This window comes from Zingiber officinale, chromosome 8B (genome assembly GCF_018446385.1).
Source record: "Zingiber officinale cultivar Zhangliang chromosome 8B, Zo_v1.1, whole genome shotgun sequence".
Classification (NCBI taxonomy): domain Eukaryota; kingdom Viridiplantae; phylum Streptophyta; class Magnoliopsida; order Zingiberales; family Zingiberaceae; genus Zingiber; species Zingiber officinale.
The window spans coordinates 80,831,912-80,904,000 of NC_056001.1; the positions used below are offsets into that span (position 1 = coordinate 80,831,912).

At 39.9% G+C, this 72,089-nt stretch overlaps 2 long non-coding RNA genes across 3 annotated transcripts; both read right to left on the minus strand.

The window, feature by feature from the left end:
• Positions 1–24,361: 24,361 nt before the first annotated feature.
• Positions 24,362–25,560, minus strand: LOC122016313. Its single transcript, XR_006121104.1, has 4 exons — positions 25,037–25,560; positions 24,847–24,946; positions 24,636–24,714; positions 24,362–24,428 (listed from the first exon to the last, which is right to left on the minus strand). It is a non-coding gene; the product is annotated as an uncharacterized LOC122016313 (long non-coding RNA).
• Positions 25,561–54,987: 29,427 nt separating this feature from the next.
• On the minus strand, positions 54,988–57,975 carry LOC122017747. 2 transcript variants are annotated; one of them, XR_006121442.1, is made up of 6 exons: positions 57,522–57,975; positions 57,239–57,420; positions 57,001–57,102; positions 55,374–55,987; positions 55,223–55,254; positions 54,988–55,047 (listed from the first exon to the last, which is right to left on the minus strand). It is a non-coding gene; the product is annotated as an uncharacterized LOC122017747 (long non-coding RNA). The 2 variants fall into 2 exon arrangements; XR_006121443.1 differs by lacking the exon at positions 55,223–55,254 and having other exon boundaries at positions 55,014–55,047.
• Between the last annotated feature and the right edge of the window lie 14,114 nt (positions 57,976–72,089).

Sequence of the window (72,089 nt, forward strand, 5' to 3'; positions counted from 1 at the left end):
GGAAAGGCAGGAAGTGTGTGTGGAAGTGGCATGGTGGATAGATCTAATTTAGTTTAAAACTTTATTTGGTTGAATTGTGCATGTGAACTAAGTCTGGACCTTATGTTTATGCTGATAACTTGAACTAGTATGTTATGCATTTATGATGTTTTATTTCATGTCAGTAGATTTATAAGATCATGATTCATGTTCAAGTAGTAGATACAGATTAAGATATGCATGAGTATTAGTATGATTTACGGTTCACATGCCATGTTTAAAAAAAAAAAACAAATGCATATGATAAATATCTTCCGCTGCCATGAGATCATATGCACATGTATGTTAGGTAGTTGTAAGTAACCCCGTCCCTTAGGGTAGCCTTAGCGCCCCCGGAAGGGGCGGGCGTTACACAAAGTGCCTTAGCACCTGGTGCTCGAGGCGCCTTCGCCTGGTCCTAAGGTGCCTTCGGGCTTTTTCTTAGCTTCTTCAATAGTGGGCATCCGAGGTGCCTCTAAACAGCTGAGGTACCACAAGTCTTCAAGCTAACCTTTGAGTCGACCTCTTTCACACTCACTCGCTTGGGTGATGTTCCAGTCGATCAGAGTTTAGCTCACCTAAACCCATCTTTGTCCTTCTCCTCGAGTAGGCTTTCTCCCATTTTCTCGTACCTCCAACGCTCCATGTGCGTTCTTCTCATCCACCTATGTACTCTTCCGTAACTTTTCGCCCCTCGGATGCACTGAGTCCATGACTCATTTCTTGTGCCACCCTTCTCACTCGCAGTATCTTTCGCTTGACTTCTTATATTCCTAAGTCCTGCACACTTAGACACAATGTATAAAAATGACATAGTACCTAACTTAACTCAGTTAATCACATCAAACCTAGTCTAGGGTACTTACACCACTCACTGTAGTTAGGATATATGTGATGTTAACCATATACAATTATCAATCTCATACAATTTCACTAGTATTTATTTAAATTGTATAATCTAAATTTAAAATTTAGACATCATCATAATTCATTTATCACTTAAAATATAAATAAAATTTTTTAAAATACAATCAAAATAAGAATACATAATTTTTATTCATCTAATAAATATTTGAGTCAATTTTACAAATAAAACACTATTGATAAGTCTTTTACATCCAAAGTTAATACAACATTAGAAATTTGATCCATTAAGAATTTAAACATTTCCTAATGCAAATTAAGCCTTTGTCAGAATATCTAATACCATTCATAGTTTCGTTGAAAGCCTTCCAAGCATCTTTTATTGTAAACAACATTATCAATCCATCTAGTAACATCATCTTCATTAACAGTTGCAAAAATCTCTATGCTTACTTCCAGGATAGCTTGTACATAATGAAATAAACAAAATATCATCAAAATCTAGTAGAAAGAAACATAATTTAAGCTAGTGGGTACAAATTGAAGATGACCACAAAGAATGCACAAATACAGAATTATGATTATATAAAGCATCAACATTTTGCAAATACAAACTCCATTCTCCTATTGATCCAGTACCATGAAAAACATGAAGAAGTTATATGGAAGTTGTGAATTTGTAGCCAAAGCAAACACTCGTTAGCGTTGAATCAATTGAAAGCTTGCAGACATTAAATGCAATTCCTAACCTATTAGAGTTTTCCACTAGAAGACAAAAATGACAACCCAGTTATGCCCTGGAGATGGTAAGTGCTAATAAGATAGATGAAGTGACATTTCTTTCAACAACAATAAAAACTATTTTGTATATAAATACCTTCCTTCTATATAAAATAAGGAATTATATAGCAGGATCCCTCTTTGATATGCTTGGCATTGTATCATGGAACCAACCAGCTCCTGAATTCTGCATCAACTTCAATTATCTTGAGCATTGTTTTCACTCTACCATCCATTTTTGTAAGACAATAAATGCCAGACTAAGATTGCATTTGGAGATTATACTATCACAAGAATCAATGTTTCAGAAGAGAGTGCACTCTACAAGTTAGATGTGTCTCAATTGTATATGCTTCTACCAATGATTCAAAAATTAAACTAAAACAGACAATCCAATACATGAAGCAGAGAAAAATTCAAAAGTAAATACTATGAGATGGAAATTCTTTAGTGTGTTTTTATTGCAATATTTCTGCACTCTTAAGTGCCCTAGTTTTTATATACAGAACGTAAATAACTACTAATGATTCTTGAATTGTACTAAAACTATCATAACTAGAATAAGTAGTAAGAATATGCCACCAAATTGAAGCATTGACATATCTAAGCTTTCATTGTGGGTGAAGCAGATAATACAAAAGACACACTGTTTTAAATTCATATATTTAATGAGTAATCTAATTTCTCTTTTGAAGATTAAGGTTATTCAGTTTTCTTAGGAAAAAGAATAACAAGTCATCAAATAACAAGAAAAGTGTATCGAGGGATAGGATTATCCTATAGAGCATGAGAAATGGTACTTACTGTTTGAAGCAATGAGAAAACCACATCAACACAAATCTATATACCAATCTAGATTAGTACAGAACAGATTATCTTGAGAAAAAAAAGAAGTAAAAGGTTCAAGACAACGTGCAATTGAGGTTGAAGATGTACTACAACAAAAAATCTAAAAGACAATGAATTTTATCTGTTGTCTTTGTCCTTCGAAAATCATTGTAATTGATGGTGTTGTTAAAACTCCCCTCAACGAAAATAATTTTAAACTATTATCTTTTAATTCTAACAATAATAGTTTTGCAACGTTTAAAAATCATGATCCTTTATCATGACAGACATCACGATAGACAATGGTTCTGCAATGATTTTAAACTATTGCTGCTTTATACCTAAGACAACAGTTTCGTAACATTTAAAAACCGTTGTCCTTTAACAAAGACAACAGTTTTGTAAGAGTTTTAACCCATTATATTTTTATACCAAAGATGACAGTTTGATAACGCTTAAAACCAGTTGTCTTTCTTGAGGACCCAATGGTTCAACAACAGTTTTGAACCATTGTATTTAATTAATATTCATAATAGTTTAATAACTCTGTATTGATTAGAAAAAACATTGATAACATTTAAATACCACCAATACATAATTAGACACTAATAATTTCACAAACACACAAATGTACACTAATAATTTCTCAAAACATAAAGTGTCAAACTCTAGATAAAGTACAATAGAGAAACTCCAGATAAAATACAATTCAGAAAATCTATTTTATAACAAAGTTTAAAGTTCAACTCCAATCTACAAACTCTAGTCTACAAAGTTATAGAATAGAAGGCTATGATTGTAATCCAACTCCAGTAATATAACAACATTTGTGAGTCCAACTCAAGAGTACAAACTCCAGTGAACTCCAGCTACAACTCCAGTCTTGTGTAAGAGTGTACTTTGCTAACTCCAGACCATCTCTAGTTGCTGTAGAAAACCACACATTAGATGTATAAAACTTGATAGGATAGGAATGTAAAAAAGGGAAATTTATAAGCAAACAACCATACATGATCAGATGTATAGAGAGAAAACAAAAAAATAGCTTAGTAAATAAATCTTATCCTGCTTACAGAAATTTGGAGTTGTGATATTATTTGAGAACTATCATCTATAACCCATAGGATATTATTTGAGAACTATCTATTGGTACAAGGTGTACCAGAAGTTTTGATGTTATCAAAGGTTTAAGTTAAGTCTTGTTTTGATCTAACAAGTTGACTAAGTGTGTAGACTGTTTACTCAATCGGGAAAGTCCTAGTCATAACTAGGCAGGAAAGACTTAGCAGATCGTGGAAGCCAGGTGGAAAGACCATGTGGATCGAGAGGACCTGATACTTGGCAAGGAAGCTCGATAGGTCTGGAGGACCAAGGTTTTGTAGGTAGGTTGAGGTAAGCAACTGGAGGAGCGACAGTGAAGTCATGTTCTAGGAAGGAACAAACCCTAGGTCACTAATCCAACTGAAGAAACTGGGAAAATTTTCAAGTTGAGATCAAGACAGTGTTACTGTCTTTTACTACTTATGCATCTCACTATATTACTATGCTAATCTTTGTTTTGCAGGGAATTGTCTAACTCTGTTTTGCAGGGATGACCTGATCGGTTGATCGAACTCGAGGATCGGTCGACCAAACAAGGCTAACTCAGACTAGAGACTAGTTTAGACCAAAGCAGAGCATAATTCGATCAAAGCTAACTTAGACTGAACCTTCATAATGTGGCACAGATCAGACTGAGCCAAAGCAGATAAGGAAACCTGGCTGATTGGTTGACCAAACCGGAGGATCAGTCGACTGAAAGATCTCTCATTAATGGCATTAACTGTGAATCTCGGTGAACACGGAAGGCTCAATGTTCAGTCGACCAAACATGGTGATCGGTTGACCGAACCATTAAATATCATTAATGCTCAAAGATTGGATCTCAGCGAAGAAGGAAGGGAGCAGGTTCAGTCGACCAAACCCGAGGATCAATCGATCGAACAGTGACTATTCTTATAAAAAGGAGCTCAAGGTCTAAGGTAGACAATCAATTCTTCAGTTCATCTCTGTGCAAAGCTGCTCATGCTACTACTTTGCACTTCATCTTCAAGCAAGCTGCTACTTCGTTCAAGTGCCGACCGAGCTTCTTCTTCTATTTTTGTCTGAATATTTATTTAAGCTTGAAAGAAGATAGTAGTTTGTTACTATCTTCTACTTGCATTTATATGCATTGCTTCTTTTTGAAGATCTCGGAAAGAAGAATCATAGTGGATTGCCCAACGATACGGTCAAGGTGTTAGCTAGAGCCCTAGAGTCAATCATTTGATGATTGTATTTTGGACTTATTGTATCATATTCTATATAAATAAAGGCATTTGGATTTTGGTTATTATACTTATTTGTATTAGTGCCAAATAGACTAAGTATAATAGCGTCCTTGAGTAGAAGGTTCATACCTATATCAATCGATTAGTTGAATCAATAGTGAGATGATATAGGGAACACTACTCTAAATCATTCCTAGTCGAGTATTAACATTCAGGGACAATGTTAATGCAATAAGACTAGCATGTAGGTCAGCTCGATGACTTGATCTCACAAGTCATGGATATAGAGATATCAAGTTGACACATGAGTATGCATTGGAGAATGTATACTGAATGACCCGCCATGAGAAAGTATCATGGATCGTTATATGAGTGTCATATACTTTCTCATGTGGCTATTAGTATGACTATTAGTCCTTAGACCTGAAGTCACCATGGATCCCTACATAAGGAGTTATGTACTTTGGTTTCGTCAAACGTCACCCGTAACTGGGTGGACTATAAAGGCGATTACTGGGTATATAACGAATTATGTAGAGAGATGTGAGTGATGTAGATGGGAACTATCCCTCCCATATAACGGGAGTGACATCGGTATTCTTGATAGAGTGAGACCACTAAGTGCATGACCATGCCCAAATGAGTCAACATTAGATGTTGAGCTCATTTGATCAAGTGAGTCTACTTGGAGTTCAAGATTTAGATTGATTAGAGGATGACACGGTCTATGCCTCATATTGATCAATCTAGATGTCTAGGATAGAAGGACAATGTCACATATTGTGAGGAGTCACAATTAGTAGTCACAAGGTGATGTTGGATCTCAACATTCTTGTAACTTGGGTAGCAATGATGTATTGCTAGATGCCGCTCATTTCTTATGTTTCTAAAGGAGTTTAGAAACATTGCCAACGTTACAAGAACCTATTGGGTCACACACAAAGAACAAGTGGATGGAGATTAGGTTCATATGATGAACCAATTGGATTAGGTTCATATGATGCACCAAAGATTGGATTCAAATTAGACTTATTGAGTTAGACTCAATTAGATTCAATTGTTGAATGAGTCTAATTTAAATTTGATTCATTGAGTCAATTTATATTAATGAATTGAGATTCATTAAATTGAAATTGACTTGAATCAAAGGTTGGATTTAACTCAACAAGGAAGAAATTGGTCAATTTTGACTTGACCAAATGGAAGTTGAAACATCAAGTTTGACTTGATATATTGCGACATCATAAGGATGACTCATCCTTGCCACATCACCTCCACCTCATGAGGCATGCCACCTCATGGGGGTTACACCCTCCCCTTGGCTTTAATGGGGTCGGCCACATTAATGAGGGGGTTACATTGTGTGGCCGGCCACACTAATGTGAGGAGGGGTTTTGATTTTGTGGAATAATGTGTGCATTCATTCCATCTTCTTCTTTGGTCTTTTCCTCTTTGTTTTGCTGCTATTGCCGTGAACTTCCAAGAGAGGAGAAGGTGGTTGAGTGAATTCCAAGAGCAAAGGAAGAGTGAAGGTCACAAAGGAGGGATACTACTTCTTGAGTGTATGAGTTTCTTTTGTACTCTCTCTTTTTCTTCCTTTCCAATCCCATCCGAGAGCTCTAGAAAGTGCTAGCACACTTGGGGCTCTCTTCTCCATCCTTGAGTGCTAGAGAGCACTCCTTGTTCGTGTGGATATCACTAGAGAAGTATCTACCTTGATACTTTGGAGATTCGACATGTACCTTGGACGAGCGGGAATTTTACGAGGGCACGCTTCAAAGGTAAAAGCTCTCAACACATAGATCTAGGAGTATATCTAAAGTTTTGAAACTCGTACTCGTATTTCATTCGTTTTTCCTTGCACGGATCTACGGCTTTGGGTGATTCGGGGTTTTCGCGGCCCGAAAAACCCAACAGTTGTATCAGAGCCACGTGCAAGGCTTGTACGAGTTTAATTTTTTTGGTTTTATGAAAACTTAAGTTTCTGTAATTTTCTGTAAAATTATGATTTTTGGGTTTTTATGAGTATTTTTTCAGTAATGAAGCACAAGTGTTTAGACGCTTGTAGGCTTCGACTACCGGGAAGTTTTTTCCAAAACGGTGATGTTTCGACCCAAATCCATTTGGGACAGTGAGCGAAGGCGCTGTAGGATTGCTTAGGAGAAACTCACGATGGTTAGATCATGGGTAGGGGCACTCCCCCTAACCCCGCAAGGGGATTTGCTTCGCGATTGCGCCCGAAATCGCTAATCGGGACCGCCGGGAAAATTCTTCTCAAAGGTTTCGTCCCAAATCGTTTTGGGACAGCGAGTTTAGGCGCTGTTGGATCGCAAAGGAACCCTCGCGATGGTTAGATCGCGGGTAGGGGCGCTGCCCCTGGCCCCGCAAGGGGATCCGTTCCGCGATTGCGCCCGAAACCGCTAAACGGGACCGCCGGGAAATTTTACTCGTAAAATAGTAAAAATTAATTTTAAAATTATAGAAAATTATTAAAATATATAATTTTGAATTATATATTAATTTTGTGATAGTCATGGCCCAAAAACCCAATATGATTGGATTGTGTTGTAATTCATAATACGGCCTGCGTGCCGTTATGTGTTTGCGCGTGTTGTATGTTTTTATTTTTCCGCGACCTGCGCGTCGTGCCTTTCTCATATATTCTGGTTGTAAATTAGATTTAGACTCGAATGTAACTCGAGTTTCAAATTGTAATGTACAAATTGGAGCGATGGAGGGTCCACACGAGACGGAGTTCCAAGGCGGGCACGAGCAACACAAGGTGGTCAAAGGGAGGAGCTTGGAGAAGCTGTTGACCCTAGATTGACCATTCGATCTTCTCATTTGCTTGAGAAGATCATAGTGGGGCCATGACTAAATCACAAATAGATTAATTAGTTAATTGCTTATGTATATGATGCATGTTTAATAAATAATTAATTAATTAGTGCCTTACGATTAGATTAGATCTAAGTCGTGCACATGATGCACCCTTGCGATTAGATTAGATCTAAGTCGTGCACAAGATGCATTCTTTTCGATTAGATTAGATCTCGATCGAACCAACTCTAAATGCCTAACCGTGCCGTGATACCTATCACTACCTCGATCACATGTATTGTTGAATCTGCCAAAGCAGAGCAATACATATTATCTTGGTAGGGTACGGAGGGACAATCTTGGTCCCGCCTATCAACGCATGGGTGAATACAAACTCAATTAGATTGAGTATTCCTAGTTGCTCGGTTAGATCGAGTCAACTATAGGCATTCTTCCAACGGTTGGAAAAGATAGGTCAAAATCACATCTATATTAACTCTCGGGCGTATTAGCCAAAGCTAACTCGAGTTTTAATATAAATGCGGATATTGATTTTATAAACAAGAGTTGCATAGAGATGTAATTGGTAATCGTTACCTATCGATCATACTAAGCCTTGGGCGTATTAGCCAAAGCTAACTCAAGGGTTAGTATGATGTGGATCTTGTTCCACAAGAATTATAGTATTCAGTGGGAACATCATTTAATTAAAGGCCTAATTAAATGATTTTTAAAGAATATGATATTTATTTCTGCAAATTTTCTGTTATAGATAACCATGACGTCAAACACGAATTCCTTCTCCCTGCGATCTGTCCTTGAGAAGGACAAGCTCAACGGAGCGAATTTCCTGGACTGGTACAGGAACCCGAGAATAGTTCTCACCCATTCCCGAGGCTCCTCCTGCCACTGCCATGCGATCTGATCGGGATGCTTACAAGAAGCATCAAGATGACGCATTAGATGTGTCCTGTCTAATGCTCGCAACCATGAACTCTGAGCTTCAGAAGCAACATGAGTTGATGAGTGCTTACGATATGGTTGAACATCTTCGTCAACTATATCAAGGGCAAAGGCAAGGCACTGGAAGAGGAACTTCACAGGATACCGGAAGATCTTAACAAGAAGAGAAATAAGATTTCTACTTGGTATAAATGTTATAGAAATCAACCTCTCTATTTCTTCGTGGGTATTAGATACCGGATGTGCTTCTGACATTTGTACTAATGTACCACCGAGAAATAGCAGAGCATTGACAAAGGCGAGATAGACCTACGAGTAGGCAATGGAACACGGGTTGCTGCTTATTTTCTAACTCGCCCTCCGGGCTTATACTAGAGTTAGACGATTATTGTTATGTGCCTGCATTGACTAAGAACATTATATCGTTTCTTGTTTGGACAAGAAAGGATTCTCGTTTATAATAAAGAACAAATGTTGTTTATTTAAATGATATGTTCTATTGTAGTGTACCTCGATGAACGGACTCTATATTCTAGACCTTGAGAGCTCTATCTATAACGTTAGTACCAAGAGGTTCAAATCGAACGATATGAACCACACCTATCTCAGGCACTGTCGCTTAGGTCATATAAATGAGCTCCATAAGGATGGTTTTTTGGACTCATTTGATTTTGAATCATATGAGATATGCGAGTCATGCCTACGAGGCAAGATGACCAAGACTCCTTTAGTAGGCACAGAGAGCTGATTTGTTAGGACTCATACATAGTGATGTATGTGGCCCTTTCAATGTCATTGCTAGAGGCGGTTATAGATACTTCATCACATTTATGATGACTTTAGTAGATATGGTTATGTACTTGATGACACATAAGTCCGAATCCTTTGAAAAGTTCAAAGAATTCAAGAATGAAGTACGAAACGACTTGGCAAGAGTATTAAAATACTTCGATCGGATCGAGGTGGTGAATACTTAAGCCATGAGTTTCGTGACTATTTAGTGAGTGGGATTCTATCCCAACTCACTCCCCGAACACCAAAGTGGAATGGTGTATCCGAAAGGAGGAATCGTACCCTTATTAGATATGGTACGATCTATGATGAGTCACATGATCTTCCGACATACCTTTGGGGCTATGCTCTAGACACCTTTTATACTCAACCGAGTTCCATCCAAGGCCGTGATAAAGACACCATATAGGATATGGATCGAGAGATGCCCGGTGTCTTTCATGAGGATTTAGGATTGTGAGGCTTACGTTCGACGTCAAGTCTCAGATAAGTTAGGACCCAAATCCGACAAGTGCTATTTCATCGGATATCCCAAGGAAACTAAGGGATATTACTTCTACATTCCCAGTCAGTACAAGGTAGTTGTGGCAAAGACTGGGGTCTTTCTAGAAAGGGACTTTGTTTCTAGAAAGACTAGTGGAAGCGCGTTCGATCTTGAAGAAGTTCAAGATGCGAACAATAGCACTGATGCCTCGATGAAAGTTGAACTGGAACCACAAAGTGTTGTGGATGATGTTGTTCCACAAAGAGTTGAGGAACAACAACCAGTTCAAGTAGACATACCTCTTCGCAGGTCTGATAGGGTACGTCGTCAGCCTGAGAGATACTCATTTCTCTTGTCTGACCATGATGACATTGTGCTCATAGAGGATGAGACTACCACCTATCAGGAAGCTGTGATGAGACCAGATTCCGAGAAATGGCTAGAGGCCATGAGATCCGAAATGGAATCCATGTACACCAACCAAGTATGGACTTTGGTTGATCCACCTGAAGGGGTAAAACCCATTGGGTGTAAGTGGGTCTTTAAGAGAAAGACTGACATGGATGAACTTATCTATAAGGGTCGCTTGGTAGCTAAAGGTTTCAAGCAGATTCATGGTATTGACTATGATGAAACTTTTTCTCCAGTAGCGATGTTTAAGTCCATTCGGATCATGCTTGCTATTGCACCTTACTATGGCAGATGGATGTCAAAACCGCGTTTCTGAATGAAAACCTGCTCGAGGATGTGTACATGACACAACCTGAGGGTTTTGTAGATCCACAGCATACTAGTAGAGTATGCAAGCTGCATAAGTCCATTTATGGACTAAAGCAAGCTTCTCGGAGCTGGAATCTTCGATTCGATGATGCAATCAAACAGTTTAGTTTCATCAAGAACGAAGATGAACCTTGTGTCTACAAGAAGGTTGTAGGGGATATAGTTGTCTTCCTCATATTGTATGTGGATGACATACTACTCATTGGGAAGGACATCCCTTTGCTTCAGTCTGTCAAGACCTGGCTAGGGAGTTGCTTCTCAATAAAGGACTTAGGTGAGGCATTTCGCATTCTAGGGATACAGATCTATAGAGATAGATCTAAGAGATTACTTGGCCTAAGTCAGAGTACATACATTGACAAGGTACTCCTTCGGTTTGCCATGCAGAACTCCAAGAAGGGATTTCTGCCGATGTCACATGGCGTGAGTCTTTCGAAGACTCAAGGTCCCTCTTTTAGAGAGGAGAGAGACCGCATGAATCAGATCCCTTATGCCTCAGCCATAGGATCGATCATGTACGCCATGCTATGTACTCGACCTGATGTCTCGTATGCTTTGAGCATGACTAGCAGATACCAGTCAGATCCAGGTGAAAGTCACTGGATAGCGGTCAAGAATATTCTTAAGTACTTAAGAATGACTAAAGAATATTTCTTGATATATGGAGGCAATGATGAGCTAGCTGTAAAGGGTTACAGTGATGCTAGCTTCCAGACTGACCAGGATGACTATAGATCACAGTCGGGGTTCGTATTTTGCATTAATGGTGGTGCTGTCAGCTGGAAGAGTTCGAAGCAGGACATAGTAGCTGATTCTACGACAGAGGCCGAGTACATTGTTGCATCAGCAAGTTCATCATCGAACTTGGGGCGGTTCCTAGCATCGCGACCCAGTTGAGCTCTATTGTGACAACAATGGAGCTATAGCACTGCGAAGGAACCTCGCTCACACCATACTACGGCGCTTCCATCTCATTCGAGAGATCATCGAGAGAGGAGATGTGAAAATTTGCAGAGTACCTACAGAGGCTAACAACGCAGATCCCTTGACCAAGGCTTTGGCACAGAAGAAGCATTATGGTCACACTAGGTCATTTGGGCTTAGAGCCTATACTGATTGGCACTAGTGCTAGTGGGAGATTGTTAGCTAGAGCCCTAGAGCCAATCATTTGATGATTGTATTTTGGACTTATTGTATCATATTCTATATAAATAAAGGCATTTGGATTTTGGTTATTATACTTATTTGTATTAGTGCCAAATAGACTAAGTATAATAGCGTCCTTGAGTAGAAGGTTCATACCTATATCAATCGATTAGTTGAATCGATAGTGAGATGATATAGGGAACACTACTCTAAATCATTCCTAGTCGAGTATTAACATTCAGGGACAATGTTAATGCAATAAGACTAGCATGTAGGTCAGCTCGATGACTTGATCTCACAAGTCATGGATATAGAGATATCAAGTTGACACATGGGTATGCATTGGAGAATGTATACTGAATGACCCGCCATGAGAAAGTATCATGGATCGTTATATGTGTGTCATATACTTTCTCATGTGGCTATTAGTATGACTATTAGTCCTTAGACCTAAAGTCACCATGGATCCCTACATAAGGAGTTATGTACTTTGGTTTCGTCAAACGTCACCCGTAACTGGGTGGACTATAAAGGCGATTACTGGGTATATAACGAATTATGTAGAGAGATGTGAGTGATGTAGATGGGAACTATCCCTCCCATATGACGGGAGTGACATCGGTATTCTTGATAGAGTGAGACCACTAAGTGCATGGTCATGCCCAAATGAGTCAACATTAGATGTTGAGCTCATTTGATCAAGTGAGTCTACTTGGAGTTCAAGATTTAGATTGATTAGAGGATGACACGGTCTATGCCTCATATTGATCAATCTAGATGTCTAGGATAGAAGGACAATGTCACATATTATGAGGAGTCACAATTAGTAGTCACAAGGTGATGTTGGATCTCAACATTCTTGTAACTTGGGTAGCAATGATGTATTGCTAGATGCCGCTCATTGCTTATGTTTCTAAAGGAGTTTAGAAACATTGCCAACGTTACAAGAATCTATTGGGTCACACATAAAGAATAAGTGGATGGAGATTAGGTTCATATGATGAACCAATTGGATTAGGTTCATATGATGCACCAATGATTGGATTCAAATTAGACTTATTGAGTTAGACTCAATTAGATTCAATTGTTGAATGTGTCTAATTTAAATTTGATTCATTGAGTTAATTTATATTAATGAATTGAGATTCATTAAATTGAAATTGACTTGAATCAAAGGTTGGATTTAACTCAACAAGGAAGAAATTGGTCAATTTTGACTTGACCAAATGGAAGTTGAAACATCAAGTTTGACTTGATGTTTTGCCACATCATAAGGATGACTCATCCTTGCCACATCACCTCCACCTCATGAGGCATGCCACCTCATGGGAGTTACACCCTTCCCTTGGCTTTAATGTGGCCGGCCACATTAATGAGGGGGTTACATTGTGTGGCCGGCCACACTAATGTGAGGAGGGGTTTTGATTTTGTGGAATAATGTGTGCATTCATTCCATCTTCTTCTTTGGTCTTTTCCTCTTTGTTTTGCTGTTGTTGTCGTGAACTTCCAAAAGAGGAGAAGGTGGTTGAGTGAATTCCAAGAGCAAAGGAAGAGTGAAGGTCACAAAGGAGGGATACTATTTCTTGTGTGTATGAGTTTCTTTTGTACTCTCTCTTTTTCTTCCTTTCCAATCCCATCCGAGAGCTCTAGAAAGTGCTAGCACACTTGGGGCTCTCTTTTCCATCCTTGAGTGCTAGAGAGCACTCCTTGTTCGTGTGGATATCACTAGAGAAGTATCTACCTTGATACTTTGGAGATTCGACACGTACCTTGGACGAGCGGGAATTTTGCGAGGGCACGCTTCAAAGGTAAAAGCTCTCAACACATAGATCTAGGAGTAGATCTAAAGTTTTGAAACTCGTACTTGTATTTCATTCGATTTTTCCCTTGCACGGATCTACGGCTTTGGGGATTTCGGGGTTTCCGCGACGCGAAAAAGCGGTTTTCGCGGCCCGAAAAACCCAACACAAGGATCGTGGGTCTTGGAGTAGGAGTCGACGTAGGCTTTGAATCAAGTAACCACCTGAGTTGTCTATTTTCTTATACTATTTTCAGTTGCTTACTTTGATTGGTTTTACGATACGAAAAGAAAGAGTTTTTTTTTTACGAACGATATTCACCCCCCTCTATTGCATTCTTCGATCCTTCAATTGGTATTAGAGCTAGGTTGCTCTGAAATTACTTAACCATGTTTTGAGCAATTTTAAAAATGTTTTCTTTTTCTTTAAATGTGTTTTCTTTAATTCCTAAGTAATATTTTTTATTCTTTATCTTGCACTGCTAATCCCAAGATGAAAGTCTTGGACATTTGTTTTCTATCTTTTACTTGCAAGAATGTCGACATCCTATCAAGAATGAAGAAGCATCTATGAACCTCCACTGTATAATCAAGTCTATTTCAATTCTTGGAGGCGAATGATGGAATGTTATGTAGGAAGCAATAATTTTGGTAACTAGATTACACTAAGACAACCTTCTCAAAACTTAGAAGCAAACACAAAGGTAATAGATATATTAATTAGTGTTTTGCCTAATAAAATTTTGTGTTAATTAAAAGATTACAAGAACACTTTCGAGTTGTGGATCAAATTGATTGAGCTTCATGAGACTCCATCGAGGTTAGAAGATCAGGGAAAAAGTGTGTTCGAATCTGAGTCCAAATCTAGAGAGCTATCCTCAGAGACAGATTGTCACGCCCCAAGTAGTCCCTGCCAGAAGAAATTTCGACAACATCTCCCCTGTACAGGTGATAATATGAAACTTCTTATAATGCCCTCAGGGCCACATATACCTCGACCAACATGGCCGGAACAATAACAATAAATATTAAGCAAGCACCCATGCAGTTTAATAGTAAAAATCAAACATAAGCAGCGATGAGGAAATATCTCAAATATCCTACTCAACTACACCCATAAAACTCAAATCATAAGTCCTACTCAACTACACCCATAACACTCAAATTACCAGCATACATCCAAATGAAAACTCATCGATAATAAGGGATCATACAAGATCCAAGTGGCAAAAGGTACAAGTCTGGAAGCGTAGATGATAACATAATAAGAAACCAAAAAGAAAATCCAAAATGGAAATCCTCGCAACCTGAAGGGGGAACTAGCGACTAGAACTCCTCCGGACAGCCTCAACCTGAAATGGTAATAACGGGAGGTGAGTCCAACACTCAGCGGATACCTAGTTGACATGTATAGTAAATAATAACCAGCAATAATAAATATGCGTACAGTCTCCAAAAGTAATGAAACAATGCACAACTAAAGATAAGGGAGAAACTGTACTCACCAGGGCCTCCTATCAGGATAACAAGGTCATCATACCGAAAATACATGTCCCTGTATGCATGTCAATCTTATGCATCCATCCAATATGCAACAAATAAAGTGCAGCAAACATAAGCAAGAAATGCATCATGCATATGATGCCAATGACATGTCTTGGTCACCCCTGACGCCAGTCAGCCATCTCACACACGATGGTGAGACCGAGTGGGTAGGTTTGTGACAACCGTGCACTCCGCCGTCACTGCTCTTGATGAGTGACCGAGTGGATGGGATGCTGTCGGAGTACACCTATCCTCCTACCCTAAATCATAAGTGGGGGAGCGCAATGCTCTCATCTCCCTGAGATAATCCAGAGGAGGGATCCCTGTCGGCTACCACGCTGCGTAACACTACCCATGAGAGGACCAACAGAGCTAAACAGAGCAAATATGTCTGTCGGCTACCACGCAGCATCACACTACCCAAAAGTGGACCAGCGGAGCCTAACAGAGCATAAATGCCACACACCCTGCCTGATATACCACTAACCCATGAGTGGTTGTGCGTGCAGATCCATGTAACTGGTGATATGCCCAACAATAATGGAGCCGACTATCGTACAACATGCAATCATGCGAGATGGTGCATGACACTAAGCATAGAAATATCCTGATCATATCTACCTCCATAAAAAACATGTACCAAATATGTAGATCAAATAATATGATCTAGGTACACAGGTCAGGTATGGTATCTAACCAGCCTGGTATATCATAAGGCATGACATGTCACTACCTCTATAACATAAATAATAAACAGGGCATGAATGCTAAACAAGTAATAAACAAAACATGCTCGGAAACAAATAGTGGCATGTCGATGCAGATATAAACATAATTATTACTACTTGTTAAAATCTACTAAGCATATCAACATGACATATCAAAATAGATAAGTCAAGGTTCTCGCCTCAAATATCGCGCGTGCCAAAGGAAATCCCACGTAAGGCAACTCGTCGCAAATCAGCGTCCTACAGTACATGATATACAGATTTAGCTAATTATATATAAATTAATTAGCTAAATCAAATCCTCAAACCTATTTAGGATAATCATCATCAAATACGACTATTGATTAACCCCCTATTAATTAACCTACTACAATTTACATAACCAAACGAAATCTCAATTAGGGTTAGGAAACCCTAATTGCTTAACTTATTCATCCTGCATACTCACCAAAATCTGTGGTAGCTAATAGACTCTCGACCGGAGGAGTCCATAGCCCTAAGACGGTGGCCGCAGCTGAGTAAGGCTACTGTATGAAAAACCAGATAACCCTAAGTCAACACCAAGCATGTATCCGACATCCTAATTACAATCACTATATACTCAACTGAGAATTTAAACCCTCTCTTTCATCCATAACCTTATAAACTAGAAATCTTACCCTCAAACAACCCTAAGTTGCTGTCCAGAATAGATGAACAACCCCACAGATAATCCTACTCCTCACAACCTTGATTGTTGATCCATAGCACACAACCCTGCAGAACATAACCTCACTGCTGGAATCAAATGGATCAGGATGAAGATCAAACAGTGGAGTTTACAGATCAAACAGCAACCCAACTCACCTTGCTGTTACATTACCAAAGCTAGGGCACGACTGTGATAAATCTGCGCCGGCGAAGTCACTGGACGGGTGGCATATCTGGTGTTACTTGATGCGTAGAGGCCGAGAGAGAGCTGGTCTCCACTCCTATCACCACTTTGATCTGCTAGTGATCACGGAGGATACGCCAATGGTGGATCGTCGACTAGGCTCAGAGAGGCTGGAGTAGCTCGATCCGGTGGTCGGCAATAGCTAGTGGCGAGCGGGAGGTTGATCTAGGGCAAGGATGCGCAAGAAAGGGGGCGGCGTAATCCAGAGAAAGAGCAGCTCGGTGAAGAGGAGACTTCGGCGTTGCGGGAGCAAAAAGGGGAAAAGGAAGGATCGCCGCTGCTATGCGGAGGAGAGGGGTTTTGTAAGGATCGGGGAGGAGAGGAGGTGTCACTAGCGGCGGTGGCGGCGGTTGGGGAAGGGAAGAAGAAACGGCACCAGTGCGGGGGCACGGGGCGCGGGTCGGGAAAATCGACGAAGAGGAAAGAAAATAAAAGAAAAAAGAAAAACAAAAGAAAAACAAAACTTTTCCTCGTTAAAATGGGGTAGCCTAAACAGGCTTTCCCGAGGCCCAATATTTGTCCCCGTAACCTACGCCATACAAGCTCCGAAAAATTCTCGAAAAATTTCTAAAAATCTCGAAAAATTCCCTTATGGTTATTCGCCCTTTCCGATATTTTACATTCTCCCCCACTAATAAAAATTTGGTCCACAAATTTCGTTATATACCATCAGCAAGTACTAACAATAGATAAAGAGTATAAATGTTGAATGGTAAATTAATCCACATACCTCAAGTGAAAAGATGGGGGTATCGAACTCGAATCGTATCCTCGAGCTCCCGGGTAGCCTCCTCGTCTGATGCTGCCATCCGATTTTAACCGGCCGGATTGTCTTGTTCCGTAGCTGACGCTCTTTCTGATCCAGAATCCATACCGGAACCTCCTCGTAGGTAACGTCTGGATGAATAGGAACTGATATATCTGACAGCACATGTGTTGGGTCCGCTACGTATCTCCTCCGCATAGATACATGGAATACGTCGTGAACGCCTGCCAGAGCCGGTGGTAGCGCCAGGCGATAAGTTACTGCTCCAATCCTTTCTAAGATCTGGGAATGCCCAATGTATCGTGGAGCTAGCTTACCTCGGAGGCCAAATCTCTTCACTCCTTTCGTGGGTGAAACACTCAGGAATACATGGTCGCTAATAGAGAACTCCAGGGGTCTCCGTCTCCGATTAGCATAACTCTTCTGCAATCCTGCGCCTCTGACATCCTCTGTCTGATAGTACGACCAACTCTGTCTCCTGCTAAGCTCTATGAGGCCCTAGCAACTGGGCCTCCCCAACCTCCTCCCAGAGGGTGGGTGTCCAACAAGGCCTACCATACAATGCTTCAAACGGTGCCATCTGGATAGCCGAATGAAAGCTGTTGTTGTAGGCAAACTCTACCAATGGCAAATGGTCCTCCCAATTGCCTTCGAAATCCAATACACAAGACCTCAACAAGTCCTCTAGAGTCTGACTTTCCATCTGTCTGCGGATGGAAAGCTGTACTAAAATGGAGCTGAGTGCCCAAGGTCTACTGCAGACTCTACCAGAATCGGGGCGTGAACCGTGGATCTCTATCCGAAATAATACTCAAAGGGGCACCATGTAATATGATGATCTCTCGGTAATACAGATCTACCAATCGATCCAGGGAATCAGTCTTCCGGATCACTAAGAAGTGCGCAGATTTGGTTAATCGATCAATGATTACCCAAATCGCGTCATGACCTCGTCGTGTCCTAGGCAAACCCACCATAAAATCCATGGTAATGTGTTCCCATTTCCATTCAGGAATAGGAATCCGCTGAAGTAATCTGGCAGGTCTCTGGTGCTCAGCCTTCACCTGCTGATAGACAAGACATCTAGCTACGAATTCTACGATGTCTTTCTTCATGCCGTTCCACCAGTAGGAATGCCTCAAATCCTGATACATGCGGGTCCCACCTGGGTGGATACAAATCAGGAACAATGGATATATAATACCCGCATCATCTCGGGTGAACCCTGTCTGCTGCCTGGAAGCTAGCTGGCTGCCAATGAATTGAAAATGCTGATCTCCGGCCTGGGCCTCTCGGATCCTTGTCCTGATCGATGACTGAGCAATCATGCTAACCAACATACCCTGCTCTGTCTGTCCCTGCTCCTGAAGGCCCAACTCGGAGAAACCTTGAATCAAGTCCGTGACTGAATCTCGGTGGCAAGCCAAAGTCCCTCTGGACTTCCTGCTGAGTGCATCGACAACCACATTAGCTTTCCCCGGGTGGTAGCTAATGGTACAATCATAATCCTTCAGGAACTCCATCCATCTCCTCTGTCGGAGGTTAAGTTCCTTCTGGGTGAAAATATATTTGAGACTCTTATGATCCGTGAGAATCTCAAATTCCATACAGATGATGCCGCCAAATCTTTAAAGCAAATATAATGGCGGTCAACTCCAGATCATGAACTAGGTAGTTCTTCTCATGCTCCTTCAACTAATGAGAAGCATAGGAGACTACTCTGTCGTGCTGCATCAAAACAGCGTCCAAACCCTGTAGAGATGAGTCGATGTAAAGTACGAAGCCGTCCTCTCCATAGGGTAAAACCAGAACTGGAGTCAACACTAATCTCCGCTTTAGCTCCTGGAAGCTGGTCTCACAATCTTCTGTCCAAGTGAACTTCGTGCCTTTCTTGGTCAAGCGTGTCAGCGGCACAGCAATCCGGGAGAAACCCTCGACGAACCGTGTGTAATATCCAGCTAGTCCCAGAAAACTGCGGATCTCCTGTACTGATTTCGGCTACTCCCAACTGGTGACAGCCTCGATCTTCTGAGGGTCTACTGAAATACCTTGGCTAGAAACCACATGACCCAGAAAACCGACTGAAGGCAGCCAGAAGACACACTTGTTGAACTTTGCATATAGCTGATGTCGTTGAAGAGTCTCCAAGACTGTGCGAAGTTACTGTGCATGTTTCTACTCGGAACACGAGTAGACCAATATGTCATCGATGAAAACGATAACAAACTGGTCAAGATACTCCAGGAAGACGCGGTTTATCAAATCCATAAATACCGCTGGAGCATTGGTAAGACCAAATGGAATTACCAAAAACTCGTAATGGTTGTATCTGGTATGGAATGTTGTCTTCTGAATATCAGATTCTTTAACTCTCAGCTGATGATATCTAGACCACATATCAATCTCAGAATACACTGATGTACCTCTGAGCTGATCAAACAAATCCTCAATCCGTGGTAACAGGTACTTATTTCTGACGGCCACTGCATTCAACTGTCTGTAATCGATGCACAACCTCAGAGTACCATCTTTTTTCTTGACGAACAATACCGGAGAACCCCACGGAGAAACACTAGGGCAAATAAATCTCCTGTCCAATAACTCCTGGAGTTGGACCTTTAGCTCGTCCAACTCTTTTAACGTCATACATATGGAGCTTTCGATGCTGGTGCGGTCCCCGGAATCAGCTCAATGGCTCCACTTGCCTTCTGGGAGGAAAGCCTGGTAGCTCCTTTGGAAATACATCTGGATACTCTCGGACTACTGGAACGTCAGAGAGTTGAGAACTACTGTCGTCTTCAGTATAAATCAAAGATAACAGAAAACCCTGACAGCTATTTGACAGTAGCTTCTGAGCCTAAATCGCTGAAATGATCGATATGTCATCGTCCCTTATGCGAGTGAAATCCCACGAGGGTTGGTTTGGAGGTCGGAATGTGACCACCCTTATTTGGCAATCGATCGTGGCATGATATGCAGACAGCCAATCTATGCAAAGGATAATATCGAACTCGACCATTTCCAGCACTAATAAATCAACCATGAGTATCATGTTGCCAAAATCTAACGGGCAACCTCTGACCTCTTGAGTGATGTCCAATGTATCACTGGACGGTAGAGAGACGGTCAGTCACTGCGGTCTAAAAGTAGGTAGTCTACCAATGTCCCTCATAAAGGCACGGGAAATAGCTACTAGTATTTATCAGCATATCAGCGGATAATGCATAAAGTAAAACCATACCGTGGAAAACGGATCCGTCGGCCCGCTGTGCATCCTCTCTGGTAACCGCATGAATACGTCCAGTCTCTGGTGGTGGTGGAGGTGGTAGTGCTGCTAAAGGCTATTGCTCCTGAGTCTGAGCCTGCCACTGTGACGGTGCCGGGTACTGAGCCAGAGACGGATATGTAGGCTGCGACTGATATTGGACTAGGGACTGAGGCTGTGACTCGTACTGAATCAGTGGCTGGGGTTGCAACTGATACTGAGGTCCCACATCAGAACCCTATGGTACCATAAGGGCACTAGAGTGCTCCTATCCATGCATGTCATATGCAGCTACTACCGGGGGAGCTGCCCTCTGCTGGCTATGCGAAGCCATATGCTGAGCTTTCAGCGAACAATCTCGGCTCAAGTGCCCGGGCAGTTTGCAATAATAGCAAACTGACTGTCCCAGAGAGCAGGCTGTGGTGAGGTGGCCTCTGGACCCACATCTAGTGCAGTGAGTGTCGCTGGCGGGTTGTTTCTGGTTCTGTTGAGAAGACCGGGAACGTCCTGATTTAGATCGCCCTGACTTCTGAGGCTGCCCAGAAGCCCCAGAAGTACCCTGACCTGGCTGACTGCGACTACTCTGCTGCTGTCCGGTCGCCTATGCCTGTTGGATCTGTCCTGATGTCTGACCCGTATGCTTCTTTTTCCTGTCTGGAAATGCTCTCTGCTGAGCTGACTCAATCATGAGGCCTCTGTCCAACGTCTCTAAATAGGATGAACTCTCAAAATCGGCAAGCTTTACTTGTAGATGTCCATCCAGTTTCTTGATAAACTAAAGCATGCGGGATCTGTCCTCAGCAACTAATTCTAGACAAAACCTGGCCAACCGATTAAACTCAGCATTGTACTTTGTCATCGAATGGTTGTTCTGCCGTAGACTCAGAAAATCCTATTGGTGAGTTATCTAATATGCACGTGACAAGTATTGGCTCTCAAAAGCCTCTCTGAATCTCGCCCAGGTGATGTTCTGCTCGCCTATGATGGAGCGCTGCGTATCCCACCAGATATCGGCCTCATCCCATAAATGGAAAGCAGCCAACTCTGCTTTCTCCCACTCGGAGCAAGCCGTGTAGAAGAATATTCGCTCCATGATCTCTATCCAGGACTGGGCCGCACTCGGATCCGTCTCTCCACGGAAGAGGGTGAATCAACTTTTCATCGACTATGCCAAAGCTGGGATCCGAGCTCATGCCACAACTATATCAATCAGGTGAGTAGGAACTGCTGCGGGAACTAGTGAAACCACTAGAGCGGGTACTACAGGTGGTACCGCTGGATAGACCGGGGGAGGTATCCCCGGTGTAGCTGCATAAACAGGGGCAGGTGCCGCTAGTGGCACTGCAGGGTCAGGATAGGTGGGAACGGCTGGAGGTACGGTACGTGGTTGTACAGGATGTGGAGCAACTACTACTGCTGGTGCAGGCGCAGGTTGGGCAGTAGGCACCGATGGTTGTGGTGCTGGGTATGTCGTAGGCACGACCGGAGAAGGTGCCGAATATGCCGCGGGTGGCACCACTAGTGGTACTGTGAATACCGTAGGAGTGGGTACGACGGGTATGGTCGGGGTAGGTACCTCTGAAACCATCGGAGTCAGAGAACCCGACGCGCTTGCAGTACCTTGCAGAGTTTGTCCCTGACCGACAGGCTCGACCCCAGCAGACGTCTCTGCCGACTCTACTGCCAAGGACTCCAACATCCTCTTGCGTGGTCGTCCTGCACCACGTCTCGACATGGGAACACGTGTACTTCGCCTCATATCTGTTAAATTATGATGCAAATATTACTACAAGTATCAAAATTATAAAAATCAACATTTTACCTATTTGTTGTCTAGAGATGTTCCGTCGCTGTCTAGTCTCCCTTTTTGACCTCCGAAACAAGAAAATCACTGGAAATCCATACAAATCCAAAACGGAATTCTGAAACATGAACTTAATGGAAATTCGTACAAATCCGAAAGTACCCAGTTTGACTCACAAACCGGGCCCTGATACCAAAAATATTGGTATCAGATTATCACGCAAAACCAAAATACGAAAACTAAGCATCCGGAACCTCGCTCTGATATCAAAAATATTGGCATGCCCCAGGTAGTCCCTGCCAAAAAAAATTTTGACAGTATCTCCCTTGTACGGATGACAATATGAAACTTCTTACAATGACCTCAGGGCCACATATACCTCGGCCAACACAACCGGAATAATAACAACAAATATTAAGCAAGCACCCATGCAGTTTAATAGTAAAAACCAAACATAAGCAATGATAAGGAAAATATATCAAATATCCTACTCAACTACACCCATAAAACTCAAACCATAAGTCCTACTCAACTACACCCATAAAACTCAAATCACCAGCATACATCCAAACGAAAACTCATCGATAATAAGGGATCATACAAGATCCAAGTGCCAAAAGGTACAAGTCTAGAAGCATAGATGATAACATAATAAGAAACCAAAAAGAAGATCCAAAATGGAAATCCTTGCAACCTGAAGGGGGAACTAGCGACTGGAACTCCTCCGGACAGCCTCAACCTGAAATGGTAATAACAGGGGGGGGGGGGGGGAGTCCAACACTCAACGGATACCTAGTTAACATGTATAGTAAATAATAACTAGCAGTAATAAATATGCGTACAGTCTCCTGAATAAATACTCACTAGGACCTCCTATCAGGATAACAAGTTCATCAGACTGAAAATACATGTCCTTGTATGCATGTCAATCATATGCATTCATCCAATATGCAGCAAATAAAGTACAGCAAACACAAGAAATAAATGCATCATGCATATGATGCCAATGACATGTCCTGGTCACCCCTGATGCTAGTCAGCCATCTCACACATGATGGTGAGACCGAGTGGGTAGGGTTGTGACAACCGTGCACACTACCATCACTGCTCCTGATGAGTGACCGAGTGGACCGGATGCTGTCGGAGTACACATATCCTGCTACCCTAAATCATAAGTGGGGGAGCTCAATGCTCTTATCTCCCTGAGACAATCCAGAGGAGGGATCCCTGTCTGCTACCACGGTACGTCACACTACCCATGAGAGGACCAACGGAGCCAAACAGAGCATAAATGTCATACACCCTGCTTGATATACCACTAACCCATGAGTGGTTGTGTGTGCAGATCCATGTAACTGGCGATGCGCTCAACAATAATGGAGCAGACTATCACACAGCATGCAGTCATGCGAGATGGTGCATGACACTAAGTATAGAAATATCCTGATCATATCTACCTCCATAAAAAACATGTACCAAATAAGTGAATCAAATAATATGATCTAGGTACACAGGTCAGGTATGGTATCTAACCAGTCCGGTATATCATAAGGCATGGCATGTCACTACCTCTATAACATAAATAATAAACAGGGCATGAATGTTAAACATGTAACAAACAAAACATGCTAGGAGACAGATAGTGACATGCTGATGCAGATATAAACATAATTATTACTACTTGTTAAAATCTACTAAACATATCAACATGACATATCAAAATAGATAAATCAAGGTACCCGCCTCAAATATCGCGTGTGCCAAAGGAAATCCCACGTAAGGCAACTCGTCATAAATCAGCGTCCTGCAATACATGATATATAGATTTAGCTAATTACATATAAATTAGTTAGCTAAATCAAATCCTCAAACCTATTTAGGATAATCATCATCAAATACGACTATTGATTAACCCCTATTAATTAACCTACTACAATTTACATAACTAAACGAAATCTCAATTAGGATTAGGAAACCCTAATTACTTAACTTATTCATCCTGCATACTCACCAAAATCTGTGGTAGCTAATAGGCTCTCGACCGGAGGAGTCCACAGCTGTAAGACGGTGGCCGCAGCTGAGTAAGGCTACTGTACGGAAAACCAGATAACCCTAAGTCAACACCTAGCATGTATCCGACATCCTAATTACAATCACTATATACTCAACTGAGAATTTAAACCCTCTCATTCATCCATAACCTTATAGACTAGAAATCTTACCCTCAAACAACCCTAAGTTGTTGGCCGGAACAAATGAACAACCCCACAACCAATCCTACTCCACCTCACAACCTTGATTGTTGATCCACAGCACACAACCCTGCAGAACATAACCTCACTGCTGGAATCAAACGGATCAAGATGAAGAGCAAACAGTGGAGTTTACAGATCAAACAGCAACCCAACTCACTTTGCTGTTACATTACTAGAGCTAGGGCACGGCTGTGATAAATCTACGCCGGCGAAGTCACTGGATGGGTGGCAGATCTGGTGTTGCTTGATGCGTAGAGGCTGAGAGAGAGCTGGTCTCCACTCCTATCGCCGCTCTGATCTGCTAGTGGTCACGGAGGATACGCTGATGGTGGATCGTCGGCTAGGCTCAGAGAGGTTGGAGTATCCCGATTTGATGGTCGGCAGTAGCCAGTGGCGAGCGGGAGGTTGATCTAGGGCAAGGATGCACAAGAAAGGGGGCGGCGCAATTCGGAGAAAGAGCGGCTCGGTGAAGAGGAGACTTCGGCGTTGCGGGAGCAAAAAGGGGAAGAGGAAGGATCGCCGCTGCTATGCGTTGGAGAGGGGTTTTGTAAGGCTTGGGGAGAAGAGGAGGTGTCGCTAGCAGCGGCGGCGGCAGTTGGGGATGGGAAGAAGAAACGACATCGGTGCAGGGGCGCGGGTTGGGAAAATCGGCGAAGAGGAAAGAAAATAAAAGGAAAAAAGAAAAACAAAACAAAACAAACTTTTCCTCGTTAAAATAGGGTAGCTTAAATAGATTTTCTCGGGGTCCAATATTTATCCCCGTAACCTAAGTCATACGAGCTCCAAAAAATTTCTAAAAATTCTGAAAAATTTTCTTATGGTTATTCTCCCTTTTCTGGTATTTTACACAGATTTAGAAGATCAAGATCAAATCATCTTCATGACATCAATCATTGAGGAAGAGGTAAACGGATCTGAACCTGAGTCTGACCAAACACTTGAGCCTAAATTCGAGATGACAACAATCAAGGGGGAGAATCCTACCAAGGATTCAAAAGGTAATATTGTAAATATAAAATTTAAAGATCACATAACATGTTTTAAGTGCAGTGAAAATGAGCACTACAAAAGTAAATATCCAAAGAACTGATCCGCACAACCGGAGACAAAAGAGGAACTGATGCTTGGAGTGTGGAAAAAGAAAGACTAGATCGAATGCTTCAAATGCAAAAGAATGGGTCATTATAAATTTCAATGCCCGGAGAGAAGAACCAAGGATCTAGGGGGAGCAATTAAGGTAAATAAATTTATTTTACATAAAAATTTACATACTTTAGATCTTTCTTGTTTAGATTATGATATGAATTTAAAAATACATAAAAATCCAATATTAATATTATTTAACAAAAATAATTTAAATTCAACTGATTTAAATGTAACTAAAATGATAAAATCAACTCAAACCTTAATCATAACATAGATCCAATTAATCAAAATCCATTTATTTAAAATAATTTAAAATTAGATCCAAATGATAATTATCTAAAATTAATTAATGATAAACAAAATTTAATTAAAAATTTGGAAAATAATAAGAAATTAAATTATAGAAATTTTCCTTTAACATTTGTATATAAGAATTTAGAAAATAAATTTTCAACTAATAAAGATCAAAATTCTACCTTAAGATTAACTAACAAAGAAAATAATTTTTCAAAATTTAAAAATTCAAAGCTAAGAAAATTAGAAAAGAAAAATAACTTCTTGAAGATTAAAATTGATAAACTAGAAACATTATTAACAATTTTATCAACTCACAAAATCTAGATCTTGGTTACACATCAAGGTCAAATCTAAAACAAAACTTCCACAAACCTAATTATAATCATGTACCCTTTAATTATGAAACTAATCAATTGTAGGATACGACACATTTAATAATAAGTGTTATTGGATCAATAATCTTATTAGATTTTTCAAAAAAATTTAGAAATTTTGTTGGGATTTAAATAGAGTTCGTATGACACGTTTGGGGATGGACATATTGGGCTAGGAGAAAGTGTATTTGCATTATCCAATAAGTGGGAGTTGATTAGGAAATAGCTTAGGATTAAGTTAATTAAATCCTAACTAGTTAAGCCTCTCGATTTCTTTCCTTGCGCATCACATTTCTTCTCCATGCTTTCCTCCCAATGCCAATGCCACAAGCGAACTGATCGCGCCGATGTTGTTCAATCCTCCGTCAGCTGAGCATCCCTTCTCCTCCATCGATCAAGTTTGTCTAGCGATCGTTCCTCCTCTTGAGTCGTTACATCTGTGTAAGTAGTCTCTTAGTCGAGGGTGGGGAGATTCGAGTCGTGCTAACCTCTCTTCCCCTATCCAAACCACCACTGCCGGTACTAGAGTGCCACCCGACACCGTCACCCCTTCATGTGAGGTCAGATCGGTGATGCCACAGCTACTGCTTATCCCTCATCTTTCCTTGTGTTTGTGCTACTCGATTTGGCCGATACCGCTGGCCACACCACAGTTTGCCACTGATTGCGTGCCGTTGACACTGCACATTCATTTGATCTCAGGTGATTTCTTCCTCACAAGATCTCAGGCGATCGTCTGTTGTCTCCTCTCCCTATCCTTTTCGGGCTCGAGCACGGCACTAGCTATGCCCTAGTGTTATCGTGCGACTTTGCACATGCCACTGTTGCACTGTTTTCTTCATCGAAATTGGATCACTGCCACAGGCATCAACCAATCACAACCTCTATATACCCCAAGTTTTCGAGTCCTCTTCGACCGTGAGTGCACTACAGAGCATTTGGGGTGAGTCTTGCAATGCAATGGATCAATAGGATTTGATTTAATGTTTTGTATTAGAACATTGAGCTTAATTAGTTGACCATCCCTTTATAGCACTGACCATTCCTGTTGAGGCTAATCCACAGATTGGGCTACACATTTCCAGTCATGGATTCCTTCGGTTGTGAGCTATCAGCAACTCACTTGAATTTGGGTAAGTTGTAGTTTGGTTCATTCATGAATGTAGATTTAAATTGTATAGTGTAGCTGTTGGAATCGTTGAATCTAATTTTAACTATTATTATGGATAGTTAGTTGATATTGATTAGTTTAAAGGATGAATTATTTAATTATGGATTAATTATTCTGAATTAAGCTACAGATTGGGTTGTGGGATGATAAGGGTTCATCAATTGAGTTAAACCTATTTGGATTAATATGTTTGGTTAATTGACGAATCATGTATAGACCTAATTTAATTAGGATGTAGTATGATTAAGGTTAATTGGGGGATTAATCCATAATCATGTTTGATTAGAGTTACTCTAATTAGGTGGGGAGTTTATTTAGCTATTTACTTCATTTGTAATTAGCTAAATACATTATGTGATCGCAGGACTTGGATTCGGGGCGAGCGTCTCAAAGTGGGATATATTTGGCACGATCGACATATTAAGGTGGGTATTTCTCTCTTGGTCTCTTTAGTTCTTTAAACTTAGTGCATGGTTATTTTGATTGATAGATTAGGTTGCTTTACCTTAAATCTATCTGTATTGTTATCTTACTTGATACTTGTACTTGACCTTTAAGATAATCTATTAATTTCAAATACAGTCTTAGCTTTTGGATATCTATATTCTGTTGTGTATATACATGTAGAGTATGTATAATAGGGGATATCTTGTTGACTGAGTTAACATGCCGATTATGCATTTGATGTTGCGTTACACATGATTGGTATGTGTTGTAGGAGTCACCTGGTAGATTGTCTATTTGCATGTTGTGTGTGTACACATGTCCGGTGTTTGCCATTGGAGGAACCATGTTGATTGTGTCCATGTTGGTGGTCATATGTGTTTGATGTGATTCTTGGAGGATTAGGTTGATTATATTTATGTTGCGTATACATGTGTTTGACTATTGGGGATATTATGTCGATAATATATATGTTGGTGATTTTGTGTCTAGTGTAATATTGGAGGTTTCATGTCAATTATATCTATGTTGGATGAGCACACGTGTTTGGTGTGATTGATGGAGATATCTTGATGATTATTCATATGTCGATTGGGTTGTTGTAGTGATTATGACGGTGTTTGTACCATGATTATTTACATCATGCTCATCATTGCACTGCATGCTGATGACCATTGCTCTCTTGTGGTATGAGCTAGTTTTCAATCAGTTTCAGCTGACTATTCGACCATTCCGAGGAGGAGTGGTGGTATGGAGTGGAGCTTGTCCTATCATGTCGCTCGACCACTCTATGTTGTGGTGGTATAGAGTCGTGCAGACAGTGACCCTCGTTGTTATGTAGCTAGATAGCTACTCTACATCCTGCCCATCTCAACCACATTAATGTAGTGGTAGCTTGGAGACGCGAGAAGTTGTTAGAGTCCTGCCCATTCGATCACTTAGATGTAGTGGCGGCTATGAGCGGTGTGTAGGAGTGGTGCATACATGCATATGCATATGATGCGTGTTGCATCCCTTGGAGATATATCTGTATATATATCTTGTAGTTGCTAGCTACATGTGATTGTGATATGTTGCACTTGTTTGAGCTATGATTGTTGCATATGATTGTCATGCTTCATACATGCTCATATATCATATGTGTATATGTTGTCGTATGTTTTGGTCAGGTGTTTCTAGCAAATCTGATGTTGTTCTCTTATAAAGCCCTAGCTCGGACGGGCCTCACCCGACCGAACCGGGAACGCCACCAGAATTGCCCATCAGGTTGACGACTAGCTCCACATACCACCGAAGGTCCTTTCAGTATGCTTTGTCCTCACTCGCACCCACCCTGAAAAACTTCCCAGGAGGTCACCCATCTTCAGATTTCTCCAAGCCAAGAATGTTTAACTTTGGAGTTCTAAAGTTTGGGCTTCCAAAAAGGAAGGTGCACCTTGATGATATGGATAATATCATCTAACCTTTTAAGCCATACTTAACCAGAATCTCAGAACCGGGGTATTACAATCACCCCGACTTAAAGACACAACGTCCTCATTGTGTAACCACGAATCACACCACAGACAAATCCCAGAATCTCCCTCGCTAGGTGGTGCCTTGGGTGCTCCTGCCACAGGCGCACTCACGGTCGCAAGGTCGATCTGATACCATCTGTAACGCCCCAGCCCGGGCGGGCCTCACCCCACCGAACCGAGAACGCCACCAGAATTGACCATCAGGTTGACGACTAGCTCCACAGACCACCGGAGGTCCTTTTTGCATGCTTTGTCCTCACTCGCACCCACACTGAAAAACTTCCCAGGAGGTCACCCATCCTCAGATTTCTCCAAACCAAGCACACTTAACTTTGGAGTTCTTAAGTTTGGGCTTCCGAAAAGGAAGGTGCACCTTAGTGATATGGATAGTACAATCTAACCTTTTAAGCCATACTTAACCAGAATCTCAGAACCGGGGTATTACATCTCAGGTTAGTTTACTGATCTTTGCACCATCTGTAATAGACTAGTATTGGTATGTGTGAATTTTATGACATGTATGATTATGATCCTATGTGTTAGAACCAGCTTTGGTATGTTTATTTATTGTGACATTTATGTTCATGATCTTATGTGTTAGATCCAAATTGAATAAGTACATTCATTATGTCAGTATATGATCATGTTCTTATTTCCCTGATGAGACTGTATAATTTGATCTGCATATTTTATATAGACCATGCACTATCTTATCTATTATCCGGTGAGTGACCCGTACTCACCACCGCATGTCTGTGTTGCCTTTTTTCCTCAGGTAGTAGGTAGTGATTTTGGAGTTGCTTGGAGTATCATGTCTACCGATCTCACGTCACATCAGAAGACGGTCTTTACTTCACTCTTACTTTGCTTTTATGCTGTTATAGTTTTTCTTTGGATTTATATGCTTGGCATTGTAATAATGTTGTTGTGGACATGGTGTTTGGCCTTGTGGCTACTTTTGATGTTTTCCGATGGTTGTTGTGTTAAGCCTAGCCAGTTAGCAGTATATAGTTTTGGTTTATGTAAAATACCAGAAAATAGAGAATAATGATAAGGGAATTTTCCGGAATTTATGGAAATTTTTCGAGAATTTTTCGGAACTCGTATGGACGAGTTAAAGGGGATAAAATTTGGGTTCCCGAAAAGGCCTGTTTAGGCTACCCTATTTAAGTGAGGAATTGTATATTTATTTATTTTGTTTCTTATTTCTTTTCTTTCTTTTATTTCTCCGTTTTCCTCCTCGCCGAACCCCGCGTGCCTTCACCCGAGCCTCGCCTCGCCCTTTTCTTCTTTCCCCCGTCGAACTGAGCCCTAACTGCTCCTCGCCGGCTTCCTTTCTTCTTCCCGAGCCGCCGCGATCAAATTCTCCCCTTCACCGTCGGCGCGAAACCTTCTTCTCTCTCACGCGCGTGGGATGCCACTTCTCCTCTGCCCTAGCTGTCGCGGTGAGGACTGAGTCGGCCAATTGATCCACTGCCTTCGATCTCCCCTTTGCCGTTGCTACTCCGCCGTCGCCGTCCGTCCACGCGAGCAGCCGACCGCCGTGCCCTAGTCTTCCTTATCACCGCTGGTTTCTTCCTCCTTCCTCGGCCATCTCTGCACGGACACATCCCGACTCTAGCCTCTGCCCCGACTCCAGCGACGCCGTCCCTGTGCCCTAGTTCATCACTGTCGGCCCCTCTTCTAGCCTCCAGCCACTGTGCCCTAGTTTTGCTCTTTACTGTGGTTCTGTTTTGTTGTTCCAGTAGCCACAGCAGTTGTGGATTGAGGTATGCTTCGTTTGTTGATTAGGATTATTGCTTGATTGAGTGTCAATCTTGATTTCATCTGATCCGAACAGTGAAGTATCCAGCAAGGAGGTTGGGTTCGGTGGAGGGTCTTGGTTTCGGCAGCTATTCCATCTGTAGGCATCTTGTTGTCAGTATCAACACTCCCTGCTATGGATCAACAATCACAGCCGTTGATTAAGGTAAGCTATGTTTGGAGTTTCGGTTGTATTTCTATGAGTATTTGGAGGATATGCATTTGTATTGGATTATGTTGGAGATGTTGTAATCTGCAGTTGCTTGGTTAGTTGTGGATTTAGGTAAGTTATGATGGATTCATGTTTAACTTAACCTAAGGTGATTATGGAAGGCTTAATCTATTGTAGTTGTGATGAATTAAGTACCGTTGATTTATGTTGGATTAGATTTAATCCTTGGATTCATTAGATATGATCATATTGCTAATCGTAAGTTGATTAGCGAAAGGAAATGATTGTGCTGATTGAGGATTATTGATTAAGGAGATTAATTCAAGTTACTCATTAATTAGGATTAATTAATGATGGATCGATTAGGGTTTTCCTAATTAAGTTGGGTTGGATTTAGCTAGTTGTTGTTTATAAAATTAGCTAAATTGTATATCACGTTATCTGCAGGACTTTGATTCGAGACGGTGTCTCGACGATGGATCTATTTCGGATTGGATCCTTTCTATTGGAGGCGGGTACTTTGACTTATGTCTTTTGATATGCATGATAAAGTGTCTAACATATAGCAAGAATTGTGTTTCCATTTGATTCGGTTGGTCACTACATGATCTATTACATGTTGTTTGTTTATTTATTATGCACTGCATGTTATTATTTATCGACCATACATGCTTTCGGTAGTGACCCAACCATGTGATACATCATGTTCGGGACCTAGGGTTTATATGATACCCTATCTGTTTGTGTACCTTCCATCCGATACATTGACTTGTGGTACACCTTTTATTTATGTATGGATCTTGCTATGCTATTCATGAGATTGCCATGCTTAGTATCATGCATCATGTTTGCATGCTGTGCGATTATAGTTACATGTACTACACACACCACCACCCATGGATTAGTGGTATATCGAGCGGTGTGTGGCGGCTTGCTGCCTGGTCGTGTGACTAGCCTGTGATTTGGCTCCGCTGGCATTTAGTGTAGCGTGGTAGCCGGATGGTGGACTCGTTTGGCCGTTGGTCGAGACTCGGCAGGTAGCCAGAGATTTTTCCTCCCGTCATTGGTACCGGAGATGAGAGCATTGAGCTCCCCATTTATGATTTGGGGCAGGAGGATGAGTACTGATAGCATTCCGTCCACTCGATCACTATCAGGATGTCAGTGGTCACCATATGCATTTATTGCATTTTATTGTTGTGATTGCTGCACTTATATGCTGCATTTGTATGGATGCATTTGATTGACATGCATATAGGATTATGATTTCTTCGGTCTGACGACCTGTTACCTTTGTACCTTGATTCCGGTTAGTACGTTGCATTTATTCCTTCTCGTATTCAGGAGACTGTACGCATGATTAGTGTTGTCTGTTATTTGTTTTATTATGCATATCAGTTGTACCTGCTGAGTGTTGGACTCACCCCGCCTCCATTGTTGATATTTTCAGGTTGAAGCTCCAGTCGCTGGCCCCCCATCTGCACGTAGAGCCAGTTCTCTACTAGTTCGTTATTTGTTTTTATTTGGCCTTTTTCTATACCAGACTTTGTTTTAGTATTGTCTTTGGATTTTTCCTATGGATATTGTATGGAGTTATACCTTTTGATGGATTTTTGATATGATATTGGATTTCATTCTACTACGTGCCTGCCTGGTGAGGTGCGTGGATTATTTACGCTTGTAGTGGGAGGATTTCGAGTCAGAGTCCTATTGTTATTGATTACTATTATTAACTACGTGGTTGTGACAGCCAGAGGCTGAATATCTTTATAAACTGCGTGGTGTTTGTTTTAATTTGTGTTATTATTCCAGCCGCATGTGGCTGAGGTGTATAGTGCTTGTAGAAAAGTTTCAGATTGTCCGTCGTACAGGGGAGATGCTGCCGAAATTTCTTCGGACAGATACTCCTCCGGGGCGTGACAATTTAGTGGTATCAGAGCACAGGTATACGATCTTTTGTTTTCGTATTTTTTTACGTTTGGGATAACCTGATACCAATTTATTTACTTGGTATCAGAGCGCCAAGTTTGGCGATACTTGTTGGATTTTTGTATTTTAGATTTTCGAGATTTATCTGATACAAATTTATTGGTATTAGAGCAGGTTATGGATAACTGCTTTTGGTGTTCTGGATTTTTGGATGTCTATTTCGATTTGTACGGATTTTCGTTATAGTTATGTTTCGGACTTCCGTTTCGGATTTATATGGATTTCCGGCGATTTTCTCGTTCGAAATTTTGAGGTCAGAAGTTGGGGACTGGACAGCGATGGAACATCTCCAGACGGCAAATAGGTATGATGTTTATTTTATGATAGTTATGACATCTATTAGCACTTTATCTTTATTACCTGTCTGGTTGTTGTAGCCATTTTACATGTGATGGGTTAGCCACTGATCTTGGTCGACCCTAATAAAGATCAAGGATTATATTCTCTGGTGATTTTATATATCTTACCACCAGTAGTTTTAGTTTCTGTTATTATTAGTAGGAGTTGAAGGCACATACCAGCCTCTGCTATTGTTAGCTGGGTAATGGATGATACCTACATATTCCTGTGGACTTAGCCAGTAGAGTTTTTATACTCATATCTTTTGGATTTTAGAGTACCCGATACGATGAAAATTGGTCATTGGGGAGTTATCATGTTTGATCATTGTTGAGAAAGGTTTGAGGTTGAGGGATATTGTGAGATCAGATATTGTGATATGTTGATTTCTAATGATTTATGAGAGTAAATGTTATGTGGTTGTCGGATGATCTATTACTAGATATTGTTTTGATGATTTATTAGTGGATAACTATTTTGATGATCTATTATTTGGGTTGTCATTGATGGTGATATAGTAAGTGTCATGTATGATATTCACAGATTTGATTATTATAGTTGGTGATCAGATATAGATCAGGTGTTAGAGAATTTACGGTTGAGTATGCCTATGAATTTTAATAAATCTGGTTAGTTGTGGTTAGTTAACAGGATGATAAAATTGATATTTGTTCCCTCTGATATTGGACTATGTGGATAAATAATGATTTGATGTTTGGAATATTAATTTGCTCTCATGGGGAGTAGAGATTTATACATATGATATTATGTGGTTAGATATACCTTAGTTGCTTGAGGAGGATTAAGGTATTCTTGATTAGTTAGTAGATGAATGATTTAGTTTTGTTGGTTGATCAGTAGAGGATTGCCATACTCAATTTTTAGAGGTTCGAACCTTTAGGTTATTTGTGCTTAGTTATGTATCTAGAGCACATTTGAGTACATGTTTTGTACTGACGTGAAAATGACTGATTTATCCATATATCATTATCGGCTTGGATAGGTTATAAAGGATCGATGTATCTTATTCCATGAAGATTTTGACCGTGGATTGTATATACCTGGTGGGATAACTTAGAGGGTGCTTTGGGATATGTGACCCCGCTGATGTAAGGAAGTGTAGAGCTAATTGTTTAACACTTATGGGATACAATCGTTACTAGTGTATACTGGAAGAGTACATTTTGATATATGATGATAAAAATTTTTCCCCATTAGATATAGTCTTGGTAGTGTACAACATTGACTTGCAATGTTATACCATGGTGTGTATATTTTTCTTGTCCGATATTAGTTCCTTTGAACCTAGAGCAGGGTTGTTACTGGATGATTAGGCTGCTTTATTTTGGGTTGCTTTTGATTGATGTATTCATGCTTGATACATATGCATGAATTTTGTTTAGATATACTCGTAAACCATGAGTGTTGGTAGCATAAGGTTGGTCTCCTTGATTGAGCTGGTATGCTGATTTTGCATGTCTATGTTGCATGTATATTATGATTGTTATGTGTTGTAGGAGTCCTATGGTAGACTGCCTATTTGCGAGTAGTATATGTATCCATGTTCTCATATGGTTGTGGGTTCCTTGTGGTTCATGGTTATGTATTTCGATGTATGTATCTGAATGTATTATTGAAGATATCTTATCGATTAAATCCGAGTTGTGGTATAAGTACATCTGTGGTGTTTTGATGGAGGTATCTTGTCGATCTAATTTATGTTGTGGGATGTGCACATGAGTTTAGATATTTTTCTTGATATATCTTGTCGATTTAATCTGTGTCGTAGTATGTGCGCATGTGTTTGAGTGTCTTAATAGGAAGTATTTTGTCGATTATATCGATGTTGTGATATGTACATTTGGGTTCGATGTGGTATCTGAGGTTTTTTTTTTATTATGTTTGATTTTGAGTGCACCTGGGTTTAGTATGCTTTGTTGGAAGTATTACGTTGATTATACTCTTGGCATAGGTGTATATATGCCATGTGAGGTTGTTTGAGATGTATTGTCGATTATACCCATGTTGATATATGCACACGGGTTCGGTAGGTATTGTTGGAGGTATCACACTGATTTATACCTGTGTGTGTGAGTTTGATGTATAATAATTGGAGGATTATGTTGATCATACATATGTTGTGTGAGCAAGTGTATCAGGTGTATTGTTGGTAGCAGCATGATTCAACTTATGTTGAATGCAGGATGTAGAGTGTCTGCATTATGTCATTTGTTGGATTACCCTGTCAACCCATATTCTTATCAGTGAGTGATTCACTACGATGTTGATAGATTTGAGGATGAGTTTGATTTGTTTACTAGGTTGTTTATACCTTTGGCTGCCCACAGTGATATGTGGTTGAGTGATTTCGTGCAGCCTCTAGTTGGATAGTTAGGTTCCTTGGACACTTATGGATCGTTTGTGGTGGAGCGGAGTTCCCACATATACATATTTCGGATTGCTTGTAGCGGAGCATTGCTCCCATATCTATTGCAGATACATGATATAGATTATTTGTAGTGGAATGTTACTTCTGCATATTGAGGATTTCTTGTGGTAGAGCGTTGCTCCCACATATGTGGTATTTTCTATGATGGAGCGTTGCTCTCACACTGGAGGATCTATACTTCGATGATTTATATCGTTGGTGATTATATTTCAGACTTATTGTCAGGGATCTTATGGTTAGAAATGTCTGTGATATGGACATTATGTGTCATGATTTTATCATTTGGGTTTGAGGAGCCTTAGATGTTTTCAGAGACTGGATGATTTTGGTATTCCCAGGATGTTTGGATCGGTTTCCATTGTCTTTGTTGACGATGTTGTGATTTATTTTGGATCCACGGTGAGTCACGCACATCATCTTTGCATAGTTCTAGAGATGTTTCGATGGAAACGTCTAGATGTGAAGATTAGTAGTGCGTATTTTGGTTGTCTTCTGTGAGATGTTTGAGACACACGGTCACCAGTAGGAGTATACCGTGGTTCCACAGGAGATCGAGGTTGTTACCGTTGGAAGTAGGTGGAGTCTATAGAAGAGGCTCGCAATTTCCTTTGTTTGACTCGATATTTCCGGAGATACGTTGAGGGTTTCTCTCGGATAGCTATGTCACTGACACGCTTGACATGGAAAGGCGTGAAGTTCACTTGGACAGAGGATGACAAGACTAGTTTCTAGGAGCTGAAGCGGAGACTAGTGTCGGCTTTGATTTTTGGGTTTTACCTTTGGAAGAGGACGAATTTGTCCTCTACACTGACGCATCTCTACAGGGTATGGGTGTTGTTCTGGTGCAGCACGGTAGAGTATTCTTATATGCTTCTCGATAGTTGAGGGAGCCTGAGAAGAAAATACTCAGTTCATGATCTGGAGTTGGCCGCTGTTATTTTTGCCCTGAAGATTTGGCGGCAGTACCTGTATGATATTACATTGAGATTCTCACTGACCATCGGAGTCTCAAATATCTATTCACTAAGAAGGAACTTAATCTTCGACCGAGGAGTTAGATGGAGTTCCTGAAGTATTATGATTGTACCATTAGCTATCACCTGGGAAAAGCTAATGTGGTTACCGATGCACTTAGCTAGAGGTCCAGAGGGACTTTAGCTTGCCACCGAGTTGTGGTCACAGATTTGATTCAGGATTTCTCTGAGTTAGACATTGAGGAGCAGGGACAGACAGAGCATGGTGCTCAGTCGTCGATCAGGACGAGAATCCGAGAGACCCAGTTGTTGAGACCTAATAGAGCTCAACGTGAGGCAAAGTGGTCCATATTATCAGACAGAGGATGTCAGAGGCATAAGACTTCCAGAAGTGTTATGCTGACCGGAGTCGGAGACCCTTAGAGTTCTCCATTTGCGACCAGGTATTTCTACGAGTTTCACCCACGAAAGGGGTGAAGAGATTGGCCTCAGAGGTAAGCAAGCTCCGCGATACATTGGACCTTTCCAGATCTCGGAAAGGATTGGAGCAGTAGCTTATCGGTTGGCACTATTGCCGTCCTTGGCAGGCGTTCACGCCGTATTCCACGTATCTACGCTGAGGAGATACATACCCGATCTGATACATGTGTTGATAGATAATCTCAGTTCTTCTTTCAGCTTGACGTCACCTATGAGGAGGTTCCGGTAAGGATTCTAGACCAGAAAGAATGTCAGTTGCGGAACAAGACTATCCGGCTGGTTAAAGTCGGATGGCAGCATCATTCGGACGAGGAGGCTACTTGGGAGCTCGAGGATACGATCCGAGCTCGATATCCCCATCTTTTCACTTAAGGTGTGTGATTTAATTCACCGTTCAGCATTTATAATCGTTACTGGTTATTAGTACTTGCTGATGGTAGATACTGAAATTTAGGGACCAAATTTTTATTAGTGGGGGAGAATGTAAAATACTAGAAAATAGAGAATAATGATAAGGGAATTTTCCGGAATTTATAGAAATTTTTCGGGAATTTTTCGAAACTCGTATGGACGAGTTAACGGGGATAAAATTTGGGTTCCCGAAAAGGCCTGTTTAGGCTACCCTATTTAAGTGAGGAATTGTATATTTATTTATTTTGTTTCTTATTTCTTTTCTTTCTTTTATTTCTCCGTTTTCCTCCTCGCCGAACCCCGCGTGCCTTCACCCGAGCCGAGCCTCGCCCTTTTCTTCTTTCCCCCGTCGAACTGAGCCCTAACTGCTCCTCGCCGGCTTCCTTTCTTCTTCCCGAGCCGCCGCGATCAAATTCTCCCCTTCACCGTCGGCGCGAAACCTTCTTCTCTCTCACGCGCGTGGGATGCCACTTCTCCTCTGCCCTAGCTATCGCGGTGAGGACTGAGTCGGCCAATTGATCCACTGCCTTCGATCTCCCCTTTGCCGTTGCTACTCCGCCGTCGCCGTCCGTCCACGCGAGCAGCCGACCGCCGTGCCCTAGTCTTCCTTATCACCGCTGGTTTCTTCCTCCTTCCTCGGCCATCTCTACACGGACACATCCCGACTCTAGCCTCTGCCCCGACTCCAGCGACGCCGTCCCTGTGCCCTAGTTCATCACTGCCGACCCCTCTTCTAGCCTCCAGCCACTGTGCCCTAGTTTTGCTCTTTACTGTGGTTCTGTTTTGTTGTTCCAGTAGCCACAGCAGTTGTGGATTGAGGTAAGCTTCGTTTGTTGATTAGGATTATTGCTTGATTGAGTGTCAATCTTGATTTCATCTGATCCGAACAGTGAAGTATCCAGCAAGGAGCTTGGGTTCGGTGGAGGGTCTTGGTTTCGGCAGCTATTCCATCTGTAGGCATCTTGTTGTCAGTATCAACACTCCCTACTATGGATCAACAATCACAGCCGTTGATTAAGGTAAGCTATGTTTGGAGTTTCGGTTGTATTTCTATGAGTATTTGGAGGATATGCATTTGTATTGGATTATGTTGGAGATGTTGTAATCTTCAGTTGCTTGGTTAGTTGTGGATTTAGGTAAGTTATGATGGATTCATGTTTAACTTAACCTAAGGTGATTATGGAAGGCTTAATCTATTGTAGTTGTGATGAATTAAGTACCGTTGATTTATGTTGGATTAGATTTAATCCTTGGATTCATTAGATATGATCATATTGCTAATCGTAAGTTGATTAGCGAAAGGAAATGATTGTGCTGATTGAGGATTATTGATTAAGGAGATTAATTCAAGTTACTCATTAATTAGGATTAATTAATGATGGATCGATTAGGGTTTTTCCTAATTAAGTTGGGTTGGATTTAGCTAGTTGTTGTTTATAAAATTAGCTAAATTGTATATCACGTTATCTGCAGGACTTTGATTCGAGACGGTGTCTCGACGATGGATCTATTTCGGATTGGATCCTTTCTATTGGAGGCGGGTACTTTGACTTATGTCTTTTGATATGCATGATAAAGTGTCTAACATATAGCAAGAATTGTGTTTCCATTTGATTCGGTTGGTCACTACATGATCTGTTACATGTTGTTTGTTTATTTATTATGCACTGCATGTTATTATTTATCTGACCATACATGCTTTCGGTAGTGACCCAACCATGTGATACATCATGTTCAGGACCTAGGGTTTATATGATACCCTATCTGTTTGTGTACCTTCCATCCGATACATTGACTTGTGGTACACCTTTTATTTATGTATGGATCTTGCTATGCTATTCATGAGATTGCCATGCTTAGTATCATGCATCATGTTTGCATGCTGTGCGATTGTCGGCTCCACTATGGTTGAGCCCATCGCCAGTTACATGTACTTCACACACCACCACCACCCATGGATTAGTGGTATATCAGGCAAGTGTGCGGCGGTTCTACTGTTTGGCTCCGTTGGTCAGGTGACTCAGCGTGGTAGCCGGCAGTCAGTTCCGCTCTGTTTGGCTCCGTTGGCATTTAGTGTAGCAGCGTGGTAGCCGGCAGATGGTGGACTCTGTTTGGCTCCGTTGGTCAGGAGACTCAGCGTGGTAGCCGGCAGAGATATCCTCCCCGTCATTGTGTACCGGGAGATGAGAGCATTGAGCTCCCCCATTTATGATTTGGGGACAGAGGACAGGAGTACTCCGACAGCATTCCGTCCACTCAGTCACTGTCAGGAGCAGTGATGTCCGAGTGCACGGTCACCATATGCATTTATTGCATTTTATTGTTGTGATTGCTGCACTTATATGCTGCATTTGTATGGATGCATTTGATTGACATGCATACAGGATTATGATTTCTTCGGTCTGACGACCTGTTACCTTTGTACCTTGATTCCGGTTAGTACAGTTATCTCCTGATTTCGTTTCAGTTGCATTTATTCCTTCTCGTATTCAGGAGACTGTACGCATGATTAGTGTTGTCTGTTATTTGTTTTATTATGCATATCAGTTGTACCTGCTGAGTGTTGGACTCACCCCGCCTCCATTGTTGATATTTTCAGGTTGAGGTTGTCCAGTCGCTGGCCCCCCATCTGCACGTAGAGCCAGTTCTCTACTAGTTCGTTATTTGTTTTTATTTGGCCTTTTTCTATACCAGACTTTGTTTTAGTATTGTCTTTGGATTTTTCCTATGGATATTGTATGGAGTTATACCTTTTGATGGATTTTTGATATGATATTGGATTTCATTCTACTACGTGCCTGCCTGGACGGCAGAAGAGGTGAGTTCGTTGGATTTGAGCTTTACGAGTGTAGTGGAATAGGGTGGATTTCGAGTCAGAGTCCTATTGTTATTGATTACTATTATTAACTGCGTGGTTGTGACTGCTAGAGGCTGAATATCTTTATAAACTGCGTGGTGTTTGTTTTAATTTGTGTTATTATTCCAGCCGCATGTGGCTGAGGTGTATAGTGCTTGTAGAAAAGTTTCAGATTGTCCGCCGTACAGGGGAGATGCTGCCGAAATTTCTTCGGACAGAGACTCCTCCGGGGCGTGACAATTTAGTGGTATCAGAGCACAGGTATACGATCTTTTGTTTTCGTATTTTTTTATGTTTGGGATAACCTGATACCAATTTATTTACTTGGTATCAGAGCGCCAAGTTTGGCGATACTTGTTGGATTTTTGTATTTTGGATTTTCGAGATTTATCTGATATAAATTTATTGGTATTAGAGCAGGTTATGGATAACTGCTTTTGGTGTTCTGGATTTTTGGATGTCTATTTCGGTTTGTACGGATTTCCGTTATGGTTATATTTCGGACTTACGTTTCGGATTTATATGGATTTCCGGCGATTTTTTCGTTCGAAATTTTGAGGTCAGAAGTTGGGGACTGGACAGCGATGGAACATCTCCAGACGGCAAATAGGTATGATGTTTATTTTATGATAGTTATGACATCTATTAGCACTTTATCTTTATTACCTGTCTGGTTGTTGTAGCCATTTTACATGTGATGGGTTAGCCACTGATCTTGGTCGACCCTAATAAAGATCAAGGATTATAGTCTCTGGTGATTTTATATATCTTACCACCAGTAGTTTTAGTTTCTGTTACTATTAGTAGGAGTTGAAGGCACATACCAGCCTCTGCTATTGTTAGCTGGGTAATGGATGATACCTACATATTCCTGTAGACTTAGCCAGTAGAGTTTTTATACTCGTATCTTTTGGATATTAGAGTACCCGATACGATGAAAATTGGTCATTAGGGAGTTATCATGTTTGATCATTGTTGAGAAAGGTTTGAGGTTGAGGGATATTGTGAGATCAGATATTGTGATATGTTGATTTCTAATGATTTATGAGAGTAAATGTTATGTAGTTGTCGGATGATCTATTACTAGATATTGTTTTGATGATTTATTAGTGGATAACTATTTTGATGATCTATTATTTGGGTTGTCATTGATGGTGATATAGTAAGTGTCATGTATGATATTCACAGATTTGATGATTATAGTTGGTGATCAGATATAGATCAAGTGTTAGAGAATTTACGGTTGAGTGTGCCTATGAATTTTAATAAATCTGGTTAGTTGTGGTTAGTTAACAGGATGATAAAATTGATATTTGTTCCCTCTGATATTGGACTATGTGGATAAATAATGATTTGATGTTTGGAATATTAATTTGCTCTCATGGGGAGTAGAGATTTATACATATGATATTATGTGGTTAGATATACCTTAGTTGCTTGTGGAGGATTAAGGTATTCTTGATTAGTTAGTAGATGAATGATTTAGTTTTGTTGGTTGATCAGTAGAGGATTGCCATACTCAATTTTTAGAGGTTCGAACCTTTAGGTTATTTGTGCTTAGTTATGTATCTAGAGCACATTTGAGTACATGTTTTGTTCTGACGTGAAAATGACTGATTTAGCCATATATCATTATCGGCTTGGATAGGTTATAAAGGATCGATGTATCTTATTCCATGAAGATTTTGACCGTGGATTGTATATACCTGGTGGGATAACTTAGAGGGTGCTTTGGGATATGTGACCCCGCTGATGTAAGGAAGTGTAGAGCTAATTGTTTAACACTTATGGGATACAATCGTTACTAGTGTATACTGGAAGAGTACATTTGGATATCTGATGATAAAAAATTTTCCCCATTAGATATAGTCTTGGTAGTGTACGACATTGACTTGCAATGTTATACCATGGTGTGTATATCTTTCTTGTCCGATATTAGTTCCTTTGAACCTAGAGCAAGGTTGTTACTGGATGATTAGGCTGCTTTATTTTGGGTTGCTTTTGATTGATGTATTCATGCTTGATACATATGCATGAATTTTGTTTAGATATACTCGTAAACCATGAGTGTTGGTAGCATAAGGTTGGTCTCTTTGATTGAGCTGGTATGCTGATTTTGCATGTCTATGTTGCATGTATATTATGATTGTTATGTGTTGTAGGAGTCCTATGGTAGACTGCCCATTTGCGAGTAGTATATGTATCCATGTTCTCATATGGTTGTGGGTTCCTTGTGGTTCATGGTTATGTAGTTCGATGTATGTATCTGAATGTATTATTGAAGATATCTTATCGATTAAATCCGAGTTGTGGTATAAGTACATCTTTGGTGTTTTGATGGAGGTATCTTGTTGATCTAATTTATGTTGTGGGATGTGCACATGAGTTTAGATATTTTTCTTGATATATCTTGTCGATTTAATCTGTGTCGTAGTATGTGCGCATGTGTTTGAGTGTCTTTATAGGAAGTATTTTGTCGATTACATCGGTGTTGTGATATGTACATTTGGGTTCGATGTGGTATCTGAGGTTTTTTTTTTATTATGTTTGATTTTGAGTGCACCTAGGTTTAGTATGCTTTGTTGGAAGTATTACGTTGATTATACTCTTGGCATAGGTGTATATATGCCATGTGAGGTTGTTTGAGATGTATTGTCGATTATACCCATGTTGATATATGCACACGGGTTCGGTAGGCATTGTTGGAGGTATCACAATGATTTATACCTGTGTGTGTGAGTTTGATGTATAATAATTGGAGGATTATGTTGATCATACATATGTTGTGTGAGCAAGTGTGTCAGGTGTATTGTTGGTAGCAGCATGATTCTACTTATGTTGAATGCAGGATGTAGAGTGTCTGCATTATGTCATTTGTTGGATTACCCTGTCAACCCATATTCTTATCAGTGAGTGATTCACTACGATGTTGATAGATTGAGGATGAGTTTGATTTGTTTACTAGGTTGTTTATACCTTTGGCTGCCCACAGTGATATGTGGTTGAGTGATTTCGTGCAGCCTCTAGTTGGATAGTTAGGTGCCTTGGACACTTATGGATCGTTTGTGGTGGAGCGGAGTTCCCACATATACATATTTCGGATTGCTTGTAGCGGAGCATTGCTCCCATATCTATTGCAGATACATGATATAGATTATTTGTAGTGGAATGTTACTTCTGCATATTGAGGATTTCTTGTGGTAGAGCGTTGCTCCCACATATGTGGTATTTTCTATGATGGAGCGTTGCTCTCACACTGGAGGATCTATACTTAGATGATTTATATCGTTGGTGATTATATTTCAGACTTATTGTCAGGGATCTTATGGTTAGAAATGTCTGTGATATGGACATTATGTGTCATGATTTTACCATTAGGGTTTGAGGAGCCTTAGATGTTTTCAGAGACTGGATGATTTTGGTATTCCCAGGATGTTTGGATCGGTTTCCATTGTCTTTGTTGACGATGATGTGATTTATTTTGGATCCACGGTGAGTCACGCACATCATCTTTGCATAGTTCTAGAGATGTTTCGATGGAAACGTCTAGATGTGAAGATCAGTAGTGCATATTTTGGTTGTCTTCTGTGAGATGTTTGAGACACACGGTCACCAGTAGGAGTATACCGTGGTTCCACAGGAGATCGAGGTTGTTACCGTTGGAAGTAGGTGGAGTCTATAGAAGAGGCTCGCAACTTCCTTTGTTTGACTCGATATTTCCGAAGATACGTTGAGGGTTTCTCTCGGATAGCTATGTCACTGACACGCTTGACCTGGAAAGGCGTGAAGTTCACTTGGACTGAGGATGACAAGACCAGTTTCTAGGAGCTGAAGCGGAGACTAGTGTCGGCTTTGATTTTTGGGTTTTACCTTTGGAAGAGGACGAATTTGTCCTCTACACCGACGTGTCTCTACAGGGTATGGGTGTTGTTCTGGTGCAGCACGATAGAGTATTCTTATACGCTTCTCGATAGTTGAGGGAGCTTGAGAAGAAAATACTCAGTTCATGATCTGGAGTTGGCCGCTGTTATTTTTGCCCTCAAGATTTGGCGGCAGTACCTGTATGATATTACATTGAGATTCTCACTGACCATCGGAGTCTCAAATATCTATTCACTAAGAAGGAACTTAATCTTCGACCGAGGAGTTAGATGGAGTTCCTGAAGTATTATGATTGTACCATTAGCTATCACCTGGGAAAAGCTAATGTGGTTACCGATGCACTTAGCTAGAGGTCCAGAGGGACTTTAGCTTGCCACCGAGTTGTGGTCACAGATTTGATTCAGGATTTCTCTGAGTTACACATTGAGGAGCAGGGACATACAGAGCAGGGTATTCTTGTTACCATAGTTGCTCAGTCGTCGATCAGGACGAGAATCCGAGAGACCCAGTTGTTGAGACCTAATAGAGCTCAACGTGAGGCAAAGTGGTCCATATTATCAGACAGAGGATGTCAGAGGCATAAGACTTCCAGAAGTGTTATGCTGACCGGAGTCGGAGACCCTTAGAGTTCTCCATTTGCGACCAGGTATTTCTACGAGTTTCACCCACGAAAGGGGTGAAGAGATTGGCCTCAGAGGTAAGCAAGCTCCGCGATACATTGGACCTTTCCAGATCTCGGAAAGGATTGGAGCAGTAGCTTATCGGTTGGCACTATTGCCATCCTTGGCATCCGTTCACGCCGTATTCCACGTATCTACGCTGAGGAGATACGTACCCGATCTGATACATGTGTTGATAGATAATCTCAGTTCTTCTTTCAGCCTGACGTCACCTATGAGGAGGTTCCGGTATGTATTCTAGACCGGAAAGAACGTCAGTTGCGGAACAAGACTATCCGGCTGGTTAAAGTCGGTTGGCAGCATCATTCGGACGAGGAGGATACTTGGGAGCTCGAGGATACGATCCGAGCTCGATATCCCCATCTTTTCACTTGAGGTGTGTGATTTAATTCACCGTTCAGCATTTATAATCGTTACCGGTTATTAGTACTTGCTGATGGTAGATACTGAAATTTGGGGACCAAATTTTTATTAGTGGGGGAGAATGTAAAATACCAGAAAATAGAGAATAATGATAAGGGAATTTTCCTGAATTTATGGAAATTTTTCGGGAATTTTTCGGAACTCGTATGGACGAGTTAACGGGGATAAAATTTGAGTTCCCGAAAAGGCCAGTTTAGGCTACCCTATTTAAGTGAGGAATTGTATATTTATTTATTTTGTTTCTTATTTCTTTTCTTTCTTTTATTTCTCCGTTTTCCTCCTCGCCGAACCCCGCGTGCCTTCACCCGAGCCGAGCCTCGCCCTTTTCTTCTTTCCCCCGTCGAACTGAGCCCTAACTGCTCCTCGCCGGCTTCCTTTCTTCTACCCGAGCCGCCGCGATCAAATTCTCCCCTTCACCGTCGGCGCGAAACCTTCTTCTCTCTCACGCGCGTGGGATGCCACTTCTCCTCTGCCCTAGCTGTCGCGGTGAGGACTGAGCCGGCCAATTGATCCACTGCCTTCGATCTCCCCTTTGCCGTTGCTACTCCGCCGTCGCCGTCCATCCACGCGAGCAGCCGACCGCCGTGCCCTAGTCTTCCTTATCACCGCTGGTTTCTTCCTCCTTCCTCAGCCATCTCTGCATGGACACATCCCGACTCTAGCCTCTGCCCCGATTCCAGCGACGCCGTCCCTGTGCCCTAGTTCATCACTGTCAGCCCCTCTTCTAGCCTCCAGCCACTGTGCCCTACTTTTGCTCTTTACTGTGGTTCTGTTTTGTTGTTCCAGTAGCCACAACAGTTGTGGATTGAGGTAAGCTTCGTTTGTTGATTAGGATTATTGCTTGATTGAGTGTCAATCTTGATTTCATCTGATCCGAACAGTGAAGTATCCAGCAAGAAGGTTGGGTTCGGTGGAGGGTCTTGGTTTCGGCAGCTATTCCATCTGTAGGCATCTTGTTGTCAGTATCAACACTCCCTGCTATGGATCAACAATCACAGCCGTTGATTAAGGTAAGCTATGTTTGGAGTTTCGGTTGTATTTCTATGAGTATTTGGAGGATATGCATTTGTATTGGATTATGTTGGAGATGTTGTAATCTTCAGTTGCTTGGTTAGTTGTGGATTTAGGTAAGTTATGATGGATTCATGTTTAACTTAACCTAAGGTGATTATGGAAGGCTTAATCTATTGTAGTTGTGATGAATTAAGTACCGTTGATTTATGTTGGATTAGATTTAATCCTTGGATTCATTAGATATGATCATATTGCTAATCGTAAGTTGATTAGCGAAAGGAAATGATTGTGCTGATTGAGGATTATTGATTAAGGAGATTAATTCAAGTTACTCATTAATTAGGATTAATTAATGATGGATCGATTAGGGTTTTTCCTAATTAAGTTGGGTTGGATTTAGCTAGTTGTTGTTTATAAAATTAGCTAAATTGTATATCACGTTATCTGCAGGACTTTGATTCGAGACGGTGTCTCGACGATGGATCTATTTCGGATTGAATCCTTTATATTGGAGGCGGGTACTTTGACTTATGTCTTTTGATATGCATGATAAAGTGTCTAACATATAGCAAGAATTGTGTTTCCATTTGATTCGGTTGGTCACTACATGATCTGTTATATGTTGTTTGTTTATTTATTATGCACTGCATGTTATTATTTATCTGACCATACATGCTTTCGGTAGTGACCTAACCATGTGATACATCATGTTCAGGACCTAGGGTTTATATGATACCCTATCTGTTTGTGTACCTTCCATCCGATACATTGACTTGTGGTACACCTTTTATTTATGTATGGATCTTGCTATGCTATTCATGAGATTGCCATGCTTAGTATCATGCATCATGTTTGCATGCTGTGCGATTGTCGGCTCCACTATGGTTGAGCCCATCGCCAGTTACATGTACTGCACACACACCACCACCCATGGATTAGTGGTATATCAGGCAGGTGTGTGACGGTTCTGCTGTTTGGCTCTGTTGGTCAGGTGACTCAGCGTGGTAGCCGGCAGTCAGTTCCGCTCTGTTTGGCTCCGTTGGCATTTAGTGTAGCAGCGTGGTAGCCGGCAGATGGTGGACTCTGTTTGGCTCCGTTGGTCAGGAGACTCAGCGTGGTAGCCGGCAGAGATTTTTCCTCCCCGTCATTCTGTACCGGGAGATGAGAGCATTGAGCTCCCCCATTTATGATTTGGGGCCAGAGGACAGGAGTACTCCGACAGCATTCCGTCCACTCAGTCACTGTCAGGAGCAGTGATGTCCGAGTGCACGGTCACCATATGCATTTATTGCATTTTATTGTTGTGATTGCTGCACTTATATGCTGCATTTGTATGGATGCATTTGATTGACATGCATACAGGATTATGATTTCTTCGGTCTGACGACCTGTTACCTTTGTACCTTGATTCTGGTTAGTACAGTTATCTCCTGATTTCGTTTTAATTGCATTTATTCCTTCTCGTATTCAGGAGACTGTACGCATGATTAGTGTTGTCTGTTATTTGTTTTATTATGCATATCAGTTGTACCTGCTGAGTGTTGGACTCACCCCCTGTCCGGAGCAGTTCCAGTCGCTGGCCCCCCATCTGCACGTAGAGCTAGTTCTCTACTAGTTCATTATTTGTTTTTATTTGGCCTTTTTCTATACCAGACTTTGTTTTAGTATTGTCTTTGGATTTTTCCTATGGATATTGTATGGAGTTATACCTTTTGATGGATTTTTGATATGATATTGGATTTCATTCTACTACGTGCCTGCCTGGACGGCAGAAGAGGTGAGTTCGTTGGATTTGAGCTTTACGAGTGTAGTGGAATAGGGTGGATTTCGAGTCAGAGTCCTATTGTTATTGATTACTATTATTAACTGCGTGGTTGTGACAGCCAGAGGCTGAATATCTTTATAAACTGCGTGGTGTTTGTTTTAATTTGTGTTATTATTCCAGCCGCATGTGGCTGAGGTGTATAGTGCTTGTAGAAAAGTTTCAGATTGTCCGTCGTACAGGGGAGATGCTGCCGAAATTTCTTCGGACAGAGACTCCTCCGGGGCGTGATAGTTTATGAGTTATCCTATCATTTTCCACTGTGCTTTTAGTACAGTCGTGTGGATTGTTTATTATATAACTACGTGGTTGTGATCATTTTGTTCTAGCCGAGTGGGTTGTGTATATAACTATGTGGTTGTGTATGTTCCAGCTATGTGGGCTGATGATTATAGCTTGTGGGTATTCTTGTTGTTGTATTCATAATTCATATTATCATAGTTACAGGGGAGATGTTATCCGTTTGCCGGGCAGGTACTCCTCTGGGGTGTGACTTCAATAATAACAATCATAATAATAAAACAACAACAATAATAAAATAATAATAATAATAATAATAATTAAAATAATAATAAAATAACAATTATAACAATAATAAAACAACCACAATAATAATAATAAAATAATAACAATAATAAATAATATGATTTGCTTGAATGGATTGACTTGCCATGATCATACATACTTACCTGTTATATCATGTCATGTATTCTCTCATTAGGCTGTTAATTTAGAACAGTTAGTTAAAAAGATTTACCAAACCCTAATAACATAGCATCAAAATGGATTGGGATGATAGTACGTCAAGGAAGCTTTGTCAAAGGTATGTCTAGGCTGAATCTTGTGTATTCTACTTGGTACACTAGACTTAGTGGATCTAACCGAAACTACCCCAATTAAACATGGGTTAGTTAGACCAAAATATAGTATTAAGTTTTTTGGGTAGAAATATTTTGGAAAGTATTCAAAGGGTGCTCCACCGTTGATATACAAGAAGGTCATATGCCTTACCAATGAACTAAAAACTTATCCTTAGGAAGGTTGCTTGATTAATCCAAAGATAAATTTGAATCTAACATGGGTTGAACAACCTTTTTAAAATTCTTAATAATTTAAATCTAATTAACTTAACTTAAACTTAATTGAAGTAACTAAACAAGTTAAAACATTAAATCAAAATTAATTAAATTATTTGAAATTTAATTAAAACTAAAATAAATTAAAACATAAAATGTAATTCAAAATTAAAATCACTTAAAAATTAAATTAAATAAACATTAACTTAATTAAAAATTAAATAAAGACAAGCTAAATCAACTTTAAATTCAAACTAAATTAATTATTAACTATTAATTAATCAATTAATCTAATTAAACTTAATTGAATCAATTTTAACTAAACCAAATTAAAACATTAATTCTAAGTTAAATAAAAAATTAATTAACATTTTAACTTTAGCTTATCTAAATTTAATCAATATTAATTTTTACATAATTAAAACTTCAATTAAAACTTAAATTAAAATTAAACTTAAATTCAAATTATTAAAACTCAAATTATCTTTAACTTAAAATCTAAAATTAATTATCCTTAACTTAAAATAAAAATTAATTAAAACTTAACTTAAAATCTAAAATTAATTAAAAAAACAATTAAAACTTTAAATAAAAATTAATTCAAACTTAAATTAATTAAAACAAAAAATAATTACAAATTTAAATAAAAATTAATTAAAATTTAATTCAAACTTAATTAAAATTAAAATTAATTAAAAAAAATTACAACCTCAAATCAAAATTAAAATTTAATACAAAATTAATTTAAAACTCAATTCAAAATTTATTTAAAACTTAATTTAAAATTTAATTCAAACTTAATTAAACCCAAATTAAAATAAGAATTAATTAAAACTTAAATAAAAATTAATTAAAATTTAATTAAAATTAAATTAATTATTGATTAATTAGCCCTAGCTAATTCAACTTATTACACATGATTAATCTTTAATAAATTTCAACTTTAATCAACAAATAAAATACTTTAACCCTAAACAAAATTAAATTAAATCATTACCTAATTAATTCATAAGAAACTAATTTAATCAATTTCTAATTAATAATAATCAATAACAGATTAATTATGAAAGTTCAATCAACAATTAATATAATAATCAACCTTAATTGAAATAAATAATAATTAATCTAACAATTACATAAATTAATCTGAAAGTAACCTTTTAATCCTTAATTAATTAAAAATAAATTAAAATATATAAAATAATAATAAATTTAATCTATTGAAAATATCTTTAATTAACTCAAAAAAACATTCTATATAAATTTACCATAACAATTAAAGTTAATTTATAATAACTCAATTAATAATCATTAATTTGTAAAATCAACTTAATCTTAAATTAATCCTTTATTAATTAGTTAATTATCTTTTACAATTAACCTTAAAATTTCTCAACTAAACATAAAATAATATTGTTACCATTAATCTTACCTTAATTAATTTAAAAACAATTTAAGTTTAACTAAAATTCAAACTCAATTTTAACTCAATTCCATAACAAACTCAAAATCAATAAAGTCATCTCACACAACTATAGGATTACCATATTTGAAAATTTAGAATGGGTGAGATGCTAAAGTAAATTAAAAATATATTTGAAAAGGCTTTTGAAACATATAAATCTATTTTCAAAATTTTGGTTGATGATTGATTTGCCGTATTTTATATATAAATTATTATTGATCACCACCTCAGTCTTTAGATTTTTAAGTCAACCATGACCCTTAGACACGCATAGGAATGTCTTCTTTGTGGGTAACAAGGATATCAAAAGAGTGTCTAGTTAAGGGGGAGAGACTATATTTAAATACATATTTGAAAAAAAGGTTTCAAAATGAAATATTTTTGAAAATTCATATCTTCAAAAAGGTTTTGAAAATTTTTGAGTTCAAGCATTCTCTTTAAAAAACATTTTCTTCAAAATACTTTCAAAATGTATCTTTATAAGTTTTCAAAGGTCTACTTTTCTTAGATGTTGGCTTAGATTTTTTTTTATAAAAACCCTATTTTTAAAATCATATTTCAAAACTCTTAAGTTGTGTTTCCCCTATTTTTGATGTGTGTCAAAGGGAGAGAGATAGTGAATTCAGGAGGCGTTGTTAAACTTAGGGGGAGTAAAGTGAAAAATTTAACTGTGAACCTTGATTGTCAAACATCAAAAAGGGAGAGATTGTTGGTGTAAGGTACACCAAAATCGAACTTGAGTTTTGATGTTGTCAAAGGTTCAAGTTAAGTCCCTAGTCGTAACTAGGCAAGAAAGACTTAGCAGATCGTGGAAGCTAGGCAGGAAGATCAAGTCAATCGAGAGGACCTGATACTTGGTAGGGAAGCTCGATAGGTTTGGAGGACCGAAGATCGAGGAAAAGTCCTAGTAGGCAGATTCAATGGTAAGCAACAAAGTCCAAAAAGGTCTGGAGAACCAATGTTTGGTAGGTAGGTTAAGGTAAGAAACTGGATGAGTGACAGTGATGTCGTGTTTCGAGAAGGAACAAATCCTAGGTCACTGATCCAACTGAAGAAACTAGGAAGGTTTCCAAGTTGAGATCAAAATAGTGTCACTATATTTTACTACTCATGCATCTCACTATATTATTGTTCTAATCTTTGTTTTTCAGGGAATTGTCTAACTCTATTTTATAGAGAATGACCTGATCAGTCGATCGAACTAGAGGATTTGTTGACCGAACAAGGCTAACTCAGACCAGAGACTAGTTCAGACCAAAGCAGAGCATAGCCCCATCAAAACTTGATCGATCGACCAAACCAGAGGATGGGTCGACCAAACCAGAGGATCGGTCGACCGAACCTTCATGATGTGGCACAGATCAGACCAAGCTAAAGTAGAGAAGGCAACCTGGCTGATTGGTCGACCAAACTAGAGGATCGGTCAATCGAAAGATCTCTCATTTATGGCATTAAGTGCGAATCTCAGCGAATAGGGAAGGTTTAATGTTCGGTCAACCAAACATGGTGATCGGTCGATCAAATCATTAAATATTATTAATGCTCGAAGATCGGATCTAAGCAAAGAAGGAAGGGAGCAGGTTCAATCGACCGAACTCGAGGATTGGTTGACCGAACGATGTGATTCTTATAAAAAGGAGCTTGAGATTCGAGGCAGGCAATCAATTCTTTAGTTCATCTCTGTGCAAAGCTACTCGTGCTACTACTCTGCACTTCATCTTCAAGAAAGCTGCTGCTTCGTTCAAGTGTTGACTGAGCTTCATCTTCTATTTCTGTCGGTATATTTATTTAAGCTTGCATTGTACTTAACTTGAAAGAAGATAGTAGTTTGTTACTATCTTCTACTTATATTTGTATGCATTGCTTCTTTTTGAAGATCTCGAAAAGAATAATCATAGTGGATTGCCAACAATGTGGTCAAGGATCATGGGTCTTGGAGTAAGAGTCGACGTAGGCTCTGAATCAAGTAACACCTGAGTTGTTTGTTTTATTATACTATTTTCTGTTGCTTATTTTGATTTGTTTTATGATACAAAAAGAAAGAGTTTTTATTTATGAGCGATATTCACCCCTCCCCCCTCTATCACATTCTTACGATCCTTCACTATCATCCAATTCAAGTGGAGCTTTAGGGCAGTACACATGGCATTAGCATTGAAATTGTTGATGTATAGCAAAAAAGTTACTAAGTTAATACATGTCTAGGGGACCATATCCAAGGACTATCATTTTAACCAAGAGAGATTTTAACTACTTTACACATGGTTATAGCATTACCATTTTTTATGACTTGCAAAAAGTAATGATGTAAATTCACATTTCATTCGCCTATACTGAGAGAGAACTATCATGAGTGCATCTATTTTGAGCATATATCTTTACGATACAATCCTCTCTCACTCCTTAATTCAAGGTTCTACCTTTTTTTTAAACAAAAATAGTTTCTTTTTTTAAAAACTAAGATCCAAAGAGATATTGCTCTTAGAGACCAATCATTGTCAAACATCTGCCAATTCAATGGGTTATATTGTTTTTAAAGAGAGAGAATGAACACTATTAATCAAAAGAATATTTAATGCACACTACAAGAAAAAAGCCTTACAACAACAGTTTTTCACCGTTGTCGTAGCCCCTTTCGGACTGTTGTTAAAGGCTGTGTTGTTAAAGGGGGTACTCAAAGACAACATTTTTTAACTGTTGTCTTTGAAGACAAAGACAATAGTTTTTACAACGGTGAAAAACTGTTGTCTTTTCCTTCAAAGACAACAGTTTTTCACCGTTGTCTTTGAGCGTCTACCTTTAATAACAGGGTCTTCAACAACAGTTTTAAACTATTTACGACAACAGTGAAAAACCGTTGTCTTTTTTTTGATAAAAAATAAAAAAAATATATTAAAATTTATTATACAATTTTCTAGTATTATAAATCATTCAAAATACTAAATTTGTAAATAAAATTTAACATATAATTTTCTAACATTCAAAAATAATATTTACAACATTCCGAAGAAATTTCAAAACCATCCAACAAAATGACAACGACACTATTAAAACAAAGGTAGAACAACACAACATCCTAATCCTAGAAGAGTAACACAACATCCTAATCTTGATATCCAGTTTTGAAGAGTTGGATCATTTGAACTACTTTTACCATGTACAACACTAGAAGAGTAACAAAACACTGCTTCTTAATTCTCCTAATCCTTCATCTTCTTCATCCTTGCCATGTTTGCATCGTACTTGGATCGAAGTGGACCAAGTAGATAAAGAAAGAAGATAAACTAAATGTCTTCATCTTCTTCATCCTTGCTTCTTAATTCTCCTAATCCTTCATCTTCTTCATCCTTGCTTCTTAATTTTCCTAATCCTTCAAACTCCACCTGTAAGAAGAAGATAAAGAAATGTCACTTGATCTAAACTAAATGCCTATGAATAATAAAAAAATCTGAAATCTCATAAAGTAGACTTAATTCATTAATAATGCATCATATTGAATGCCTCTCCATGACTAGCTTAATAGCCTGTGCTATAGACATGTCTTCATTTGTTTCATACCTGAGTGTGTTAGCCTGTAAAGCGAGCAAGAGCTGTGAAACAATTGAGTCTTAGTTAATAACACCTTAGTTGTGAAATCAAATTAAGAGCATAAACTTGAGAATCCAATAAGAAAACAACATATAAGTAAAGCTTTAATAGTTGCACATACCTACAGCAACCTCAGTCCTCACCAAAGGACTTCCATCCACAGCAAGTTGTAGAAGATTTTTAATGATATTCAACTCAGACTTTAACTTTTCATTATCCTCAAAGTCCTCATCAACTCTATGTCCATTATCAAATGTGATAGATGCAACATCAATAAGAATCCCTAAAGCAAAAATAGCAGAAGCTCTAACCTGCCAAACAGATGTTGAACTACAAGAATTTTCCTAGTAAAACATAGACTACAAAGATGTATAAATTCTACCTCAGGCTATGGTTCCAACAATTAAGGTAAAATAGTTGCTACTCCATCTGCAAGAGAACCTATGATTTGTACTTCTAGAAAATCTTCCCAGAGCTTTCCCAGACATAAACAAAGCCATGGAGAAGTAAAGGTTCAGTTTGCCCATCACTTGGATTAGAAATTTGTAAATGCTTCAGGCATACATTTAACAAATTTGCTTGAATACATGCTTCTTGTCCCCGCCGATGTCCATCCACTACAACTGCCAAGACAAAAGCAGCCATTGCTCGCTGCTCAGCATAGGCATCCATGCTATCATGAAACTTGATAAAATATGTGTGACCACCATCTTTCACCATATCTACCTGACAAGACTGATATCATTAAAAAAAAAAGTAAACAATAAATTAGTCATTCTCTAGAAGCTAGCAAAAAGATAAAGGAACACCTAGATCAGGGTCAGCAGTCTAGCAAAAGATAAAGGACAAAAGTAGATTAGCATGGAGGATGGTTGTAATTACATCAGGTAAAGTATGTAGGAGTATACTTTTCAATCAGTATGGAGCAGAGATGAATGGTTATGTGTGTACCTAACACTGACAAAATAAGGGAATGCTAGCAAAGAGCATCAACACAACCAAAATCATGTCACATGGCATTTGTCAATGGCTATCCCAACAAGAAGGGTCCTATGCATGAGCTACTAAGCTCATGTGGACAAGGGCCAATGAGTAATCTTCTCAAACAAACAAAAAACATGGTACCATGTAGGTCATTCTCCTCCTCTTATCTGTATCCTTCCACTTCATCTTCCACCCCATAATCCCCCTCTCGATCACTAGAGAACAACACAACTAGAATTAACAATCTGGCACAATGCCAAACTAGCATAGAAGCGATTCAGTGCCAACTCCATGATTCGGCATGCATCTTCCTCAAACTTATATGACACAGATGTGTATCCAAGTGTGACATAAATGTTTCCAATTGTTTTTACACATGATCAATAGAGATCTTTGAAATTCCACTCGAAGTGTTGGGATCAAAGACATAAGTATGAATTGGGTAGATAAAGACTAAAGAGTCTAAGTATCAGAGTCCAATGCACATCATAACAAGATCACAATCCTTCAGCAAGAGGAATGGTTGGTAGATGACCTTGTCCAAATATGCATTAGTGGTTGTGTAGAATATCAATTCTATGAAGATGGTCCAAGTGTGAAGACACCATGGATGTAGCCAATTATTACTATATTTGACGGTCTACTTCACTAAGGAACAATTCCCTAAATTAGGAAAATCAATAATACTTAAGAAAATACTATACTTAAACATAAAAGGCATAAAATTAAGGAGTTGGAAATTTACCACTGTCTTAAGTGCCTACCTGAAGAACTATTGGTAGCTGTTCTGGTGGTTTCTTGTGTTCAGAGCCATGGGCTAGCCACACCTCAAAAGCTGTCAGTTGCTTGGTAAAGAATGGGCTTGGCTAATTTAAAAAAAAAAAGTAAAAAAATATTAGTGAAGAGTATCAAGTAAACAATGGATATGAAACAGGAGAGCAGTTAGCAGCTCTCATAATTCACTCAGCAAGTAAGAAATTGCGAAAGAGACTTGCAACTAACAGGTCTTGCCTAAACAGTCTCTGAAAAAGATCTGCGCAATTGCATTTAACACTATTGTCCACATTTCCTCTCTTGGAGAAGGCGCTAATTAAAGCCTCGTTGGCTTCATTGAGTAGAAGCTTGAGGCACACTTCCGCCTCTTCTTCCGATAGATCAATTCGATCCACGAGCGACTCAATTACCTGAGCCACACAATCTTTAAGAACCTCAACTAAAAATAAATAAAGACAAGAAAGCACACGAAAGAAACTAGCCCAGGGTTAAATCACAGTGAGAAAATCACCTTGTTGAACCGAAACTCCAAAGGGTCGGTCCCCAGGGCACTTGTGGTGGGCATGGCCAGCAGGGGTTGAACAACCACAGATTTGTAACTGCGAGCGGTGGATGCAAGATTGACAAGGAGTGGAGGAGGGAGAGGGAGGAGGGTGATGAGAAAATAAGCAGAGGCTCGATGGAGGAAGGGGTGGAGGAGGCGAGGATCTCGAAGAGAAAACAAGCGGAGGCTTGATAAGGAGGAGGAGAAGTAGCAGAGGTGAGCGAAGTGGAAGAAGCGAACCTGAGGCCCGTCTAGGATGGAAGGCAGTGGAGCATCTAGGGTTTTTGACGAGAAGATGCAGAAGGAAGAAGTAGAGGACACTTACTGTTAGTGGATTTCATGTCGGAGGTCTTGCCGGTGAGGGCGTCCTTAATGGACTCGTGGACTGCTGCTGCTCCTGCGCGGCTCCGGTGAGCGAGAGATTGTGAGAAAAGAGAAAAGAGGGACGGATTGAGAAGATAAAAGGGTGGAATGCGGCGGCAAAAAACTTTCGGGGAGAGGGAAAGAAAAAAAGCGGGGCAAAAATTGGCGAAGGGGAAAAAACGGCGAAGGAAAAAAAACACCAGTATTCAACGTCACTTAATCGAGAACGGCTTTTAAAAATTGTTGTCGTAATCCCAAAAAAAAGCGCACATAGACAACAGTTTTTAAAAACTGTTGTTGTAGCATTTAAAAACCGTTGTCGTAGTCTTAAAAAAACATAAATAGACAACGGTTTTTAAAAACCGTTGTCGTAGGCCAAAAAAATTGCTAAAAGACAACGATTTTTGTTAAAACCGTTGTTAAAAGGCAAAAAGACAACGGTTTGGTATAAAACCGTTGTCGTTTGAATGTTGTTGAATGACATTTTTCTTGTAGTGGCATCTTAGTATTTGAAGAAAGAACATAAGAAGGTTGATAAATAGGAATGAATTGGTTTTGCTACTTTAGGCAACTCGAAGAGAAAGTTAGGCGGCATATTAAAGGAACATTTTGGAGGGAAGTATATGATGTAGAATAATAAAATTTGGAGCATGAAGTTAGTAGAAAACAACAAGCAACTGAATTCCATTCATCTAGATTGACAGAGAGTTAGGCTATGTACGTGTTCTAAATGTTTGACACTTACACATGTTATGAAATGTTTGGTGAATTACACTCATTGAATCTCATACCAGAATAGAAAATATGCATGGTTCATTTGTTGACTTAATGATAACATAATGTTAGAGAAAGCTGATAAAACCATTTCAAGAAACCAAGAGGAAAGAGGCAATTTCCACTCAATTCAATAAACCACTGTTCCAAGTGACAAGACCATTTCAGAAATATATACTATTCCAGCAAACCTATAATCATTTGTATAAGAACAAAACCCATTCTCATTTATTATCATTTGTATAAGAACATTTCCTATATTCTTCTTCAAGTCAAGATAAAAAGAACTCATGTTTCAAAAATTTCTTTCTAATTATTTGAGAATGGAAGCATTGTCAAGACCTATAATAGTTGTTAATGGATTTAAAAATCAAATACCAAAATCTTAAAGTATGTTAGCTACTTTGCCACCATCATAACCATGCAATGCAGAGAACAAAGAAGACAACTAAGCTGCAAATATTAAGCAAGCTATGACCAAACTCAAGCATACAACAAAGGATCACTATTTTTATTCATCTTGTATTACTTCGCATACCTATTCATAAATATAATCTTGGATGCATTCTACCACTCAGAATGCACTTTATCATTTTCTGCAATAGAGTAGTCTATTTTCATGAATTATAAACAAACACATAGAATATATTAGCAAAAAAATATTAATATGACTTTGGAAAATTATAAACACACAATCATATGAGAAAATTGAGACTATGTCAAAAATTACTATTGATAATAGGGAATCCTTCTCATTGTTAAAATTTTCTTCAATAATATCTCTCATAAATCTCATCACAAAAAAATCACATTATTTTTCATTTGTTTGGCGAGGACCCTATGTTAAAAATAAATTGTCAATGATTAATATATACACATTTAAATATTTGTGAAGTAATCACAAGTAGAAATGCTTTACTATTTCCCATATAGCTTGTTTTTTTTTCATTTCCCAATCTTATTTGAATTAAAAATTCTTAAGCTCCTTCATACATCAATAATAGTCAGCAAATGATTGTTTAATTGAATAAACTAAATGTTTAATAAAAATAGAATATGTACTCACATATCCATTGTTGGAGGGCGCTGGGAGTTCCGTTCTATGTAAATCCTTTGTACAAAAATTTGTATGAGCACAGAAACTTTCCTAGAAACTCACACGCTCGATCAAACATGTGTTTGATCAATCAAGCAAGTTCTTGATTGATCAAAGTGCACCTTGATCGAAGCACAAGATCGTTGGCCTCTTGTGTTGGTGTTCAGGATCCATACAAAAAAAATAAACTAATTGCACTGCGGAATAAGAATTGTTTGTACCTTTCCTCGTATGCTAAGACCTCTTGATCTTCTGCTATATTCCTCTCCTCCTCTTGGACGTCGTGTGGGCAACGATCTACCAAGACAAAACCACCCGACTCCTTCCTGTTTCCAATCTTTCGGCCACCAAGAGATGCTAGAATAGGATGCCTCCTTCTCTTCTTCTTCTCCTCGAAGCAACCGGCCACAAAGTAAACTCTTCTCCAAAGGGGTGCTAGCCCTAATGAAGAGGAAGGGAAAGATGCCGTTGGCCCTAGGGAAAGAAGCAAGGGGAAAATAAGAGACGAGGGACATTGACCACAAGAGAATAGAAGAGGATTCTTAGGTTAGTTTTTGGGCACCACCCTTTCATCTTTTATAATCTTTGTTGGCGGCCTAAAAGGGAAAGATTTTAACAAAATTTTGTTTTAAATAAAATTTCCTTTTTATTCCTATTGTGGATGGTTACAAAAAGGGAAAGATTTTAACAAAATTAAAATCTCTCTTTTAAACCATTGTAACAGCTATAAAAGGAAAAATTTTAACAAAATTCTGTTTTAAATAAAATCTCCCTTTTATTCCTATTGTGGCCGACCCCTTTCTTGGGCACCAAGCAAGGCTTGGCCAACCCTTATCTTGGGCACCAAGCAAGGCTTGACCGACCCTATGCTTGGGCAACAAGCAAGGCTTGGTCGGCCCCTTGCTTGGGTAAGAAGCAGGGCTTGGGTGGATGTGAGACTTTATATATATAAAGGCTACAACAGGGACCAAGAGGAGGAATTGGTTTTGGCCTCCTGATGGACTTGAGCTTCTTGTGTTCGACCTGAACACTCAACTCAAGTTCATCAATAATAACCCATACCACTAAAGGGTTATTATTGAACTACCACACCAATCCCATATTACAATATGGGCTCCTACTTGTCATGAGTGCGTTAATCTCCCTGTATTTAAGATATCGTATGTTCGTTAATTAAATAAGTTACTGACAACTCATTTAATTAACATCTGACTCCAAGAGTAGTACCACTCAACTTTATTATCATGTCGGACTAAGTCCACCTGCAGACTTTACATGATAATCCTTATGAGCTCCTCAAGGGGACATCATAAACCTAAATAAATAGGACGCAGTTTCCCTTTATAATCAACAACACACTATATAAATGGTACTATCTCCCAACTTATCGGGCCTATTGATTTAATGAATAAATCTCACCCATTGATAAGTTAAAGAAATAAATACTAAGTATATGCGTTTGTTATTATACGCACATCCATAATAATAGAGGTTCTATTCTTTTATATAGTCAGTATAAATTGAACAACCTCAAATGGTCCTCCTCAATACACACATAGTGTACTAGTGTAATTATATAGTCAAGATAAACTACTACCAAATTATACTACAACCGTTCCAATGGTTTGTCCCTATCCATCTTGGTTGTGAGCTACTATTTATAATTTATAAGGAACCGATAACATGATCTTCTGTGTGGCACCACACACAATGTTATCTACAATATAAATTAAATAAGCAACTGCATCGACATATATATAAATATAAAATATAAATATTTGACCAAAGTGATTCTCATTTCAAAATATCTCAAAAACATATATTTATACCAAAGCTAGGCTTATAGTATACATGCCAACAATCTCCCACTTCTACTAAAAGACTATGCTGCCATATATGTTGACATACATTTGATTCCCATCCCCTCAACATGCCCATCAAAGCACTCACGGGAAAGGCCTTAGTGAAAGGATCTGCTAGGTTATATGCTGATGCAATCTTGGCGACAACAACTTCTCCTCGCTTTATGATGTCTCATATCAGGTGGTACTTGCACTCAATGTGTTTACTTGCCTTATGGGCTCGTGCTTCCTTTGAGTTTGCTACTGCACCACTATTATCACAATAAATTATGATAATTTTGGGCAAACCAAGAATCACATCTAAGTCCATCAAGAAGTTTCTGAGTCATACAGCTTCTTTGGCTGCCCCAGATGCTGTCACATACTCAGCTTCCTTGGTGGAGTCTAAAACGCATTTCTGCTTAACACTCCTCCATGTTATGGCTCCACCTCCCAAAGTAAACACATACCCTTAGGTTGACTTACTATTGTCCCTATCTGATTGGAAGTCAGAATCCGTGTAACCCACAAGGAGCAAATCATCTGCCTGGTAAACTAGCATATAATTTTTAGTCCTTTTCAGGTACTTTAATATATGCTTTATGACAGTCCAATGTCTCTGCCCTGGGTTACTTTGATATCTGCTAACCATGCCCACGGTAAAACAGATATCCGGTCTCGTATATAGCATCGCATAGATTAGGCTTCCTACAGCCGGAGCATAAGGAACTGCCTTCATCTCCTCTATCTCCTTTGATGTTTTAGGACACATCTTTTTAGATAAAGGTACTCCATGCCGAAAAGGTAGAAAACCTTTCTTGGAGTTTTGCATGCTAAAACAAGCTAGGATAGTATCGATGTATAAAGCTTGGGATAACCACAACATCCTTTTCTTGCGATCCCTTATTACTTTGATCCCAAGAATATGGCCACATTCTCCCAAGTCCTTCATATCAAACTGCTTGGACAACCACATCCTTACATCTGACAACACTTTGACATTGTTGCCAATAAGCAAAATGTCATCTACGTATTGTACAAGAAATATCACCATATTTCTGTCACTTTTCTTGTATGGACAAGACTCATCCGGACACTAAATGAATCCATAAGACTAGATCACTTCATCATACCGGATGTTCCAAGATCTTGAAGCTTGCTTCAGCCCATAAATGGACCGATTGAGCATGCATACAAGATGATCTTTTCCCTTCACATTATCCCAAGCCCACTACGACGAGGCACTACTTGTAATTGTGCATCATTTGTGACACGTGTTGCAGTTTCTTGTGGTATCTCATCTTGTACCGTTGGTACTAAATTAGACGTGCCCTCTCTTATTTCCTCAAGAATAATTTTACTCATGGGCTTGTGGTTCATTACATAATCCTCTTCTAAAAATCGGGCATTAGTGCTAACAATGACTTTCTGATCTTTGGGACTATAAAACAAACTACCTTTCGTTCCTTTAGGATAACCCACAAACAAGCGAACTTCTGTATGTGATTCCAACATATCAGCATCTCCCTTCTGCACATGTGCTGGACTACCCCAAATCCGAATGTGTCTTAGACTAGGCTTACGCCCATTCCACAATTCTGTGGGAGTAGAGGGTATTGACTTAGAAGGTACCAAGTTCAGAATATACGCCTCCGTTTCCAAAGCATATCCCCAAAATGAATTTGGTAATTCTGAATAACTCATCATTGATCTAACCATTTCCATAAGTCATATTCCTTCATTCTACCACACTATTCTGTTGGGGTGTACCAGGTGAAGATAATTGGAATTGAATTCCGACCTCTGATAAGTAATTCCTAAACTCTCCTAAGAGGTACTCTCTGTTGGAACCCCAAGGTTGTTTTGGTGTGATCAACAAGTTAAGTTAGGTCCTGTGTATTTAACTTTGTGTCTAAGTGTGCAGGAGCTTAGGAACACAGGTACTCGAGTGGAAGACGCAGCTAGAGAGAAGGACGGCACATTGTGCGTCCGAGGGACGAGGCGCTGCGGAAGAGTACACCGGCGGACGAGAAGGAAGCGCGCGGTGGTTCCGAGGGACGAAAGCCGGAGCGGAAGATTGCTCGGGGAGCAAGAGACGCAGCTAGCGAGAAGGTCGACGACCGAGGGACGAAGACTGCGGATGAGTACGCTGGCGGACGAGAAGGAAACACGCGGCAATTCCGAGGGACGAGAAGCCGGAGGGAAGCACGCTCGAGAAGATCGGAAGTTGGGTTCGGGTGAGCCCTTTTCCGGAAGGCAGAGATCACCCAAACGAGCGGATCCGGAGCGGAAGAACCGGACCGAAGCGGGACTGAACCAGAGAAGCGGTCCCGGATGAAAAAGTCAACTGTGTTGACTTTCGGGGTCCGGGGCGCCCGGAACTGACCGGGGCGCCCGGAACCCTTCCGGGCGCCCGGAACAGTAATTTTGACCAGATCGAGAATTATCTCGATCTGAACGTTGGGGGATAAAATTTATCCCCCCCAGGGCGCCCGGAACCCTTCCAGGCGCCCCGACCAAGGCTATAAATATAGCCTTGGTCCAGAAGCTCTTCATCAGTTCAGAAATTGTAAACAACACTTGTGTGCTTCCACTGTTTAGATTAGCTTCTGTCTTTCTGTGCTTACACTGCTGTAAACGAGGCTTCTCCGCCTGAAGGAGCTCTTAGTGCGATCTTCATCCTTGGATTAACAACCTCCCCGGTTGTAACCAAGTCAAATTCGGTGCCTCGTTTTTATGCTTTATTTTCTGTTTAATCTATTTTTTATGTGTTAGTTTAATCGTACGAGAAAGGGTTGTGTTTGATTTTTCAGGGCTATTCAACCCCCCCTTCTAGCCGGCCGCATCGGTCTTACAAGTGGTATCAGAGCCGAGGCGCTTCAGGAGGACTAACCGCCGAACGAAGCAACAAGATGGCCGGATCCAACATCCACGCACCAAAATTCGAAGGGGACTTCGCTAGCTGGAAAAAGCGAATGGAGGTATTTCTTGAAACAGATTATGATTTATTACTAACAATGGAATTTGGCTATGAAGCACCAGAGGGCAAAGCAAGAAATCAATGGTCAAAGAAGGAGCAGGCTGACCACGTGGCAAACAAGAAAGCAGAATTTCATCTGCTAAGTGTACTTCCAACACAAGAAGTCAATCGAGTCGGTACCTACAACTCGGCAAAGGAGCTTTGGGATAAATTCCTTGAGTTACACGAAGGAACATCCGAAGCCAAACTTGCAAGACGGGATTTACTTCGTAATCAGCTTACAAACCTCCGATTTGAAGAAGGTGAAACAATTGCATATCTACACTCGAGGATTCAGGAACTCATCACCAGACTTACGAATCTCGGAGAAGAGGTAAGTAACCGAGATTCGCTAAGGTATGCCCTAAATTCCTTTCCTAGAAACTCAAAATGGGCATCACTAGTAGATGCCTTTTACATTTCAAAAGATCTAGAAAAAATTTCATTAGACGAATTCTTTTCAACTTTTGAAGTGCATGAGTCAAGATGTGCAGGTCCGAAGGAGCCCAAGAATAATGTAGCTCTTAAAGCTTCGAGAGACGAACCTGAGTCAGAATCTTCTCTCGACGACGAGGAAATGGTAATGATGGTAAGACGATTTAAAAATATTTGTAAATCTAGGAAATCTAACCATCCGCAGGGAAGAAAGAAAAGAACCATCCGCTGCTACCATTGCGATGAAGAAGGGCACGTCAAGGACAATTGCCCTAAACTGAAGAACAACGGGAAGGACAAGGGTAAGAAGCCTATCCAAAATCGCAAGGCCCTAAAAGCTACGTGGGACGATACGTCGTCGGAATCAGAAGTCAAGGAGTTCTCCGGGCTCGCGTTAATGGCGAGTCATCAAGACGACGACTGCGAATCAAGCTCTTCCGAAATGAGCATCGAAAGCATCAATGAAGGGGGAGCCACGTCCGAAGAGAGCAGCAGTTCAGGGGGAGAAACCGACAACGAGATCGACAAGGTAAGTGAGGTACGATCTCTTCCTCCAAATAAAATGTTTAAATTCATTAAAATTTTAACAAAAGATTACTGCAAATTAGAAAATGAAAATAAAGACTTAAAAGCAATATTAGCTACATCTTGTCCGTTAGAAATGCTAGATAAATCAAATTTAGAAAATAAAAAATTAAAATTAGAAATTCAAAATTTAATTTTTCAAGTAGAAAATTTGAAAAACTCTGCTTGCTCATCTAAAACCAATTTTAGAAGGTTCAATAATTTGAATTGGTATTATAGATATCACCAGGGACAAATTAAAAATATCTCTAGAAAATATGTCCCTAAAAACTTTTTAGTTAATCTAGTAGGTTGGAACCTATATTGGGTTCCTAAATCATGCTTAAATTAATTTTAAAAGTAAAATTAGCGCTTTAAGTGAGAAAATTAAATAAAGAATTTCTTTATGAGGCTTTGTCTAAGGAAGTGGTTGTTGCTCCAATAACCAAAAAGGCCTAGTGCCTCGCCACGACCTGAAAGCCAAAATATTGAAATAAATGTTTAATTAACTTACTAATGAAGCATTAATACAAGAATTAATTAGTGCTTGAAAAAGGTTATTCAAAACATTTTATTTCAATTTACCTACTTAGAATTTTTTTTGGATTTTATTTATATACTTAGAAATATTCTCAAAAATTATTTTTTTAAGTTAAGAACTTTTTTCTTGAAACTAGAAATCTCAGCTTTAATTACTTAGAAAAATTTTCTAAATTTCTTAAAAACTTAGATTTTTTTAGAAATACTTTTTCTAAGTCTTTAACCCTTAGATTATTTTTCTTGGAACCCCATTTTTTTTGTGATCAAAGGGGGAGAAGGGAAAGTATAAGTCTAGGGGGAGGTAGATAGATTTAATTTTTTCTATCTTTTTGCACTTAAATTGCAATTTAAGTTAATTTACTTAATTCAATTTTATGTCTATTTTAACCCTAGCTTAACTTGGGTTGATCACACCAAAAAGGGGGAGATTGTTGGAACCCCAAGGTTGTTTTGGTGTGATCAACAAGTTAAGTTAGGTCCTGTGTATTTAACCTTGTGTCTAAGTGTGCAGGAGCTTAGGAACACAGGTACTCGAGTGGAAGACGCAGCTAGCGAGAAGGACGGCACGCTGTGCGTCCGAGGGACGAGGCGCTGCGGAAGAGTACACCGGCGGACGAGAAGGAAGCGCGCGGTGGTTCCGAGGGACGAAAGCCGGAGCGGAAGATTGCTCGGGGAGCAAGAGACGCAGCTAGCGAGAAGGTCGACGACCGAGGGACGAAGACTGCGGATGAGTACGCTGGCGGACGAGAAGGAAACACGCGGCAATTCCGAGGGACGAGAAGCCGGAGGGAAGCACGCTCGAGAAGACCGGAAGTTGGGTTCGGGTGAGCCCTTTTCCGGAAGGCAGAGATCACCCAAACGAGCGGATCCGGAGCGGAAGAACCGGACCGAAGCGGGACTGAACCAGAGAAGCGGTCCCGGATGAAAAAGTCAACTGTGTTGACTTTCGGGGTCCGGGGCGCCCGGAACTGACCGGGGCGCCCGGAACCCTTCCGGGCGCCCGGAACAGTAATTTTGACCAGATCGAGAATTATCTCGATCTGAACGTTGGGGGATAAAATTTATCCCCCCCAGGGCGCCCGGAACCTTTCCAGGCGCCCCGACCAAGGCTATAAATATAGCCTTGGTCCAGAAGCTCTTCATTAGTTCAGAAATTGTAAACAACACTTGTGTGCTTCCACTGTTTAGATTAGCTTCTGTTTTTCTGTGCTTACACTGCTGTAAACGAGGCTTCTCCGCCTGAAGGAGCTCTTAGTGCGATCTTCATCCTTGGATTAACAACCTTCCCGGTTGTAACCAAGTCAAATTCGGTGCCTCGTTTTTATGCTTTATTTTCTGTTTAATCTATTTTTTATGTGTTAGTTTAATCGTACGAGAAAGGGTTGTGTTTGATTTTTCAGGGCTATTCAACCCCCCCTTCTAGCCGGCCGCATCGGTCTTACACTCTCCACCACAATCTGACTGTAGTGTCTTGATACTTTTACCATGACGTTTCTCCACATCAGCCTTGTACTCTTTGAACTTATCAAAGCATTCAGACTTGCGGCGCATCAAGTAAATGTACCCATATCTTGAATAGTCGTATATAAAAGAGATTAAATATTGGAAACCACCTCTCGCCTGGATAGTCATAGGTTCACACAAATCAGAATGAACCAATTCCAACACTTCTTTGGATCTATACCCTTGTGCCTTAAAAGGTCTCTTGGTCATTTTTCCTTCCAAGCAAGATTCGCAGGTTGGAAAGTTTTCCACCACCAATGAACCCAAAGATCCATTGGCCATTAACCTTTGAATCCTACTCAAGTTAATATGACCTAGCCTTAGATTTCAAACATATGTGATGCGAACCTCGACGAACAATGTCGCGAGACCCAGCAACAATAAGATTGGAACTCAGTTCCGGGATCGTTCAAAGAAGGTTTCGGAGGGATGGAATATTGACCCGTTGATTATAGAGAATCAAGAACCAATATTATGAGAACAATGGAGAATATCGACCCAATTATTATAACAAAACCAAGAACCGATATTATAAAAGTGCTGAGAATTACAAGTGCTCACCCGTAATCCCTGTAGAGTTGCTGAAGAACAACAAGGAGGAAAACTCTCTCAAAATATAATGTTTGCTACCCTCTTTGATATCTACTCAACACATTATATTGAACTGAAAATGGTAGTTTCCAAGACATGGAAAGAGAAGATAATGAATGCAAGTCTTCATGCACACTCCCTTTCCAACAAATGGTAGTTTCCAATGCATGGAAAGAGAAGATGATGAATGCAAGTCTTTATGCACACTCCCTCTAGTTGTCCTCCAACTTGGGAATTCATCCAAAATGTAGGTGGCATTAAATGGCACACCAATTCCAGCTAGAATGGTGTGTTTTCCAACCATTCTAGTATGGTATTTGGCTAGGAACATGTTGCATCATGATATTCCATTCTTCCGCAGCTAATTGGCCCATTTTAGGGTCGACTTGTATGAAGTTGATCATTCGGCATGGCATCGACTGTAACTCCATAGTCTGCCCTTCCAAGATACGATATGTCAATGCTTGTACAGCATGTTGAACTTGCTTGACCTCTGTTTTCATTATCAGTATAGCTGGCATGTGCAAGTCCTCTTCATGCTCCTCGTGGTTCGGGACATACATCTCGACTTACAGTCGGGAGTTGTATCATCCCCTCCTTCCTCAAAAGGATTCGTCCTCGAATCTGAAACAACAAAAGGGGAAAGATCAGAAACATTAAAGGTTGAACTCACTTGGTACTCACCTGGAAGATCCAACTTGTATGCATTGTCGTTGATTTTCTTCAATACTTGAAATGGTCCATCACCACGTGGGTTCAGCTTGGCTTGCCTTCGTTTCATAAATTGCTCCTTTCGAAAATGAACCCAAACCCAGTTTCCAGGTTGAAAAGTAATCGACTTTCGTCCCTTATTGGCACGGGTTGCAATCTGCTCATTCCTCTTCAGCATGTGTTGCCTTGCCTTGTCATAGATCCTTTTCACCAAATCAGCCTTCGCTTAACCTTCAAGGCTAGCAATCTCATCCACAAGTAATGGAATTAAATCTAATGGAGTTAATGGATTAAAACCATAGACAATCTCAAAAGGTGAATACTTAGTAGAAGAATGTGTAACCCTATTGTATGCAAATTCAATGAATGGTATGCAATCTTTGTAATACCCCGGTTCTGAGATTCTGGTTAAGTATGACTTAAAAGGTTAGAGGATACTATCCATATCACCAAGGTGCACCTTCCTTTTCGGGAGCCCAAACTTAAGAACTCCAAAGTTAAGCGTGCTTGGCTTGGAGAAATCTGAGGATGGGTGACCTCCTGGGAAGTTTTCCAGGGTGCGTGCGAGTGAGGACAAAGCACGCTGAAAGGACCTCCGGTGGTCTGTGGAGCTAGTCGTCAACCCGATGAATAATTATGGTGGCGTTCCCGGTTCGATTTGGGTGGAGCCGCTTGGGCCGGGGCGTTACAGATGGTATCAGAGAACCTTGCGACCGTGAGTGCGCCAGTGGCAGGAGCACCAAGGGCACCACCTAGCGAGGGAGATTCTGGGATTTGTCTGTGGTGTGATTTGTGGTTACACAACGAGGACGTTGTGTCTTTAAGTAGGGGTGATTGTAATACCCCGGTTCTGAGATTCTGGTTAAGTATGACTTAAAAGGTTAGATGATACTATCCATATCACCAAGGTGCACCTTCCTTTTTGGGAGCCCAAACTTAAGAACTCCAAAGTTAAGCGTGCTTGGCTTGGAGAAATCTGAGGATGGGTGACCTCCTGGGAAGTTTTCCAGGGTGCGTGCGAGTGAGGACAAAGCACGCTGAAAGGACCTCCGGTGGTCTGTGGAGCTAGTCGTCAACCCGATGAATAATTATGGTGGCGTTCCCGGTTCGGTTTGGGTGGAGCCGCTTGGGCCGGGGCGTTACAATCTTCCCATGCTTTCAAATTCTTCCCAATGGCAGAACGTAACAAATTTTCCAAGGTTCGATTAATGACCTCGGTTTGTCCATCAGTCTGTGGGTGACAAGTGGTAGAGAATAACAACTTTATCCCAAGTTTTCCCCATAAGACTTGCCAAAAATGGCTGAGGAACTTCACATCTCGATCACTAACAATTGTTCGAGGGACCCCATGCAAACAGACCACCTCCCTAAAGAATAAATTTGCCACATGTGTAGCATCATCAGTTTTATGGCAAGGGATAAAGTGTGCCATCTTTGAACATTGGTCCACAACCACAAGAATACTATCTCGGCCATTCCTAGTCCTAGGCAAACCTAACACAAAATCCATTGACACATCAGTCCAAGGGTGGCTAGGCACAGGCAAAGGCATATAAAGTCCATGTGGTTGCACCTTAGACTTGACTTTCTTACATGCAAGGCACCTAATGCAAATCCATTCAACATCTCTTTTCATATGAGGCCAGAAGAAATGTTCTTTCAAAATGTCCAAGGTTTTCACAGCTCCAAAATGCCCCATTAATCCACCCCCATGTGACTCCCTAACAAGCAACTCACGCAAAGAACTTTGGGGAATGCAAAGTCTATTTTCTCGAAACAAGTAACCATCATGCATATAGAACTGATCAAATGCACCCTTTTTGCATGCTTTAAAGATATCAGCAAAGTCAGCATCATTCACATACAATTCCTTCAGGTGCTCAAATCCAAGAAACTTTGACCCTAAGGTAGTGTTAGTTAGAGCCCTAGAGCCAATCATTTGATGATTGTATGGACTCATGTATATCATATTCTTGTTTATTAATAAAGGCATTTGTTTGGTTATTATACTTATTTATATTAGTGCCAAATAGACTAAGTATAATAGTGTCCATGAGTAGAAGGTTCATACCTATATCAATCGATTAGTTGAATCGATAGTGAGATGATATAGGGAACACTACTCTAAATCATTCCTAGTCGAGTATTAGCATTCAGGGACAATGTTAATACAATAAGACTAGCATGTAGGTTAGCTCGATGACTTGATCTCACAAGTCATGGATATAGAGATATCAAGCTGACACATGGGTATGCATTAGAGAATGTATACCGAATGACCCCCCATGATAGTATCATGGATCGTTATATGAGTGTCATATACTTTCTCATGTGGCTATTAGTATGACTATTAGTCCTTAGACCTGAAGTCACCATGGATCCCTACATAAGGAGTTATGTACTTTAGTTTCGTCAAACGTCACCCGTAACTGGGTGGACTATAAAGGCGATTACTGGGTATATAACGAATTATGTAGAGGGATGTGAGTGATGTAGATGGGATCTATCCCTCCCATATGACGGGAGCGACATCGGTATTCTTGATAGAGTGAGACCACTAAGTGCATGGCCATGCCCAAATGAGTCAACATTAGATGTTGAGCTCATTTGATCGAGTGAGTCTACTTGGAGTTAAAGATTTAGATTGATTAGAGGATGACACAGTCTATGCCTCACATTGATCAATCTAGATGTCTAGGATAGAAGGACACTTGTCATTATTTTGTGAGTAGTCACAATTGGTAGTCACAAGGTGATGTCGGATCTCGACATTCTTGTAACTTGGGTAGTAATGATGTGTTGCTAGATACCACTCATTACTTATGCTCCTAAATGGGTTTAGGGCATTGCCAACGTTACAAGAACCTATAGGGTCACACACTTAGGACAATTAGGTGGAGATTAGGTTCATATGATGAACCAAGAGGATTAGATTCATTTGATGAATCAAATTGGATTAAGAGTAATCCTAATTGGGCTAACTTGAGTTCGACTCAAGTTGATTCAGGTGTTAAATGAGTCTAATTTAGATTTTGACTCATTGAATCAATTTAATTTAATGAATTAGATTCATTATATTAAGTTGGCTCGAATCAAAT